Here is a 72,089-nt window from a genome sequence, read left to right on the forward strand (position 1 = left end):
TCCACAACCTCTTCACCAGGCATCGCTTAGAGTAGACAGCACGTCCGTTGGGACGATACAGCGAGGAAATGGTCCGAGAGTTCTACGCATCCTACGTAGCGACTCTTCGATCACAGCTCGATAGGCGGGCTGCTCCCGCTAAACAGGCCCCACTGGAGCAGGTTTGATTCCGGGGCGTGCAGGTTGACATTTCCCTGCCAGCCATCCGTCGGTTTCTATACGGAGAGAGTGCAGATGCTACTCGGACCCCCATCACTGCCGAGTTTGACTACCGCTGGCAGATAGAAAAGGATGGACAGTTCTTGCGCGAGCCAGCACTGAGAGAGACCACCAAGAGGTGGATGGCCCTGCACCTGTCAGTAGATGGAGAGGGTGCCGATTGGGTCATTGAGCCGAAGGGGGCTATCAAGAAGGCCAACCTCTCGTTCTTAGTAAAGTTCTTGTGGCTGCTCGTCCGTCACTGCCTTTCCCCCACAGCTGCTGATAACATCGTTACCTGGGATCGAGCAGTGCTTATAGCGGCGATGATAGCCGAATTCGAGGTGGACTTCGCACGGCTTCTCCAGGCGATCATGCACGATAGGGCATTCAAGGTCACTACCACCTACCCCTTTCCGTGCATGATCTTTGCACTTTGCAGGTCCCCAGGTGTGCCCATATGGCACATAGATCAGTTGAAGACCCCGAAGGGCACCGTTGACGTCGGCCTCATCAGAGACGAGGCCAATGAGTTGGCTCCACGCAGAGGGCCCCGTCCATAGCTGCCCCCACTTGCTGATGATCTTGCAGATACAGTAGCCCAGGCCCGCACAGCTACACAGGTGTCCACTAACACTACCCCGGTCGAGTCTATCCCGGGTAGTAGCCCAGCCCCGAGCTCCTCTCGCACAGCCCCTCTACCGGTACTGGTCCCGCTTGCTAGGGTCCAAAAATTAGAGGCACAAATGGCCACTCTTCTGCATCATATCCAGCCGTGGATGCGGAAGTCGATTACCGAGTCTGAAGCGCGTCTAGAGAGGAAGATGCAGCAGTTTACAGAGCGGAAGATTGCTGAGGTCAACCAGCGTCTGGACGCCTTTGAGTTGAGAGTGTTAGCCCGACCAGCCCCTCCGGTGGATGTGTCGACTCTTCAGGCTGCAGTCGATAGTCTTCGTGCAGACATCGACACGATCCTAGAGGCGAGGGTGCCGGAGTCTGAGGCCCCTTCTGTCGAGCCTGCTGAGGACACCGTGCTAGCGGCCCTGTTTACTACATCAGAAATTCCACCACCTCCCCCTCGAGAGACTGCCAAGAGGCGTAGGGGTAGAGCAGAGGATGATGCGCGAGCAAGGAAGAAGCAGCGCCGAGAGATGGAGGCTGCGAGGAGAGCCTCACTTGCTGAGGAGGAGGCGCACCAGATCAGAGCATCACAGTTAGCGGCTGGGGCGTCTACCTCCCGCACTGTAGAGACAGCAGGAGGCACTACTGATCGTGCGGTGGTTGCTGAGGACACCACTGAGGGTGTCCAGATTGCAGAGGACGTGGGTTCCGGGGAATCGGACCCACCATCTTGCTTATCGACGGCGCTTTGCGCCACAGGTTTGCTTCACCTACCACTCTAGTATTTATATTTTTATGCATTGGGGACAATTGCATGCTTTTTTGTTGGGGGTGGGGTAAATGGATAGTGAGTGTTAGGATGAAGTCTGAGTAGCCCAATTCACTATCCTATTTTGGGGTATTCTTGCCTGTGTTCTTTTTCCCCAAATGACTGATTACTTTTTCTGTTGAACCGGCATGTTTATATCTTTTGTACATAGTTTAAATCTGGAGCATGATGGCTAAAATGATATCCTGATAAACTGGAAAATAATGCATGACTAGGCATAGTAACTGATAATTGTGTGGCTCTAAACATGAAATAGAGTTACACTATTGCATTACCCTAAGTCTTAAATTTGAACTAGGTGTCTAACAATCTGGTATAGTGATGAGATGTCAAGTGAGTGTGAGGAGAATTTGAATAGTCCACAATTGGTACTGAGCTAGAACTTGCCTGGTTAGTCCTGCTAAAAGTAAGCTGTAACAGACAATTAGGAAAGGATCATAGGCCCTTATTCAAGATAGCCCATTTCTAGCCTAAATAAAAGAAACCAAATGAAAGTTATCCTTCTTAGACATTTCTTTTTCACCCCAACTGATCTTTTCTGGGAACAATGTGTTGGCCCTGGTCCCTCCTTGGACATGTGCACCTCAGCTTATGCCAAAAGCATAAGTTGAGGGTGGCTAATACAGTAAACAACCTTCGTTATGGCCCTGACCCAACTTTGGGTATTGTGTACCTTGACTCATGGCAAAGCCATGAGTTGAGGGTGGCTATTATGAGGAATGCTCTGGAATGTGGGGTTGAAAGAACAAAAGAGAGAGAAAGTACAAAAGTAAAGTGACTAAAAATTAGTTGAATGAAAGTAAAGAAAAAGAAAAATATACAAGAATTACAAACAAGAAAAGAAGAGAGTCACTCACACAAATGAAGAAAGAAGAGAAAATAGCAAGGTGAAAGAATATGAGAAACTGGGCGAGATAAAATGATAGAAAGAGGGAAGGTTTAGCCGATATGTCAAGGAGGGAAAAAAGTCACTAAAGTATACCTAAATATACCCTACCTGACCCTGAGCCTATGTTACAAGCTAAAAAAGTCCTATCGTGATCCTAAGGGTTGTATAGCGAACTTAAGGCAGTGAAAATAAGGGCAAGCTTATGGCAATAGGTATGAATGAGTGTGACTTTGTTCTGAGAGCGAGTGCTGAAAAATAATCCTTATACTCAAACTGAAATCATTGTGTGAAAAATGAGGAATTTGTTCTAAAGTGAGGACATTAGTTGCAATACCAGAATTGTTAGCACCTCGGTGAGAAATTGAAGAGGATAGTTGTTAATGCATGGTGAGTCTGTGTCATGTTCTGATCCCACAAAAATTCAAGCCTAATAGTGATAGCATGTATAGATTTGATGAGATTAAACGGGATTGATAGCCAAATGACTGCAAAGGATAAAACATGGATACTATTGTACAAGAATTGTGTAGTGAGTCATAGTGCGTCGCTTGAGGACAAACAACGAATTTAAGTTGAGGGTGTTGATATACCGTGGTTTCACGGTATTATTAATACTTTTTCCTTAAGTTTAGTGTGTCCGAAAGCCTTTTTGTGCTAATTTTGATATAAGTTTCTCTTTGTTTTGCAGGAAATCTGTCCAAAGCTGAATGCGGAGATTTTGAGCGAAAAAATGCAGAAGAGACCACCTACGGAGCTTATGACGGTCCGTCGTGCTTGTGACGGTCCGTAGGTGGCAACGTAGTGCAGCTGCTGAAGGAAGATGGGGAAGTCTGACCAAGTGTGGGATTACGAAGCTTGTGACGGTCCGTCATGGCTATGACGGTCCGTCCTGCAGGTTCGTCGTGAAGTTCAGAGAAGTGATCCCAGTACCCAGATTCCGAGAGTTGAAGTATTTTGGAACGAAGACCCTCGACGGACCGTTGTGCCTATGACGGTCCGTCATACTTGCCGTCGAGGGGAATGAAGAAAGCAGCAGAAGAAATTGCACCAAGTATGGGACGATGGAGTCCACGACGGTCCGTTGTGACCACGACGGTCCGTCGCGAGGTCCGTCGACCCAGCCGCGTTTTGGCAGATTTCCAGCAATTAGAATTCTTGTTTAATTAGGTTTTTGTTTTTTTATAAATAGTTCGAAAAACCTCGTTTTTGAGGTTAGACACCTGATCGTTAGACTCTTAGATTGTTAAAACTTCGTATTGGTGAACATTGTATTGTGAGATTCTTGATAATCATTAGACTTTTCGTGAGATTATTGATTACTTTGAGAATTCTTGCAAGTGATTTTTGGTGATTAATCAAGCAACCTTTTGGATTTTATTCTTTCTCATTGAAGTAAGTACATGAATTCTTATTTAATATATTTGAATATTGTGTTTATGGCTATGAGTAACTAAACTCCATAACTAGGGTTGTGGGAACCATAGGCAAATAATGAGATAAACCCTAGCTAAAATAACAATTCTAGAATAGTGTCTTGCATGTATTAATAATTCTTTCGCTTAGAAGTCTTTTTAACGGATGATCAACGTTAGAACTCGCCTTAATGCTACTTGCCGGACCAAGGAGGTAGATAATAGGAAAAGAATTATTGACATAGATTTAGTGTATACTATCTAATAGGCTAGTATTGATTGGTACGAGGTAATAACTTAGTCAAATATCGAATACGATGCTTAATATGAGGTAAAGATAAGGGTTAGGAAAGCAACACACGTAGCCGGACCAAGGTGCGGAGTGAGATTTTCTAGATGCCGGACCAAGGATTTAGAAATACATAACTTATCACTTTGCATGCAAGATACTAGGAAAGAATTGTTATAGTTAGAATTATCAAGTTATGAACCTGTGGGGAACATGTAAACCCTAGTTACTTTGATTAATTGATTAAAATCCAACTTTCAAAACTGTTAAGTGTCTCTTTCAATTTCGTTAGTTATTTTTACTCATTAGGAAATACAAACCCCCCTTTTAATGTTTTTACTTTCTAAGGAAGTCATCAACCGAACAATAGTAATAACAGGTTGAAGTTAAGTCTAGACTATTTTCCTCGTGGGAACGATCCCAACCTCACTAGTTGGGTTATTTACTTGACACGACCGCTTTACTTTTTATTTGAGAAGTAAGTTTGAGCGTATCAATAGATGAGAGAGTTAGGAGAAAAATAAAGGAGGAAAAATAAATGTGGTGAGTGGGGATTGAACCTACAACCTCTTGGATAGGTGAGAAAGTTAAGAGATAAATTAAAAGAAAAAGAATAAGCTTATGGGTGATTGATCCCACAACCTCCTTGCCTTAACCGAAAAAGAGAGGAGAAAAAGAAACAAAAATATTATGGGAGTGACGGGGATCGAAACAGGGTCCCCGAAATCTGAAAAATGCAATTGTCATGTTTACTATAAGCTTAAGAGTTACTCAGGGTATTCAAAATCAGATTCCCTTTCCCAATCTCGTATTGACACATAAGTCATAAGTAAACAAATATTTAATTAATGGTGTCTCTAAAAATCGAAATCAATATGTTGGCATACCTACAAGATGCATAAGTCTTGTACCACATAATAACTGGTAAATATGGATCACTTAGACAAACTATGAATGAAGCCTCATGGCTTGTATGTGTGGACTCATAAGTCTAGCATACATTTTAAATTAAGTGAACCTAAGATGTTATGTGATGAGATAATGAATGTTGACAACCAATTTTGGCCTAACATTTTAAAAAATTCGTGATTTTGAAGTTTTATTCACTATTTTTGGAGGAGGATTTTGGAGGGGAAGACCAAAGAGTACCCATAAAATTTTGAGAATTCTTGGTTTCATAGTTCAAAATTTCAACTATTTCCTATCTTAACTTTTCAGGGTTTTGCTACTATTCTATTTTAATGTTATTTTTATTTTATATATTACGTTATTATTGTTTTCATTTCTAATTATGTTGTCTTAGTATGGTCATTGTTTTCCATATTCTCTTGGGATAAGTTTGTTATGTTTTGTTGATGTTCAAGTTATATTAAAAATATTTGTTAAAGTGGCCAATGAGAAAACTCTCCGTCGGTTTTGGAGGCCTCCCCATTTAAAAAAAAAAAGACGGAATTTTAATTCAAATTTATATATTTTATATGTCGAATTCTGCCGATGAAGAAATTACCGTCGATTTCCAAGGCCTCTCGTGTTAATAAGACGGACTTTTATTTTTTTTAGTTATTGTTTGAGTTATTCATTTTTATTTATATTTATTTGGCACTAACTCTTTTACGAAGTGTTTACAAGTACACGGAGGTGCTTCTCCTTGAAATTATTCGAAAAAGTTTGAATTATATTTTTATTTCGTTATTTTGTAAATATTGACGTTAGGCAAATCATAGGCCGATGATTATTATTTTATTGTGTATATTGCATGTTTATTATTTGTATATTATTATATTCTTCCTCAATTTGAAAAAAAATGAATTCAGTCGAGAACCACAATTGTGGATTCCGAAGGATGCCTAACCACTTCTCTTCGGAATAACTTGAACCCCTTATCTAGAATAGATTTGGTTTCGTAGATTAATAATTGACTTCCTAGTTTTCCTAAAATTAGGTGGCGACTCTTTTCAAAATCCGTTTATTTTTAAAACTTTGTTAAAATTGAATCAATTAATTATTTTCGAGCTGCCGAAACGTTTCGCCCTATTTTGACAGAGTAGGGGTGTAAACAGAATGGCGACTCCGCTGGGGAGTTTTAGAGGTTTTAACCAATATGAATTTTTTTTTTAAATTGAGGAAATTTTTGCTTTCTATCATTGCATTCATGGCTGAATATTTTCCATCAAATGACAATTATTTCATTTCCACTAAAGGACGATTATGCAGGTTCGCAGTCGTTCATTAACCAAATATTTTCTCGGGGCACTCTGACGAGTGTAGTTGTCTACTTGATAGTCAACGATCGTTAACTGTCCCAGCCCAAGAAGTCCGCTTGGGTTACCTTTTCCACTCTAAATACAACCCACTCCTAGTCAACTAGTGTAGAGCCGAGCCAAATACCGAAAATAGCGCGTTTCAAGTAAGATGACCCAATATCCAAGGCGTGTTGGGCCCATTAGAAGACCACCTTGAATCTAAAATGGCCCACGGCCTAAATGGACGTTCATACTTATGTGTTTAAATTTGAAGGATGTATACGTTGTTTGAGAAAATCATTGTCCCATAGGGTAATGATTAGATTATAGTTTGCTAAGGTTAAAAAAAGAGCTTCACCAGCTACTAGCCTATTTGAAAATATTGGCACCCTAGATGACAACAAATCAAGAAAGGAGAAGGATCTTTTGTGGAGGTATAGTTTAGGGTCGTACCTCTATGTGGGACTGATTATTTTGTATACATTTCCCCTATTATGTCTCCCCATTAAATTTTATTTATAAAATTTGTATAAATTTGAGTTTTGGGGCAATGAAATATTTCAAATGACGTATACATCCTTCGAATCGATAGGCCTACCCTAGGCATAAAAAAGGGTCATATATTTGTATAGGACGCACAATAATTGTTTGTACGTTATGTGATATATTCCAGTTTGTCTTTAATTAAAATAATATTTATGTGTTTCATTCATTATTTGTGTGATATTATCCATTATGTACATGAACTAACACTTTTACATTTTTGAGTTGTTCTTCTTCAATGTGAAACGTTGATTTATGTCCGAATTCAGAAATCATTATTTGTCCGAAGTCGCAAGAGACAGGAGGATTAGAGAAATTTGAGTCCTTGTATTTCACAAGACGTTAATATCAAGTCAAAATGATAAATCGGTGGAGTATTTGACTATGAGGTGGCACCCACTTATTTTTATTATTATTTTGAATGATGGTCTTGCTCTCACATATTTTTCATATTTTTGTAGGGATACCGTCCCCGACATTAGTCGGGGATGGTCATAACAATGTCTGGATCTCGTGAAAATTGGGAGGAGACAAAGGTCCAAGAAAACACCAAAAAAAAGTACAACAAATCGTTACTGTAGAAATTCGTAGGTTACATTCAACGGACAATATAAATATTGACGATTAAGACGTTATAAAACATATTGGTGCGAAAAAAAAAACAAAATTTAAAAATAAAAATAAAAATTCATGACTACAAATTTCAGTGGCGTTAGACCTAGGAATTTCTTTGAGTTGTCTAAATCTTTAAATTATTATATGCCTTATCTGGCCGAACTACGCGTACCTGATTCTAATTTTAATGAGATACGTAGGCAACCCTTCTTCGGTTGGTATTATCTTCTAAAAATAATAGTTTGTGCATATTTTCCAAGTCATATCTGCACGAACTACGCGTACCTGATTCTCATTTTAATGTGATACATAGGCAACCTTTCTTGGGTTCGGTATTATCTTTTTCAAAAAAAAAATTATAAAATAGTTTGTGCATATTTTCCAAGTTATATCTGCACGAATGACGGGTACATGATTCTCATTTTAATGAGATACGTAGGCAACCCTTTTTGGGTTCGGTATTATCTTCTCAAAAAAAAATTATAAAAAAAAAAAAAAAATTGTTTGTTCATATTTTCCAACTCATATCTGCATGAACTATGCGTACCTGATTCTCATTTTAATGAGATACGTATGCAACCCTTCTTGGGTTCGGTATTATCCTTTTCTAAAAAAAAGTAAGTAAAAAGTAAGAAAAAATAGTTTGTGCGTATTTTTCATGTCATATCTGCATGAACTACGCACACTTGATTCTCATTTTAATGAGATACGTAGGCAGCCGTTCTCGGGTTTGGTAATCATTCTTTCAAAAAAAAAATTTGCTTGTACATACTGTAAGAGTCATGTCTTCAGCTCGGTCGGGACCTATGTAGTTAAGAGCATGTAAATATATTCGATATGATGGAAAAGACTGACTTTGCGGTAAACTACATATTCTCGTGGTACCTCTTCCCTATACTTTTGTGATGCTTGAAAATTCTCTTGCATGCAATCAAGATAAGAATAAAACTAACCTTATGTTTCATGTGCATTGTGTGGTGAGTTTTTTAGCAAAGTTCAACTGTGTTACACTGTTGATCTAGAACTTGTCCTGAATATTTTTCGAGGCAAAATCATGAGTAATGTTTGGTTTTAGAAAGGATTGTAGGCCTTTTTTTTATCCGATTGTTCCTTTCAAAGCCTACCAAATTACATTAATCCCTAGTTTTCCAATTTTGAGTCGGAAGCCTTTATTTGGACAACCACATCTTAACCACTACCCTTTTGAGTGGTTACAAGAAATATCCTCTCTTGGCCCAACCTGCTTGAGTGCACCAAGAATTTGCAAATTATAAGAGGAAATCCATGGTTGAAAGTTCCGAAAGCAAAGATATGGAGCCTCCCAAAAGAAAGGAAGCAAAGACCTCTAGAGAAAAGAGAGAAAGGAAGAAAGAAAAGTGGAAGAAATAAAGAAAGGTAAAATATACCTTTACAGGGTAAGTGAAAGGTGGGAAGGAAAATACTTCAACAAAAAAGGAAATATTATTATAATATAGAAGTGAATAAAAGAAAAGATCCAACGAATAAGGACCCAAAAGAAGAAAAAAAAGAAGAAGAAGAGAAAAGCAAAAAAAAAAAGAAAAAAAAAGAGAGCTAAAAAAAGGGAGGGAAAAGCGTTTAAAATGATAATTCATAACAATTTGAGATGGCGGAGGACAATGAAGAGGATCTAACGTCAAAGGCGTACCAATCATTAAGAGTACAAATTCTGTGTGACGCTCAAGGAGGAATTCAATCACTTTTATCTCAAATAAATATCCTACCCATCCCTAAGCCTACGTTAACAGCCAATGACATGCCCTACATAATCCCATTCCAAATGTTCTCACATTAGCAGAGATTTACATAAGGGTCAAGCATATGGTATCACAGTTGTGTGCATTGAACATTCTTGTGAGTGTGAGTGCACTTTTAAAAAATTTCCTATAATCAAATGTTTCAAATATATCTGAAATAGGATTAGCCTTTGTCATGAGGGCACTTGAAACATGAAGATTGATGCATTTCAAAATCATTGTTTCAAACAAGATGAACGTATCTTGTTAATCCTTTACTATATTTGAGGTACCACTTGAAGCTGTGGGAATTACCTTAATTCAATCTTTAAAAAAAAGAAAGAGATTTACCTGCAATTCTAACTGTTGGTACCAAACGTGGTGAAGACATGACTATCTCATCACATTTTTTTTATTTTGAAAAAAAAAATCTGAAAAAAAAGATTTTTTTTTCTTTTGAGTTGTTCATTATAAAAGGTGTTATTAAGTTGATCTTATATGTTTAAGACGCCTATTTTACTTCATTGGGTTGACCTCCCAAAAATGTGATATATCTTGTTTTTATTCTTTGAATATGGAAAGGAATATTATTTTCATATTTCATCATGTTCATATGGTGCATTTTCTACTGATAATTTTTCAGATTCTTTGCAGCACTCATCATCTACGATATTGGAACTAAATTTGACCTTATTCCTGCTTCGACAGGATATGAAGGAGCCATAATGGATCGGTCATATACCCAGTGCGATTATTACTTCTCCTTACAATAAAAACTGGGACAGAATTTTTGAAAATATTTAAAAAATTCACAATAGAGATAACCAACAAGTCAATATTGATGATCATTTTGAGACTTGCCACAATTGTTAAGTGGGACAGAATTTTGAATAGGACCTCAAAATTCTGATAAGTGCTGCGAGAAGCTTGATAACAAATACAAAGATCATGCATCGAGAGTTAATTCATGCATCACTAGTTAATTCATGCATCGCAAGTTAATATTCCTACATCGCGAGCAAATTTCATACCTCGCAGAAAATTTCATGCATCGCGAGAAGATTTCATATCTCGCAGAAATGTATGCATCGCAAGAAGATTTCATACCTTGTGGAATTTATGCATTGCAGGAAGATATTCATGCCCTGCAGAAGATCATGCATCGAGAGTCAATTCATGCATCGCGAGTTAATATTCCTGCATCGCAAGAAGATTTCATACCTCACAGAAAATTTCATGCATCGCGAGAAGATTTCATACCTTGCAGAATTTATGCATTGCGGGAAGATATTCATGCCCCGCAGAAGATCATGCATCGAGAGTCAATTCATGCATCACTAGTTAGTTCATGCATCGCGAGTTAATATTCCTGCATCACGAGAAGATTTCATACCTCGCAGAAAACTCATGCATCGCGAGAAGATTTCATACCTCGCAGAAATGTATGCATCGCAAGAAGATTCCATACCTTGCGGAATTTATGCATTGCGGGAAGATATTAATGCCCCGCAGAAGATCATGCATCGAGAGTCAATTCATGCATCACTAGTTAATTCATGCATCGCGAGTTAATATTCCTGCATCGCAAGAAGATTTCATACCTCGCAGAAAATTTCATGCATCGCGAGAAGATTTCATACCTCGCAGAAATGTATGCATCGCAAGAAGATTTCATACCTTGCGGAATTTATGCATTGCGGGAAGATATTCATGCCCCGCAGAAGATCATGCATCGAGAGTCAATTCATGCATCACTAGTTAATTCATGCATCGCGAGTTAATATTTCTGCATCACGAGAAGATTTCATACCTCGCAGAAAATTTCAAGCATCGCGAGAAGATTTCATATGTCGCAGAAATGTATGCATCGCAAGAACATTTCATACCTTGCGGAATTTATGCATTGCGGGAAGATATTCATGCCCCGCAGAAGATCATGCATCGAGAGTCAATTCATGCATCACTAGTTAATTGATGCATTGCGTGTTAATATTCCTGCATCGCGAGAAAATTTCATACCTCGCAGAAAATTTCATGCATCGCGAGAAGATTTCATACCTCGCAGAAATGTATGCATCGCAAGAAGATTTCATACCTTGCGGAATTTATGCATTGCGGGAAGATATTCATGCCCCGCAGAAGATCATGCATCGAGAGTCAATTCATGCATCACTAGTTAATTCCTGCATCGCGAGTTAATATTCCTGCATCACGAGAAGATTTCATATCTCGAAGAAAATTCATGCATCGCGAGAAGATTTCATACCTCGCAGAAATGTATGCATCTCAAGAAGATTTCATGCCTTGCGGAATTTATGAATTGCGGGAAGATATTCATGCCCCGCAGAAGATCAGGCATCGAGAGTCAATTAATGCATCACTAGTTAATTCATGCATCGCGATTTAATATTCATGCATCGTGAGAAAATTTCATACCTCGCAGAAAATTCATGCATCGCGAGAAGATTTCATACCTCGCAGAAATGTATGCATCGCAAGAAGATTTCATACCTTCCGGAACTTATGCATAGCGGGATGATATTCATGACACGCAGAAGATCATGCATCGAGAGTCAATTCATGCATCACTAATTAATTCATGCATCACAGAAGATCATGCATCGAGAGTTAATATTCATGCATCACTAGTTAATTCATGCATCGCGAGTTAATATTCATGCATCGCGAGTTAATTTTCATGCATCACGAGAAGATTTCATACCTCGCAGAAAATTGATGCACCGCGAGAAGATTTCATACCTGACAGAAATGTATGCATCGCAAGAAGATTTCATACCTTGCGGAATTTATGCATTGCGGGAAGATATTCATGCCCCGCAGAAGATCATGAATCGAGAGTCAATTCATGCATCACTACTTAATTCATGCATCACGAGTTAATTCATGCATAGCGAGTCAATACTCATGCATAGTAGAAAATCATGCATCGCTAATTAATATTCATGCATCGCGAGTTAATATTCATGCATCGCTAATTAATATTCATGCATTGCGAGTTAATATTCATGCATCACGGATTAATATTCATGCAGTGGGAGTTAATATTTATGCATCGCGAGAAGATTCAATTCCTCGCAAAAGTTTACATATCGCAAGAAGATTTCATACCTTGCGGAATTTATGCATCGCGAGAGGATTTCATCCCTCGCAAAATTTTATGCATCACGAAAAAATTCCATCCCTCAAAAAAGTTTACATATCGCAAGAAGATTTCATACCTTGCGGAATTCATTCATCGTGAGAAGATTTCATCCCTCGCAAAATTTTATGCATCGCGAGAAGATTCAATTCCTCGCAAAAGTGTACATATCACAAGAAGATTTCATACCTTGCGGAATTTATGCATCGCGAGAAGATTCTATCCCTCGCAAAATTTTATACATCGCGAGAAGATTCCATCCCTCGCAAAATTTTATGCATCGCGAGAAGATTCAATTCCTCGCAAAAGTGTACATATCGCAAGAAGATTTCATACCTTGCGGAATTCATTCATCGTGAGAAGATTTCATCCCTCGCAAAATTTTATGCATCGCGAGAAGATTCAATTCCTCGCAAAAGTGTACATATCGCAAGAAGATTTCATACCTTGCGGAATTCATTCATCGTGAGAAGATTTCATCCCTCGCAAAATTTTATGCATCGCGAGAAGATTCAATTCCTCGCAAAAGTGTACATATCGCAAGAAGATTTCATACCTTGCGGAATTCATTCATCGTGAGAAGATTTCATCCCTCGCAAAATTTTATGCATCGCGAGAAGATTCAATTCCTCGCAAAAGTGTACATATCGCAAGAAGATTTCATACCTTGCGGAATTCATTCATCGTGAGAAGATTTCATCCCTCGCAAAATTTTATGCATCGCGAGAAGATTCAATTCCTCGCAAAAGTGTACATATCGCAAGAAGATTTCATACCTTGCGGAATTCATTCATCGTGAGAAGATTTCATCCCTCGCAAAATTTTATGCATCGCGAGAAGATTCAATTCCTCGCAAAAGTGTACATATCGCAAGAAGATTTCATACCTTGCGGAATTCATTCATCGTGAGAAGATTTCATCCCTCGCAAAATTTTATGCATCGCGAGAAGATTCAATTCCTCGCAAAAGTGTACATATCGCAAGAAGATTTCATACCTTGCGGAATTCATTCATCGTGAGAAGATTTCATCCCTCGCAAAATTTTATGCATCGCGAGAAGATTCAATTCCTCGCAAAAGTGTACATATCGCAAGAAGATTTCATACCTTGCGGAATTCATTCATCGTGAGAAGATTTCATCCCTCGCAAAATTTTATGCATCGCGAGAAGATTCAATTCCTCGCAAAAGTGTACATATCGCAAGAAGATTTCATACCTTGCGGAATTCATTCATCGTGAGAAGATTTCATCCCTCGCAAAATTTTATGCATCGCGAGAAGATTCAATTCCTCGCAAAAGTGTACATATCGCAAGAAGATTTCATACCTTGCGGAATTCATTCATCGTGAGAAGATTTCATCCCTCGCAAAATTTTATGCATCGCGAGAAGATTCAATTCCTCGCAAAAGTGTACATATCGCAAGAAGATTTCATACCTTGCGGAATTCATTCATCGTGAGAAGATTTCATCCCTCGCAAAATTTTATGCATCGCGAGAAGATTCAATTCCTCGCAAAAGTGTACATATCGCAAGAAGATTTCATACCTTGCGGAATTCATTCATCGTGAGAAGATTTCATCCCTCGCAAAATTTTATGCATCGCGAGAAGATTCAATTCCTCGCAAAAGTGTACATATCGCAAGAAGATTTCATACCTTGCGGAATTCATTCATCGTGAGAAGATTTCATCCCTCGCAAAATTTTATGCATCGCGAGAAGATTCAATTCCTCGCAAAAGTGTACATATCGCAAGAAGATTTCATACCTTGCGGAATTCATTCATCGTGAGAAGATTTCATCCCTCGCAAAATTTTATGCATCGCGAGAAGATTCAATTCCTCGCAAAAGTGTACATATCGCAAGAAGATTTCATACCTTGCGGAATTCATTCATCGTGAGAAGATTTCATCCCTCGCAAAATTTTATGCATCGCGAGAAGATTCAATTCCTCGCAAAAGTGTACATATCGCAAGAAGATTTCATACCTTGCGGAATTCATTCATCGTGAGAAGATTTCATCCCTCGCAAAATTTTATGCATCGCGAGAAGATTCAATTCCTCGCAAAAGTGTACATATCGCAAGAAGATTTCATACCTTGCGGAATTTATGCATCGCGAGAAGATTCTATCCCTCGCAAAATTTTATACATCGCGAGAAGATTCCATCCCTCGCAAAATTTTATGCATTGCGAGAAGATTCCATCCCTCGCAAAATTTTATACATCACGAGAAGATTCCATCCCTCGCAAAATTTTCGCATCGCGGAAAGATATTCATGCCCTGACAACAATCATGCACTGCCAGAAAAGGAATCGTGCATCTCAAAGGAAATATATATCCCTCAACGTCAACTTACGTTAAATGCCGAGGAGACAAATTGAGTGTCGACACGGTGGAAGACACTTTCTCCCATTTAAATTGCATTTTTAAGCTGACGAGTTTTATCTCAGTCTTTGTCAAGAGCATTCGAAAGGATGAATTTCTTCAAAAAAAATAATGAAAAAAACAAAATAAAAAAAAAAAACAGGTGCAAACTACTTCAACAAGAATGCAACACATCATAGAACCTTTTTGGAGACAGGTCTGGGATTGACTTCCACCACATGCAACCACACTTCTCTACAAAGGTCATATGTTTGGTCAAAATTGGGTTTGTCAATTTTTGTTGTCCACGATTTCTATAATCAATCATACACAACGAAAGGGACAGCTGTTGACACCCAATTTGGGCCTAACATTTTAAAAAATTTGTGATTTTGAAGTTTTATTTATTTAATAGCAAATTTTGGTCCGATGGTTTAAAAATTAATACATTTTGAGTCAAAAATAAATCTGCCTTTCCCACATCATTTCTCAAACAATTTTCAATTTTGCAACAGTCCCACATCGGTATTTCATTCTTTTTTAGGACTTTTTGGTTTCAATATAAACCCATTTCATTCACTATTTTTGGAGGAGGATTTTGGAGGGGAAGACCAAAGAGTACCCATAAAATTTTGAGAATTCTTGGTTTCATAGTTCAAATTTTAAAGTGTTTTTTGTGTTTTTTCGAGTTGAGGAGGTGGAGTCGTCTTCTTCAAACTCGTAGTTCCGGTTCGCTGCCAAGAACCAGGAGGTGGAGTCATCTCCTTCAAACTCGTAGTTCCAGTTCGCTGTCCAGAACCAGGTAAATTTTTTGTCAGCCTTGTTTTATTTAATTCCCAGCTCTTTTATGTTTTCTGTTTATTATATGTAGCTTGTTTTGTTTTTTTAGTTTAATGTAGTTCTAAAAGTCAATTAATATTTGTGTTTATTGTAGTTTTAATGTTAGCATTATTTTTCGATTTGATGTTTATTTATTTATTATTATTATTATTTTAAAATTGTTAGTCAACTATTTGCTATCTTAACTTTTCAGGGTTTTGTTCTTATTCTATTTTAATGTTATTTTTATTTTTATATATTACGTTATTGTTGTTTCCATTTCTAATTATGTTGTTTTAGTTTGGTTGTTGTTTTCCATATTCTCTTGGGATAAGTTTGTTATGTTTTGTTGATGTTCAAGTTATATTAAATATATTGGTTAAAGTGGCCAATGAGAAAACTCTCCGTCGGTTTTGGAGGCCTACCCATTTAAAAAAAAAGACTGAATTTTAATTTAAGTTTATATATTTTATATGTTGAATCTGGCCGATGAAGAAATTACCGTCAATTTCCAAGGCCTCCCGTGTTAATAAGACGGATTTTTATTTTTTTAGCTATTGTTTGAGTTATTCATTTTTATTTATATTTATTTGGAACTAACTCTTTTACTAAGTGTTTACAGGTACAAGGAGGTGCTTCTCTTTGAAATTATTCGAAAAAGTTCGAATTATATTTTTATTTCGTTATTTTGTAAATATTGACGCTAGGCAAATCTTAGTCCGATGATTATTATTTTATTGTATATATTGCATGTTTATTATTTGTATATTATTATTTTCTTCCTGAATTTGAAAAAAAATTAATTCAGTCGAGAACCACAATTGTAGATTCCGAAGGATGCCTAACCCCTCCCCTTCGGAATAACTTGTACCCCTTATCTAGAATCGATTTGGTTTCCTAGTTTAATAATTGGTTTCCTAGTTTTCCTAAAATTATGTGGCGACTCTTTTCAAAACCCATTTATTTTTAAACATTGTTAAAATTGAATCAATTAATTATTTTCGAGTTGCCGCGACGTTTTGCCCTATTTTGACAGAGTAGGGATGTAAACAATAAAAACCCAAAAGGGTTAAGTAAGAGTGTGACACACACTAAAGGGCCTAGTGCATTTGCATACGATGAAATGAACATTCACGTAAAGTGGTTAGTAATTAGGAAGAGTAAATGTGCTAAAGTTAAAGAATGTTGTGACAACTTTATAAAAGATAATGCGAAAGGTGCGAGAAATCATAAATTATCCTAAGTTAATTTTACCAAGATGTACCAACCTGTGAGAGTGTAAAGTTAACGAAGAGACCAGTCTCTATGAACACTCTAATGAAAGTATTAAAGTTAATGCATACTTAATAATAATAATGAGATGAGAAATCATCTAATGAGCTATGATTTCCTCATGCTAGAATCCAGCTTCCATGATGTATGATTTGAATGTAATGGAATTTTGTACCAAGCACCGATATGCCAGCTATGATTGATGATGCCATCCTTCCGGAAGGGCTGAGGTTCACGTAAATCTCATGAGAGGAGATTGTCCGGCATGCCGGGTATGAGTCTCATTATATCTCCTAGTCTTTGAACCTATACTGCTAATATAGAGATCTAGCAGGGTTCGACTCCCTATATACGCTAGCATGTTCGGGTTACTCTGGACGGTGATTCCACTTCCTTTCAGTGTGTGGCAGACACTAGATTTCATGATGCTCACATGATCTATTTCGGGTAAGGTCAAAGTTCCCAAAGAAAGAATGAGGCCAACCTCAAATAATACACATAATGAAATGAACGATTTACCCGGATGCGTCTTTACCAAACTGAAAGTGAGAAATCTTACGTTTGGAGGGTCTAGGGATAAAATTACATTTTTTCAGGCTAAGGGTAGTATCATAATTACCCTAAATATTGTATTAATTATTAAATTAATATGGTGGAGGGGAACTTTTGGGAGAAAGGGCCGAATCGGTCTTTGAGCAAGATCTTGCTCCACCCGGGTTTGAACCTAGGTAAATCAGATTTTTATTATTACTTATTTTTTATTAATTAATTTATTTTGTTGACTAAGTGTTGCCTAACAGTCCTAGTTCTAAGGGAACAGCACCTCACATCTCCCTCTCTCTCTTTCACGTCTATATATCTCTCGCCAAAACACGCTCTCACGACTCCACATACACTCTAGATGAAAAACGAAACAAAAGTTCTTCACACTTGAAGAAATTACACGCCAAAAAAATACAAAACAATAAGCTAATTCGAAAATGCAACGCAAAAAGGAAATTCTCAACGGGTAAGGTCTGACGATTCGTTGGTGGACGTTGGTGTAGTGGAGAATTGTTCTGCACTTTGAAGGTGTTGAAAGCTAAAACAAGGTATGGGTTTTCTTACTCTTGGTCCCGTTCCCAAGAGACCCCTAGGATTCAGTCGATTCTAATCCGAAGACTAGGATTGTTTCCCGTTCCATGTCCCTGTCACTAGCTCCTATTGATGGTTGTAGGTTGGTATGTCTGCTTGTAGATATTAGGCGTGTAACGTTTTTTCGTTATAATTATGTGAATGTATGTATGTTCGGAATTATGTGAGTAATAAAAGAATTTTCTTTTGAAAATACGTACTCACAGATTGGAGCATTAAATGTTAGGTTTAATTTCTTGTATTTTACGTGCAATTGCTTCTGTAAATCGTGATGTTCATATTTGTTGTATGTTGCATAATTGAGTGCCAACTCTTAATCAAATGTAACCATGAAAATTCACCTAAAGATGTACTAAATGATCCACTAAATGTCGTAAGAACAAACATATAAATGGTGCAAAAACGGACTGGAAAAATGTGATCCGATTTCTAGAAGTATGGAAATTTGGTTTCGGCCAAATACTGGATGTTTTGGATATTTTAAAAATGAATAAAAACATGTGAGGTCAGTAGGGATTGAACCTAAGACCTCACTACAAGAAAGCTGTAAAAATAAAAAAATGTGATAAGGGGGATTCGAAATGGGGTAAAGTTTAAGTGAAAAGTTAGGAGAAAATGAGAGAAAACTGAAGTGAGGCGTTTGTGATTCGAACCCACAACCTATTGGAGGATGAAGGATAGGTGAGAAGAATGAAATAAAGAAATAATAAAATGATGTATGTGGGATTCGAACCCACATCCTCTTGGAATAATGAGAAGGTAAGGATAAAATGTAAATTAAAATAAGGTGAGGCTGTGGGGATTTGAACCCACAACCTCTTGAATAGATGAGAGAGTTAAGAGAAAAATAAAACAGGAAAAATAGATGTAGTGACTGGGGATTGAACAAAACTACCTCTTGAATAGATGAGAGAGTTGGGAGAAAAATAAAGGAGGAAAAATAAATGTGGTGAGTGGGGATTGAACCCACAACCTCTTTGATAGGTGAGAGAGTTAAGAGATAAATTAAAAGAAAAAGAATGAGCTTGTGGGGGATTGATCCCAAAACCTCCTTTCCTTAAACGAAAAAGAGAAGAGAAAAATAAACGTAAATATTATGGGAGTGATGGGGATCGAACTAGGGTCCCCCAAATCTGAAAAATGCAATTATAAAGTTTACTATAAGCTTAAGTGTTACTCAAGGTATTCGAAATCTGATTCCCTTGCCCAATTCCGTATTAACACATAAGTCATACGTAAACAAAAATTTAATGAATGATGCCTCTTAAGAATAAAATCAATATCTTCGCATACCTACAAGATGCATAAGTCTTGTACCACATAATATTGGGTAAATATGAATCACTTAGACAAACTATGAATGAAGCCTAATTGCTTGTATATGTCGACTTATAAGTCTAGAATACATTTTAAAGTAAGTGAACCTAATATGTTATGTGATGAAATAATGAAACCCCAAACGGGTTAAGTTAGTGTGTGACACACACTAAAGGGCCTAGTGCATTGGCATATGATGAAATGAACTTTCACGTAAAGTGGTGACTAATTATGAAGAGTAAATATGCTAAAGTTAAAGAATGTGGTTACAACATGATAAGAGGCTAATGCGAAAGGTGAGAGAAATCTCAAATGAGACTAAGTTAATGTTACCATGACGTACTCACCTATGAGAGTGTATAATTAATGAAGATACCACTATGTATGAACACTCTAATGAAAGTATCGAAGTTAATCCTTCCTTAATACTAATGATGAGATGATAAATCATCTAATGATCTATGATGTCCTCATGCTAGAAGCAATCTTCCATAATATATAGGTTGAATGTAATGGAACTTTACTAAGAACAGGTAGGCAAGCTATGAGTGGTGATTCCTTCCTCCGGGACGGGCGGAGGTTCACCTAAATCTAATGAGATGAGACTGTCTGGCATGCCGGGTATGGGTCTCCTTATATATCCTAGTCCTTGAACATATACTGCCAATATAGGGATCTAGCGGGGTTCGACTCCCTATATATGCTAGTATGTTCGGGTCACTCTGGCTGGTGATTCAAACTCTTTTCGTGTGGGGCAGACACTGGATTTAATGATATTCACATAATCTATGTCGGTTAAGGTTAAAGATCCCAAAGAAAGAATGAGGCCAGCCTCAAATAATAAACATAATGAAATGAATGATACCAAAGGTATTAGGATAGGATAATCAAGAGGTGAGCTAGACATAAGTAATGACACTAGGCTATTCCTTGTCATTGCACAACGAACCCAATGAGAGTCTTAAACTACATCCTAGGTATGACTGGTGGTCGCACTAGTATATGAAAGAATGAAAATGAAGTACATATGAATGAATGAAGTAGACTCTGTGTTTGCTAAAGAAGGATCGCTAGCTGAGGTCCCATATATTCATCCCTCATTTTGGGAAGTCCTAATGTGAATTCCATGATTCCAAGGTCTCATTTAATATGAAAGAATTATATGAACTATGAGATATGATTTTTGCAATATGTGATGTGCTATTTGCAAAATGATAAGTATGATGATGCATATTTCTCTGATAGCATGACTTTACTAATCTGATTTTGGCAAGTCCACTGATTTGACATTCAATAATTCATATCGTTAGGAGATAGATCTTCTTTATCATACATTTCCTTGGTGTGTGCTTGCATATACCCATACTTAGTACATATACCCATACTTAGTACAAGTGTTTACTAATCCCATACAACGTGCAAGCACATGCGGACTCTAGAGCGTACAATACGACGCTGTAGCTACGGAGCATTCATCCGGACATTGTAGGACCTCATATTTTCAAGGACGCTTGACCATTATATTATAGCTTAGATATAGGTTTGAGTTAGTGGATTGTGTTCCACTAGCGTTTCTTTCCCATTTTATTTTAGATATTGTATTGGTGTCATTTTGGCAAATATACACTTTATGTAGTATTGAACTGTTTGTTACATTTGATGATCGTAATATTAGATGGTTGATTGTGAATGTTTATGAGATCTAAGTAGAGTATCTTATATGAATGTTAAGTAACAAAAAATTCAAATTTTCCACTAAAATTAACATAGATAAAGTAATGATGACGTATGTAGGCTTGTTTGCAACCTCTGAGAGGCCAACGACGCCGGTCTCGTTGTGGTCTAGACTCCAGTCATGATATGATTGACCAAATTTCTATGGATGGTCTTATAGGACAACTATATGAAGTAATATCCCAACTCCTTGATTACATGAATAAGACCAACAACGAGAATGAAAAGGACCAGAAATTGGACACACTATCGACTAAACTAGATCTCTTGAACAAAAATAATATGGAATTTGGAGTAATGTACAAAAATAAAAATAGGTACATCCCCCCTCATTAGAGTAGAAAGACAAAAAATTATCAGGGTGGACAGATAAATGAGATACTCTCACTCAATCTCCACAAAGCCGAATAATATGATAGAGTGTTGAAAGAGATAAAAGAGAATGTCTCAATTCTAAATTAGATAAATGTTTCTCATTCCATAGCTTTTAAGCTACTGCTGACCCAAATGGGCCATCTTTAGTATCTTCTCAACCCAAGGAGAAAAGATTGGTTGCCTAGTATTACTATGGCAAACCCCAAAAAACTAAAGATTAAATGGATACTTGCATCGTGTAATGATGTTAACTAAGACGCTTCTTGTGAGAAAACCTAAGTTTTTATTGCTTTATTTGAATTTTGGAGTAACGTGTGCTGATTTTTCAAGTTGAAGTATCAAATGTGTTTGAAAAGTGCAGGTTGGCAAGCAAAATGTCTCGTCGATGACTAGCTGAAGAGGTTGGCGAGCCCGATTTTGACATTCATTGGATTCAAGAAATCATTAAGATGGAGTCTGTAAAACATTGTGGACCCACAAATAAGTCCGCCCGACTTTGTCCGATAGTTGGGCCCCCAAGTTAATTGAGGGTCCTGTAAAGCTCGGCGAGGTAAGTAACCACGTCTGCGACCGAGTGATTTGGCGATGTCTACTAAATCGTCGTAAGGGCAGGAAATGGATTAGTTTTAAAAGGCTAAAGGTGTAAGCTTTCAAACTGTTTCTTATTCCCTCGCTTTTAACTTCAATAAAATCACATCCTCACCAAAAATTTCCTATATTTTTGCATTGTCTGGCTTTTTGGTTTTTGATTCAGTGTTCGGAGTTGGAATACTTTGCCCTCTAGCATTTAAAATCGTAATTTGTCATTAATGGTTTTTTTTTCCAAACCCCAAACTCATAAATAGCGATTGAACTCATTTTCAATTTTGTAAATCTTATTAAAGTGTGATGGGACTCTGGTAAATCATATATGTGTGCTTCTGTGCCTACTTTAATTTAGATATCTTGCCTAAGTTTCCTAGATTGTTGCTTCCCTTATTTTCGTGTCATAAAAGTAATCATAAATTGTTGGGTTGCAGTATTTTGTTATTGGGTCTAGTTTTGTGAAGTCTGAGTAACCCAAATAATGTTAAATGACGTGTTTTGCCCAATGATGGAGCATTTGCCGTCATTCTTAAATGCTGAAGTCATTAAGTAGTAAATTTTGGCAAAACTAGGGTAAGTCTAAGTACCCCAGTTAGATTTGTCTAAAGTGTCTGGGGTTAATTGAGAATGTGTGTTTTTATTATGCTTTCAGGCTGCGAGGTTGATTTTGGAAGTTGAGGTTGAAAATAGGCACATTAGGCAGTTTGGTGAGCTAGATCGAGCTCGCCAAAACACTCGGTGGTTTATCTAAATCCCTCTAGTTCTCATTTAATTTAATACTTCAGTTGATTTTTATTCTCTAATTTTTGGCGATAAGCCTAAGCTCTTCGATTTCATTCGACGACTCGCCAAAAGTCTCATTTGATCTCCCCTTTTAGCATCCCTAACCCCTAAAGCTCAATATTTTCTTTATTTTACTTTTCCATTATTTTTTATTCTTGTAGAACTATCTTCCTTTGATGCCAAATACACAGAGAGTAAGAGAATTCTTGTTTCCCTACGACCATGAATTAGAGCGTACACTATGCAATATGAATCGAAACTTGGGTATTAACGATGATGATCCAAACCAGAACATCCCAGCCCCGCTTGATGTTCATGGTAAGTTATTACCCGATGATCCTGGTGAAAATCAACAAAGGGGACAAAATCCCGCTTAACGCCCTTAAGAATACTACAGAGGTTATGATAATATTGAAGACTCTGATGGGCCACTTGTCTAGCCCCCTCTATCACAAGACCACACCATTGTGGTAACTAGTAGTCTGATGCAAATGCTCACTGATAGAGGTTTGTTTTCAGTGCTACCTTCTGAGGACCTAAATGTCCATATAGCTAAGGTGAGGGCAGTATGTAAAAGCTGTGTAGGGAGGCCTGATTTGGATTTGGATGTATTAGGGATAAGAGTATTTTCTCTCACACTGACGGGAGAGGATGCTATTTGGTTCACTGAGCTCCCTTATAACTTAATTTTCACTTGGAACCTACTAAGGGACGTTTTCTTAGTACGTTATGACCCGGTCTCCAAGAAACTAAATTACAAAGACAGAGTAAACAACTTTGTGACAATACCAGGAGAGTTAGTTAGCAGTTTTTGGGATAGATTCACTTCATTTTTGAGAAGTGTCACGAATCATCGCATAGAGGATGAGTAACTAAAGAAATACTTTTATCGGGGACATGCTGATAATAATAAAGCTTTATTGGATACTATAGCGGGTGTTTCTTATGGGTGTGTCCTTATGCCGAGATTGATGAAATGTTAGAGAAAATATCTCGGAACAATAAAGCTTGGTGTACTAGGAAGTCATATAATGGAAGAAATAACTCCGCAGTGCAATCCACACACAACCCATCCTCAGATGAGATTCATGAAGAGATGGTTCAGATGAGAACTGAGCTTGGGTTGGTATTAAAACATGTCACTGGGGAGCAGAAAAGATAAATGCAGTTAACTACTTGTATAAACCACCACCATTAAATGATGAATGTTATTATGAGAAGGATTCCTATATAGTAAATGAGCAGACGGAGGGTTTTTTACCGAGTGTCCAAGGCTCAAATCAGGAGAATTGGCGCCAATGTCAAGGTCGGATCTATGGTAACTATAACCGTGAGATTCATTATCTCCGAGATGGAAATAACTATCGCGACAATAACTTCAACAGGGGTAACTATGGTAAATGAAATGATAGGAATGGGCCCTATGTTCCTCCTCAATATCATGAAGTTACTCCTAGGGATGGTGGAGGTAGTATGGCAAGAGTTGAGGATATGTTGCACAAAATGATGAGGAGCTTCGATGCTAGTGATGAACAAATTAAAAATACAAGGAATGATTTAGCGGGTATTGGGCAGAAAGACGATACGCATGCAATATCGATTGAGCAGCTTGAGTTGAAAATGGCCCAATTATTTGCGACTGTGAACACACGGCAACAGAGCACTCTACCTAGAAACACTGTCCAAAATCCAAAAAATGATTGACACTGTATGGCAATCACTACTCGGGCTGGTAACAAAACCATTGACCCACCTATGCCGTCTAATGAGGAAAAGGTGATAAAAGCTAATGATAAAGTGGTAGAGGTTAGTGGTGAAGTAGAAGATAACACTGGAAAAGATGCTGAAGTGCCTAAAAAGGTAACTCCCATACCTAGACCCCCCCCCTTTCCTCAAAGATTAGTGAAAAATGATATACCATGATTTCACGGTATAATTAATACTTTTTCCTTAAGTTTAGTGTGTCCAAAAGCCTTTTTTGTGCTAATTTTATATAAGTTTCTCTTTGTTTTGCAGGAAATCTGTCCAAAGCTGAATGCGGGGATTTTGAGCGAAGAAATGCAGAACAGACCACCTACGAAGCTTATGACGGTCCATCGTGCTTGTGACGGTCCGTAGGTGGCAGCGTAGTGCAGCTGCTGAAGAAAGATGGGGAAGTCTGACCAAGTGTGGGGTTACGAAGCTTGTGACGGTGTGTCGTGTCTATGACGGTCCGTCTTGCAGGTTCGTCATGAAGTTCAGAGAAGTGATCCCAGTACCCAGATTCCAAGAGTTGAATTGTTTTGGAATGAAGACCCTCGACGGACCGATGTGCCTTTGACGGTCCTTCATACTTGCCGTCGAGGGTGGTGAAGAGAGCAGCAGAAGAAATTGCATATGTATGGGACGACGGAGTCCTTGACGGTCCGTCGTGACCACGCCGATCCGTCGCGTGGTCCGTCGACCCAGCCGCGTTTTGGCAGATTTCAAGCAAACAGAGTCCTTGTTTAATTAGGTTTTTTATTTTTTATAAATAGTTCGAAAAACCTTGTTTTTGAGGTTAGACTCTGTTATGTTAGACTCTTAGATTGTTCAACTCCGTATTGGTAAACATTGTATTGGGAGATTCATGATAATAATTAGACTTTTTGTGAGATTATTGAATACTTTGAGATTCTTGCAAGTGAATATTGGTGATTAATCAAGCAAACTTTCGGATTTTACTCTTTCTCATTGAAGTAAGTACATGAATTCTTATTTAATATGTTTGAATGTTGTGTTTATGGCCATGAGTAACTAAACTCCATAACTAGGGTTGTGGGAACCATAGGCAAATAATGAGATAAACCCTAACTAAAATAAAAATTCTAGAATAGTGTCTTGCATGTATTAATAACTCTTTCGCTTCGAAGTCTTTTTAACGGATGGCCAATGTTAGAACTCGCCTTAATGCTACTTGCCGAACCAAGGAAGTAGATAATAGGAAAAGAATTATTAACATAGATTTAGTGTATACTATCTAATAGGCTAGTATTAATTGGTACGAGGTAATAACTTAGTCAAATATCGAATACGATGCTTAATATGAGGTAAGGATAAGGGTTAGGATAGCAACACACGTAGCCGGACCAAGGTGCGGAGTGAGATTTTCTAGATGCCGGACCAAGGATTTAGAAATACATAACTTATCACTTTGCATGCAAGATACTAGGAAAGAATTGTTATAGTTAGAATTATCAAGTTATGAACCTGTGGGGAACGCGTAAACCCTAGTTACTTTGATTAATTGATTAAAATCCAACTGTCAAAGCTGTTAAGTGTCTCTTTCAAGTTCGTTATTTATTTTTACTCATTTAGAAATAGAAACCCCCTTTTTATGTTTTTACTTTCCAAGGAAGTCATTGACCAAACAATAATAGTAACAACTTGAAGTTAAGTCTAGACTATTTTCCTCGTGGGAACGATCCCAACCTCACTAGTTTGGTTATTTACATGACACGACCGCTTTACTTCTTATTTGAGAAGTAAGTTTGAGCGTATCAAATTTTGGCGCCGCTGCCTGGGAAATTAGCTTTTAGATTAACTTGAACTTATTACTATTGTTTAGTTGATATTTTCTTGATTTTACTTTGTTTTATTGTTTTTGATTTCTTTTCAGAACTATCCTCCTTGTATGCCAAATACACGGAGAGGAAGAGAACCCTTGTTTCCCTACGATCACGAGTTAGAGCGTACACTGCGCAACATGAATCGAAACTTGGGAATAAATATGATGATCCGAACCAGAACATCCAAGCTCCGGTTGATGTTCATGGTTAGATGTTACCCGATGCTCCGGGTGAACATCAACAGAGGGGACAGAATCCCGCTCCACGGCCCCAAGCATACTACAGAGGCTATGATAACATAGCAGATTCGGATGGGCCACTGGTTTTGCCTCCTCTACCCACAGGCCACACTTTTGTGGTAACTAGTAGTCTGATGCAAATGCTCACTGCCAGAGGTTTGTTTTCAGGGCTACCTTCTGAGGATCCACATGCCCATATAGCTAAGGTAAGGGCAGTGTGTAAAAGTTGTGTGGGGAGGCCTGATTTGGATCTAGATGTAATAGGGCTCAGAGTGTTTCCTCTCTCACTGACGGGAGAGGCTGCTATTTGGTTCACTGAGCTCCCATACAACTCCATCTTTACTTGGAATCAACTGAGGGATGTCTTCTTAGCACGCTACTATCCGGTCTCCAAGAAACTAAACCACAAAGACAGAGTGAATAACTTTGTGGCACTACCAGGAGAGTCAGTTAGTAGTTCTTGGGATAGATTCACCTCATTCTTGAGAAGTGTTCCAAATCACCGTATAGATGATGAGTCACTGAAAGAATACTTCTATCGGGGACAGGATGACAACAACAAAGCGGTATTGGACACTATAGCAGGTGGATCTTATGGAGACTGTCCTTATGCCGAGATTGCTGAAAAATTAGAAAAAATCTCCCGGAATAACAAAGCTTGGAGTACTAGGAAGTCTGATACAGGGAGAAACACCTTTGCAGTGCAGTCCACTCACAACCCAGCCACAGATGAGATTCGTGAAGAAATGGCTCAAATGAGAACTGAGCTTGGGTTGGTCCTAAAACATGTCACTGGGGGTGCAGAAAAGATTAATGCAGTCAACTACTTGTCGAAACCACCGCCACAAAACGATGAGTGTTATTATGAGGAGGATTCCTATGCAGTAAATGAACAGATGGGGGGTTTCCGACCAAGTGCCCAAGGCTCTAATCAGGAGAATTGGCGCCAAGGTCAAGGGAACAAAGGTCGGAACTATGGTAACTAAAATCGTGAGGGTCATTATGTCCGAGATAGAAACTACAATCGCGACAACAACTTCAACAGGGGTAACTATGGTAATAGAAACGACATGAATGGACCCTATGTTCCTCCTCAAAATCGCGAAGTTACTCCTAGGGATGGTGGAGGTAGTATGTCTCGAGTAGAGGATATGTTGCAGAAAATGATGAGGAGGTTCGATGCTAATGATGAGCACAATAAAGAGTTGAGGAATGATTTAGCAGGTATTAGGCAAAAAGTTGATACACATGCAATATCGATTAAGCAACTTGAGTTACAATTGGCCCAATTATCTGCAACTGTGAACACAAGGCAACCGGGCACTCTTCCTAGCAACACTGTCCAAAATCCGAAAAATGATGGACATTGTATGGCAATTACTACTCGCGGTGGCAAGAAAACCATTGACCCACCTATGCCATCTAATGATAAAAAGGTGACAAGAGATACTGATAAAGTGGTAGATGTTGATGCTGAATTAGAGGATAACACTGCAAAAGATGATGAAGTGCCTAAAAAGGTAACTCCTATACCTAGGCCACCACCCCCATTTTCTCAAAGATTATTGAAAAAGACCGAGGATGGCAAATATCGCCGTTTTATAACAATGTTGAAGCAACTTTCTATCAATGTCTCTTTGGTAGAAGCTTTAGAACAAATGCCCGGTTACGCCAAGTTTATGAAAGGTCTGGTCACAAAGAAAAGATCGGTCACTTTTGAGGATGATGATAGAATGCACCATTGTAGTGCTATTGCTACAAGATCTCTGGTCCAAAAGAATGAAGATCCGGGTGCGTTCACTATTCCTTGTACAATTGGGCTATTACATTTTGCGAAAGCATTATGTGATCTGGGGGCAAGCATAAATATTATGCCCCTCTCGATTTACAAGAAGTTGGGTTTGGGTGACCCAAAGCCCACTGCGATGCGGCTACTGATGGCTGATCGAACAGTAAAACGGCCTATAGGGATACTCCACGATGTGCTAGTAAAAGTGGAGTCATTCATATTTCCAGCAGATTTTGTTATTCTTGATAGCGAAGTCGATTTTGAAGTGCCCATTATTCTTGGGAGGCCATTCCTTCCTACGGGAAGAGCCTTAGTAGACATGGAAAAAGGGCAGATGAAATTTCAGTTGAACAATGAGGAAGTGACCTTTAATATTTGTAGGTCCATGAGGCAGAGTGGTGAGCTCCAATCGTTATCTGCTATATCCTATAACATGGGTGAGACATCTGAGACACAAATAGAAGAACGTCTAGGTGTAGAAGCATTAGCGGCAGTGATAATGAACTTTGATAGCGTTTGCATTGAAGTGTATGAGTCATTAGTCGCGGCTCTTGACCGAGGTGATGTTCGGTTTAAACCGAAGAAATTTGAGCTTGATATAAAAAACCGCGAGTCCCCACCCGCGAAACCATCTATAGAGGAGGCTCCAAAATTAGAACTAAAAGCTCTCCCACCTCATCTCAAGTATGAATTCTTAGGAAATGGTGAAACTTTGCCGGTAATCATTGCATCAGACCTGGATGAACAACAAGTTCAGAGTTTGGTGAAGGTACTAAAAAGGTTAAAAAGAGCTATTGGGTGGACTATTGCGGACATTATTGGGATCCCTCCTGGTATTTTCTCTCATAAAATCCAACTCATGCCTGATCATAAGCCGAGTATTGAGCACCAGAGACGCTTGAATCCTCCTATGCAAGAGGTCGTGAAGAAGGAAATCATTAAGTTGTTGGATGCCGGAGTAATCTATCCAATTGCCGATAGTAGTTGGGTATGCCCGGTTCAGTGTGTACCTAAGAAAGAGGGAATGACTGTGGTCCCCCAAAAAAATATGAACTTGTTCCAATGAGACCGGTTACTGGATGGAGGGTGTGTATGGATTACAACAAACTAAATTCATGGACTGAAAAAGACCATTTTCCTATGCCTTTCATGGATCAGATGTTGGATAGACTTGCCGGAAAAGGATGGTACTGTTTTCTTGATGGGTATTCGGGGTATAATCATATTTCTATTGCACCAGAAGACCAAGAGAAAACCACTTTTACTTGTCCATATGGGACCTTTGCGTTCAGAAGAATGTCGTTTGGGTTATGCAATGCACACGCAACATTTCAGAGATGTATGATGTCGATATTTTCTAAAATGGTGGAGGATACTATAGAAGTTTTTATGGATGATTTTTCTGTGGTTGGTGATTCATTCGAGCGGTGTTTGACCAATTTATCTGAGGTCCTTAAGAGATGTGAAGACTGCAATTTAGTACTAAACTGGGAAAAGTGTCATTTCATGGTGAAAGAGGGTATTGTGTTGGGTCATCGCATTTCAGAAAAGGGCATAGAGGTTGTTCGAGCTAAAGTCGAGGTAATAGAGAGACTTCCCCCACCGATCTTTGTGAAAGGTGTGAGAAGCTTTCTTGGGCATGCAGGTTTTTACCGGAGATTCATCAAAGACTTTTCAAAGATTTCACGCCCATTGTGCAAACTGCTGGAGAAAGATTGTAAATTTTGTTTTGATGAATACTGTCTTAAAGCATTCGGTGAGCTAAAAGAAAAATTGGTGTCTGCGCCTATCATTATTTCTCCGGATTGGAACAGCCCATTTGCGGTGATGTGCGATGCTAGTGGGGTGGATCTTGGTGTAGTATTGGGACAGAGAAAAAACAAAATCCTTCACCCCATTTACTATGCTAGTAAAGCCCTAAATGAAGCTTAGAAGAACTACACAGTGACTGAGCAAGAACTCCTTGCAGTAGTTTTTGCTTTTGAGAAATTTCGCTCCTATTTGCTAGGTACTAGAGTTATAGTTCATACTGACCACTCAGCATTGAGATATTTGATGGCGAAGAAGGATGCGAAACCTAGGCTGATTCGTTTGGTATTACTGCTACAAGAATTTGACTTTGAAGTGATGGATAAAAAAGGAACTGAAAATCAAGTTCATGATCACTTGTCTCGTCTAGAGGATGAAGCTATGAGAGAGTTATGGGATAAGACTGACATTGATGATACTTTCCCCGATGAACATGTATTGGCTGCTTCACAAGACTTGATCCCATTGTTCGCAGATTTTGCGAACTATCTGGCTAGTGATATTGTTCCACCAGACTTGTCCTTTCATCAAAGAAAATAGTTCATGTACGATGTGAAGAAGTTCTTTTGGGATGAACCATACTTGTATAGGAGTTGTGCCGACGGGCTTATTCGGCGTTGTGTGCCAGAATGTGAGATATTGAGTGTGTTGGAGGCATGCCTTTCCTCACCCGTTGGTGGACATCACAGTGGTATCCGAACCGCTCATAAGATATTACAATGTGGTTACTATTGGCCAACTCTTCATCAAGATGCTCATGGGTTTGCTAAAGCATGTGACAGATGCCAACGAGATGGCGGTATTTCAAGAAAGCAAGAGCTCCCTCTAAACCCCATTCTTGTGATTGAGTTATTTGATGTTTGGGGTATTGACTTTATGGGCCCTTTCGTGAGTTCTCATGGAATGAAGTACATTCTAGTAGCAGTTGATTATGTATCTAAATGGGTCGAAGCCATAGCCCTCGCAAACAATGAAGGGAAGAGTGTCACTGCATTCTTGAAAAAGAATATATTCTCTCGTTTTGGCACCCCAATGGCCATTATTAGTGATGGGGGCTCCCACTTCTGCAACAGATTGTTAAAGGGGTTATTGGAGAACTACGGGGTTCGCCATAATGTGGCCACTCCTTACCACCCGCAAACTGGTGGGCAAGTTTAAGTGTTGAATCGGGAGATCAAACAGATATTGTCCAAAACAGTGAACGCTAGTAGAAAGGATTGGTCAAGGAGGCTTGATGATGCTCTTTGGGCCTACCGGACAGCATATAAGACACCCATAGGTATGTATCCATACCAACTTGTATATGGGAAAGCTTGTCATCTTCTGGTTGAGTTAGAGCATAAAGCCATGTGGGCTATGAAGAAGTTAAAAATGGATTGGAACGAAGCTGCAGAGCAACGGTTAAATGGGTTGAATGAACTCGATTAATTTCGCCTGAAAGCCTATGAAAGCTCAGCCCTATACAAAGAAAAGATGAAGAAGTACCATGACAACAAAATTGAAATACGAGAGTTTATGGTCGGGGATTTGGTGCTTTTATTCAATTCCAGGTTGCGCTTGTTTCCGGGCAATCTCAAGTCCAAATGGACTGGTCCTTACATGGTTACCCAACTATTCCCTCATGGAGCAGTTGAGTTGGAAACTAAAGAGGGTGTGCGGTTCAAGGTGAATGGACAGCGCATAAAAATCTATTTCGGGCATGCTGAATCGGCGAATGAAGTGATCGAGGCATACCGTCTTGATGAAGTCTGAGTAATCAAGTGTCCGCAGTCGTGCCGCGACATTAAATCAGGCGCTTGTTGGGAGGCAACCCAATACTTGTCATTTTTTTAGTAATGGTAGCATTTTCTACTAATGGGTTTTTAAATTTGCAGGCACATTACCAGGAAATTCTGCAGAAAATTACTCTGTAGCAATCACTGAGGGATACATCGACGGACCGTTGCGCCCGCGATGGACCATCGTATGCATCCGTCCTGCAAGGTATGTTTGTTCTGTTAGTTCCAAACTAGGGCACACATGACGGAACCAACGACGGGTCGTCACAATTGCGACGGACCATCATCGGGGAATCGTCGCGTGATTAATGAGGCATACCCGACCCGACCCGGTTGGAGTTTAATATAAACTTTCACCATTTTAACTCCCCAACCCCTCATTTCACCCCCATTACTTCATTATTTCTCCCATTACTCTTTCTTTCTCAGCTTCCACAATCTATTCCTCTATCAACCACCGATCATTGCCCCCCCACAATTCTCCAAAGCCCTAAAAGTGTTAATCTACTAGTCGGAGCTGCTGCTGTGGGTGTCTGCCTGGCCACCGAGTACTTGTCTATTTGATTTTATCCATTTCTAAGGTATGTATCTCTAATTTCTACTCATTTATCTTGCATTTTTGTTTATTAGCTAGTATTAGCTTAGTTCTTTGTCGTATGTTGTTTCCTTTATATGATTATGTCTAACCTAGGTTCAAAATGTTCGAATTGCCATGTTGACAACCCTAGTCATAGGTGCTTTTGCATTGCTAGTATCCTAGGTAGTTGGGATAGACAAATGTAGGTCCAAAACACTACATGTTTGATGTGGGTTCATCGGGGATGCATGGGGTACCCCCAGTTCTGTCACTGTTATACAGAACGAGACCCTGATGACGGACCGTCGTACCCACGATGGACCATCGTAGGGTCCGTTCCAAAAGCCTTAGCACCCTGTCCCAACGGACACATGTGACGGACCGTCGTCTTCACTCCGGTTGTCAGAGACCCTGTTTCTAAGGGTCTCTCATTTTTTTTCCTAAGTGTTCCCCAACGGACACATGTGACGGACCGTCGTCTTCACGACGGTCCGTCCTGCACAACCGTTCTGGTTTTCAGAGACCCTGTTTCTAAGGGTCTCTCACTTTTTCCAAGTATCCTTCAACGGACACATGTGACGGACCGTCATACCCACGACGGTCCGTCCTGCACGACCGTCATGACGGTCAGAGACCCCTCTGCTAAGGGTCTCCATATTTTTTTAAGTGTCCTACGACGGACACCTACGACGGACTGTCGTACCTCTGATGGTCCGTCCTGCACATACCGTCATGCTAGTTAGAGACTCTCCTTCAAGGTTCTCTATATATACATAGTATACGTAAAACACGATGGACCTCATGACGGTCCGTCATAGTCACGACGAGCCGACACCATGCCCGTCGTGTTTCACTGTTTCTATAGCAATGACATACTATTTTCAATGTTTTATTTCGTATGGTTTTGCTTGTCTTGTTTGCCACTACTCGTACTAATATTGATCCTTTACAGGTACTATCTACTATGGCACCCAAGCAAGACCGAATCTACGCACGCGGGCGATCAAAGTCTTTCACCTCGTCTGCCCGCATGGTCATCGGCTCTGATGATGAGCGTGACCCTGAGTATATGCGCCCAGGCACTTCCACACTTTCCCGTGCAGCACGTGCTCCCAGAGCCACACCCAAAAAGGTGGAGTCCGGCGTAGTCACTGCCTCCCAGTCTGATGAGGAGCGCACACTAACCGGCACACCCTCTTGGTCAGCCACAAATGAAGAAGGAGCGTCTGGCTCCTTAGGAGTATCGTGGTCAGAGGAATCCTCCGGATCTGCTGAGGTTCCCGCACCCGCCACCGCTGCAGCGTCGGCCTCTTCTGAGGAGGCTGACAGTTCGGATTCCACCTCAGGCTCACCAGCTCAGGCCCCCACCCCAACCACTGACCATCCCAATCGGTGGTGTGTCGACGGGCAATTTCAAGTCTACTCCGACGCCAAGTTCCTGACTGATGAAGGAGTGATGACTCGAACACTCACCTTGGAGTGGCGGGTCCTTACAGGGAGTCTCCCGATGATGCCTGAGACCCACCGTCTCTTCACCAGGCATCACTTGGAGTGGCAGCACGTCCGTTGGGACGTTACAGTGAAGAAATGGTCTGAGAGTTCTACGCATCCTACGTAGCGACTCTCCGATCACAGATAGATAGGCGGGCTGCCCCCGCTAAACAGCCCCCCTGGAGCAGGTCCGAGTACGGGGCATACAGGTTGACATTTCACTGCCTGCCATCCGCCGGTTTCTATATGGCGAGGGTGTTGATGCTACTCGGACCCCTCTCACTGCCGAGTTTGACTACCGTTGGCAGATAGTTAAAGATGGCCAGTTCCTACGCGAGCCATTACTGAGAGAGACCACCAAGCGGTGGATGGCCCTGCACCTGTCACTAGATGGAGAGGGTGCTGATTGGGTGACTGAGCCGAAGGGGGCCATCAAGAAGGACAACTTCACTTTCACGGCGATGTTCTTGTGGCTGCTTGTCCTTCACTGCCTTTCCCCCACAGCTGCAGATAATATCGTTACCTGGGATCGAGTAGTGTTGATGGCGGCGATGATAGCCGTGTTCGAGGTGGACTTCGCATGGCTTCTACAGGCAGTCATGCACGAGAGGGCATTCAAGGTCACTACTACCTACCCTTTCCCGTGCATGATCTTTGCTCTTTGCAGGTCCGCAGGTGTGCCCATATGGCACGTAGATCAGCTTAGGACCCCGCAGGGCACTGTTGACGTCGGCCTCATCAGAGACGAGGCCAATGAGTTGGCTCCACGCAGAGGGCCCCGTCCAGAGCTGCCCCCACTTGCTGATGATCTTGCTGATACGGTAGCCCAGGCCCGCACGGCTACACAGGCAGCGTCCACTGACACTACCACGGTCGAGTCTATCCCGGGTAGTAGCACTGCCTTGAGCTCCTCTCGCACAGCCCCTCTACCGGCACTGGTCTCGCTTGGTAGGGTCCAAAAACTAGAGGCGCAAATGGCCACACTTCTGCATCATATCCAGCGGTTGGATGCAAAAGTCTATTACTGAGTCAGAAGAGCGCCTAGAGAGGAAAATTGTCCAGTTTACAGAGCGGAAGATCGCTGAGGTTAACCAGCTTTTGGACGCCTTTGAGTTGAGGGTGCTAGACGGACCAGACCCTCCGGTGGATGTGTCGACTCTTCAGGCTGCACTCGACAGTCTTCGTGCAGACATCGACACGATCTTAGAGGCTAGGGTGCCGAAGTCTGAGGCCCCTTCTGTCGAGCCTGCTGAGAACACAATATTGGCGGCCCTTTTTGCTACTTCAGAAATTCCACCACCTCCTCCTCGAGAGAGTGCCAAGAGGCGTAGGGGTCGAGAAGAGGACGAGGCGCGAGCACGAAAGAAGGAGCACCGAGAGATAGAGGCTGCGAGGAGAGCCTCACTTGCTGAGGAGGAGGAGCACCAAATGAGAGCATCAGAGATACCGGCTGGGGCGTCTAGCTCCCGCACTGTGGAGATAGCAGGAGGGACTACTGATGGTGCAGTTGTTGCTGAGGACACCACTGAGGGTGTCCAGATTGCAGAGGACGTGGGTTCTGGGGAACCGGACCCACCATCTTGCTGATCAACGGCGCTTTGCGCCACAGGTTTGCTTCACCTACCACTTTAGTATTTTGATTTTTATGCATTGGGGACAATTTCATGTTTTTTTTTGGGGGTGGGGTAAATGGAAAGTGAGTATTAGGGTGAAGTCTGAGTAGCCCAACTCACTATCCTCTTTTGGGGTTTTCTTGCCTGTGTTCTTTTTCCCCATAAGACTGATTACTTTTTCTGTTGAACCGACATGTTTATATCTTTTGTACATAGTTTAACTACGAAGCATGATGGCTAAAATGATATCCTGATAAACTGGAAAATGATGCATGACTAGGCATAGTAACTGATAATTGTGTGGCTCTAAGCATGACATAGAGTTACACCATTGCATTACCCTAAGTCTTAAATTCGAACTAGGTGTCTGATAATCTGTTATAGTGATGAGATGTCAAGTGAGTGTGAGGAAAATTCGAATAAGTCCACTAATGGTACTGAGCTAGAACTTGCCTGGTTAGTCCTTCTAGAATTAAGCTGTAATAGACAATTAGGAAAGGATCATATGCCCTTATTCAATATAGCTCATTTCTAGCCTAAATAAAAGAAACCAACTGAAATTTATCCTTCTTTGATCCAAATAATCTGAGCTTAAATTAGACCTTTCTTTTTCACCCCAACTGATCTTTTCTGGGAACGATGTGTTTGCCCTGGTCCCTCCTTGGACATGTGCACCTCAGCTTATGCCAAAAGCATAAGTTGAGGGTGGCTAATGCAGTAAACAACCTTCATTATGGCCCTGACCCAATTTTGGGTATTGTGTACCTTGACTCATGGCAAAGCCATGAGTTGAGGGTGGCTATTATGAGGAATGCTCTGGAAAGTGGGGTTGAAAGAACAAAGAGAGAGAGAGAACAAAAGTAAAGTGACTCAAGAATTAGTCGAAAGAAAAGTAAAGAAAAAGAAAAATATACAAGAAATACAAGCAAGAAAAGAAGAGGATAGGTGTTAATGCATGGCGAGTCTTTGTCATGTTCTGATCCCACATAGTTAAGGTCTAATAGTGATAGCATGCACAGATTTGATGAGATTAATCAGGATTGATAGCCAAATGATTGCAAAGGATAAAACATGGATACTATTGTACAAAGATTGTGTAGTGAGTCATAGTGCGTCGCATGAGGACAAACAACGAATTTAAGTTGAGGGTGTTGATATACCGTGGTTTCACGGTATAATTAATACTTTTTCCTTAAGTTTAGTGCTTCCAAAAGCCTTTTTTGTGCTAATTTTAATATAAGTTTCTCTTTGTTTTGCAGGAAATCTGTCCAAAGCTGAATGCGGAGATTTTGCGCGAAGAAATGCAGAAGAGACTACCTACGGAGCTTATGACGGTCCGTCGTGCTTGTGACGGTCCGTAGGTGGCAGAGTAGTGCAGCTGCTGAAAGAAGATGGGGAAGTCTGACCAAGTGTGGGGTTACGAAGCTTGTGATGGTCCATCGTGTCTATGACGGTCCGTCCTGCAGGTTCATCATGAAGTTCAGAGAAGTGATCCCAGTATCCACAATCCAAGAGTTGAAGTGTTTCGGAACGAAGACCCTCGATGGACCGTTGTGCCTATGCCGGTCCGTCATACTTGCCGTCGAGGGTGGTGAAGTGAGAAGTAGAAGAAATTGCATAAGTATGGGACGACGGAGTCCATGACGGTCCGTCGTGACCACGATGATCCGTCGCGTGGTCCGTCGACCCAGCCGCGTTTTGGCCAATTTCTAGCAAACAGAGTCCTTGTTTAATTAGGTTTTTTATTTTTTATAAATTGTTCGATAAACCTCGTTTTTGAGGTTAGACTCTGTTACGTTAGAATCTTAGATTGTTAAACTCCGTATTGGTAAGCATTGTATTGGGAGATTCTTGATAATCATTAGACTTTTTGTGAGATTATTGATTACTTTGAGATTCTTGCAAGTGAATATTGGTGATTAATCAAGCAAACTTTCGGATTTTACCCTTTTTCATTGAAGTAAGTACATGAATTCTTATTTAATATATTTGAATATTGTGTTTATGACCATGAGTAACTAAACTCCATAACTGGAGTTTTGGGAACCATAGGCAAATAATGAGATAAACCCTAACTAAAATAACAATTCTAGAATAGTGTCTTGCATGTATTAATAAATTCTTTCGCTTAGAACTCTTTTTAACGGATGGCCAACGTTAGAACTCGCCTTAATGCTACTTGCCGGACCAAGGAGGTAGATAATAGGAAAATAATTATTAACATAGATTTAGTGTATACTATCTACTAGGCTAGTATTGATTGGTACGAGGTAATAACTTAGTCAAATATCGAATACGATGCTTAATATGAGGTAAGGATAAGGGTTAGGATAGCAACACACGTAGCCGGACCAAGGTGCGGAGTGAGATTTTCTAGATGCCGGACCAAGGATTTAGAAATACATAACTTATAACTTTGCATGCAAGATACTAGGAAAGAATTGTTATAGTTAGAATTATAAAGTTATGAACCTGTGGGGAACACGTAAACCCTAGTTACTTTGATTAATTGATTAAAATCCAACTGTCAAATCTGTTAAGTGTCTATTTAAAGTTCGTTATTTATTTTCACTCATTTAGAAATAGAAACCCCGCTTTTTATGTTTTTACTTTCCAATGAAGTCATTGACGAAACAATAGTAATAACAGGTTGACGATAAGACTAGACTATTTTCCTCGTGGGAACGATCCAAACCTCACTAGTTGGGTTATTTACTTGACACGACCGCTTTACTTCTTATTTGAGAAGTAAGTTTGAGCGTATCAAAAAACACCGAGGATGGTAAATATCGGCGTTTTATAACAATGTTGAAGAAACTTTCTATCAATGACCTTTTTGTAGAATCTCTAGAAGAAATGACCGGTTATGCTAAGTTTATGAAAGATCTGGTAACAAAGAAAAGATCGGTCACTTTTGAGGATGATGATAGAATGCAGCATTGTAGTGCTATTGCTACAAGATCTCTAGTACAAAAGAAAGAAGATACGGGTGCGTTCACTATTCCTTGTACAGTCGGGTTATTACATTTTGCGAAAGCATTATGTGATATGGGGGCAAGCATAAATCTCATGCCCCTCTCGATTTACAAGAAGTTGGGTTTGGGTGATCCAAAGCCCACTGCGATGCGGCTAATGATGGCCGATCAAACTATAAAAAGGCCTATAGGGATACTCCATGATATGCTAGTAAAAGTGGAGTCATTCATATTTCCGGCATATTTTGTTATTCTTGATTGTGAAGTCGATTTTGTAGTGCCTATAATTCTTGGGAGGCCATTCCTTGCTATTGGTAGAGCCTTAGTTGATATGAAAAATGGGCAGATGAAATTTCGGTTGAACAATGAATAAGTGACCTTCAACATTTTTAGGTCCATGAGGCAGAGTGGTGAGATCCAATAGATATATGCTATATCCTTCAAAGAAAAGATGAAGAAGTACCATGATCTAAAAATTGAAAATCGAGAACTTATGGTTGGGGATCTGGTGCTTTTATACAATTCTAGGTTGCGCTTGTTTCCGGGAAAACTCAAGTCCAAATGGACTGACCCTTACCTGATTAACTAACTATTCCCTAATGGAGCAGTTGAGTTGGAAAAGAAAGAGGTTGTGCGGTGTAAGGTGAACGGACAATAAATAAAAATATATTTCGGGCATGCTGAATTGGCTAATGAAGTGATCGAGGCATACCATCTTGATGAAGTCAGAGTAATCAAGTGTTTTCAGTCGTGCCGCGATGTTAAATCAGGTGCTGGTGGGTAAGGGAACCCAATATGTATAGTTTTCTTTCTAGTAATGGTAGCATTTTCAAATAAGGGGTTTTAAATTTGCAGGCACATCTCCAGGAAATTCTGCAAAATATCACTTCGCAACATCCACAGACAGATAGATCGACGGACCGTCACGCATGCGATAGATCGTCGCATGAATCTGTCGTGCCGGGTATGTTTAACATTTATTTTCAAAATTAGGGCACCCATGACGGAACCCATGACGGACCGTCACATGTGCGATGGACCATCATCGGGGAATCGTTGCGTTATTAACCAACAACCCGACCCGACCACGCTAGAAATTATTAAAAAATTTCAACCTTTAAAACCCCCCACCCCTTTATTTGAACCATTTATTTCCCTCTTTCTCCCATTCCCTCCCTTTCTAACATCCTACCTTTCTCATCCCGTTCTCTATCAACTGCTCCACATCAATTCCCCAAATCCCCAATTCCCAAAATCTCCTTTCTACTTGTAGGAGTCTGCTGTTGTAGTTCTGCTCTTGATAACCAAGTGCCTCACTTGCTTGTTTTTCTCCTTTTCTAAGGTATGTGTCTCTGATCTCTACCCATTTACATTACATTTTTGTTTTTCAATTACTATATTAGCCTATTTATTTTTGGTGGGTCTTTCTTTTTTTATCCAATTTTGTCTGACCTAGGTTGAGAGCCCTCGAATTGCTTTGTTAAAATTCGAGAAATTGATGCTTTAGCATTGCTAGTCTTCTAGGTATTTGGGTTAGAAACATGTAGGTTAACATTAAGTATTCCGTTTCACTCATAGGGTATGATTGTGGAATCCTCAGTTCTGTCACCGAATGACAGAACAAGATCCCGACGACGGACCGTCGTACCAAAAATGGACCATCATAGGGTCGGTTCCAACACCCCAATATTAGTTTTCTCTAAGTGTCCACCAACGGTCACATGCGACAGACCGTCGCTCCCACGACGGTTTGTCCTGCACAACCGTTGTGGTTGTCAGAGACCCTATTCCTAAGGATCTCCAACTTTTTCTAAGTTCCTCTAACGAACATCTAAGATGGATCGTCATTAACACGACGGTCCGTCCTGCATACCCGTCATGGTTGTCAGAGATCCTTGTCCTAAGGGTCTCCATTTTTTTTCTAAGTGTCCACTCACGGACATTTACGACGGAGCATCGTACCTGCGACGGTCCGTCCTGCACAACCGTCATGACGGTCAGATACCCTAGTCCTAAGGGTCTCCAACTTTTTCTAAGTGTCCTCTGACGGACATCTACGACAGACCGTCATTACCACAATGAACCTTCCTGCACAACCGTCATGACAGTTAGAGACCCTTGTCCTAAGGGTCTCGATTTCTTTCTATGTGTCCACTAAAGGACATATACGACAGAGCGTCATCCCCTCGACGGTCTGTCCTGCTCAACCGTTGTAACGGTCAAAGACCCCTCTCCTAAGGGTCTCCATACATTATCTAAGATCCCCACGACGGACATCGATGACAGACTGTCATTATCACGACGATACGTCTTGCTTATCAGTCATAACTATTAGAGACTTTCCTTCTAGGGTCTTCAATTACTCATCATTAAAGTAAGACTTTACGGAACCCATGACGGTCCGTCATACTCACGACGAGCCGTCACCTGGTCCGTCGTGTTTCACTACTACTATAGAGATGTCCTTACAGATGTTCTCATATGTGCATTTTGTCTTGTTTTTGCTTGTCTTGTTTGCTCCTTCTAGTACTAATAATGATTCTTTACAGGTACTATGTCTAATGGCACCAAAACAAGATCGTGTTTACGCACATAGATGTTCAAAGTCTGTCGGCCCCGTCTTCACGAATTTTTATAGGCTCTGATGATGAGCATGATCCCGAGTACGTGCCCCAAAGAACTGTCACTCCATCACGAGCTTTACGTGCACCCAAAGCTATAACCATAAAGGTGGTGTCCGGCGTAGTCACTGCCTTCTAGTCTGATGAGGAGTGCACACTGACCGGCACACCTTCTGGGTCAACTAAACAAGAAGAAGGAGCGTCTGGTTCCTTAAGAGTTTCGTGGTCATAGGAAGCCTCCGGGTCCGCAGAAGTCCCTGCACCCGCCACAGCCGCATAGTCTGCCTCGTTTGATGAGGCTGACAATCCTGATTCCACTCCAGGCTCACCGGCTGGTGCTCTCGTCCCGGTTGCTGACCAGCCCAACCGGTGTAGTGTCGACGGGCAATACCAAGTGTATTAAAATACCAAGTTTTTAAATGATAAGGTTTAATGACATGGACACTTACACTTGACAGGCATGTCCTCACGGGAAGTCTCCCCACCATGCCTGATATCCACAATCTCTTCACCTGACACCGGCTACAGTGGACAACTCGTTCTTTGGGCCGCTACAGTGAGGAGTTGGTCCGAGACTTTTATGCCTCTTATGTGGTTATTCTCCGATCACGGATCGATAGGTGCGCTGCCCTTGCCAAACAGGACCCACTTGAGATTGTCATAGTACGTGGCATAGAGGTTGACATCTCCTAGACAGCCATCCGCCGGTATCTGGACGGCGAGGATGTTGACGCCACCAGGACACTCTCACTACCAAGTTCGACTACCGGTGGCAAATTGTTAAAGATGGCCAATTCTTGCGTGATCCATCGCTGAGAGAGACAACCAAGAGGTCAACGCCCTGCACTTATCTATTGATGGAGAGGGTACCGATTGGGTAATGGAGCCAAAGGGAGCCATCAGGAAAGCTAATATGACCTTCACGGCTATGTTTTTATGGTTGATTGTCTGCCACTGCCTCTCCCCCACGGCCTCAGATAACATAGTAACATGGGATCGCGCAATTCTGATGGCAGCGATGATAGCCGGGTTTGAGGTTTACTTTGCTTGGCTTCTATAAGCTGTCATGCACGAGATGTATTCAAATGTCACCACTACTTACCCTTTTCCGTGCATGATATTTTCCTTATGCAGGTTCGCAGGTGTGCCCATCTGGCATATTAATAAGCTCAAGACTCCGCTGGGAACTGTTGATATCGGCCTCATTAGGGATGAGGCCAATGAGTTGGCTCCACGCAAAGGGCCCCGTCCAGCGTTGCCTCTACTTGGTGAAAATCTGGCTGATACTATAGCACATGCTTGAACGGCTACGCAGGCTACTTCAGCAACCACTAAAAGTACCTCTAGCTCCTCTTGCTCAACCCTTTTCCCTTCTGTGGTCCCGCTTTCTAGGATCGTGAAACTAGGGCTCAGATGGCCACACTTCTGCATCACATCCAGCCTTGGATGCAGAGGTCTATTACTGAGGTGGAGGAGCACATGGAGCATAAAATGGCACAACAGACTGAGCTGAAGATTGCTGAGGTTCATCAGCCCTTACACTATTTTGAGTTGAGGGTACTAGCCCCGCCATCTCCTCCGGTGGACGTGTCGACCCTTCAGGATGCGGTTGAGAGTCTCCGAGCAGATATTGATATAATACTAGAGGCTAGGGTGCCTGAGTCAGCGGCCCCTTCTGCAGATCCTGCTGAGGACACAGTGTTGGCGGATTTATACGCAACTTCTGAGATTCCACCACCTCCCCCTCGAGAGCATGACAAGAGGCGTAGGGGTCGAGAGGAGGATGAGGCTAGAGCAAGGAAGAAGGAGCGCCGTAAGATGGAGGCTGCGAGGAGAGCCTCAATTGCTGAGTTCAAGGCTGTAGAGTCAGCTGTTGGGCCATCTAGATCCAGATATGAGGAGGCAGCGGGAGGCACTACTGATAGTGTTGTTGCTGATGAGGACACTACTAAGGGTGTCCTTACTACATAGGTAGTGGTTCCGGGGAATTAGACTCACCAGTTTGCTGATAGCTGATGCTTTGCACCCCAGGTTTGCTTCACCTCTCACTCTCGTATTTTAGTTTTTTTTATGCATTGGGGACAATTGCATATCTTTTTGTTGGGGGTGGGGTAAATGGAGAGTTATTGCTAGGGTGAAGTTGAGTACCCCAATTCACGATCCTCTTTTGGAGTTTTCTTCCCTGTGTTCTTTTTCTCTAAGAGACTGATTATTTTTATTGTTGAACCGGCATGTCTATATCTTTTGTACATATTATAATTCTGAAGCATGATGGGTAAAACAAAAATGATATCCTGATGTAATGAAAATGATGCATGGTTAGGCACAGTAATTGATAAATGTATGGCTCTAAGCATGACATAGAGATACACCACTGCATGACCGGAAGTCTAACACTCGAACTAGGTGTCTGATAATCTGGTAGAGTAATGAGATGTCAAATGAGTGTGAAGAAAATTTGAATAGTCCACTATTTGTACTAAGCTAGAACCTACATGGTTGGTACTGCTAAAAGTAAGTTGTAATAGACAATTAGGAAAGGATCATAGGCCCTTGTTCAATATAGCTAATTTTTAGCCTAATTTAAAAAAAACAAATGAAATTATTCCCTCTTTGATCCAAATGATTTTTTTGATCTTAAAATAGACCTTACTTTTTCACCCCAACTGATCTTTTCTTGAATAATGTGTTGGCCATGGTCCCTCCTTGGACATGTGCACCTCAACTTATGCCAAAAGCATAAGTTGAGGGTGGCTAATGGAGTAAACAACCTTTTTGTGGCCCTGACCCAACTTTGGGTATTGTGTTCTTTGACTCATGGCTAAGCCATTAGTTGCGGGTGGCTATTATGAGGAATGCTCTGGAAAGTGGGGTTTAAAGAACAAAGAGAGAGAAAGAACAAAAGTGAAGTGACTAAACAACCAGTTTACAGAAAAGTAAAATAAAAAAAAATACAAGCAAGAAAAGAAAAGAGTCACTTACATAATTGAAGAAAGAATGGAAAATAGCAAGGTGAAAGAATATGAGAAATTGGGCCAAATAAAATGATAAAAAGTGGTACGTTTAGCCATATGTCAAGGAGGTCAAAAAGTCACTAAACTATACCTAAATATACCCTACCTGACCCTGAGCCTATGTTACAAGCTAAGAAAGTATTATCGTGATCCTAAGAGTTGTATGGTGAACTTAAAGCAGTGAAAATAAGGGAAAGATTATGGCAATATGTATGAATGAGTTGTGAATTTGTTCTGAGAGTAAGTGTTGAAAAGTAATCCTTATACTCAAACTGAAATCATTGTGTGAAAAATGAGGATTTTGTTTTGAAGTGTGGACACTAGTTGCAATACCGAAAATATTAGCACCTCGGTGAGAATTTGAAGAGGATAGGTGTCAGTGCGTGGTGAGTCTGTGTCATGGTTTTGGTTCCACATAATTCAAGCCTAATAGTGATAACATGCATAAACATTATGAGACTAATCAGGATTGATTACCAAATGATTGCAAAGGCTAAAATATGGATACTATTGTACAAAGATTTTGTAGTGAGTCATAGTGTGTCGGTTGAGGACAAACAACGAATTTAAGTTGAGGTTTTTTATGAACCGTGGTTTCACGGTATTTTTAATGCTTTTTCCTTAAGTTTAGTGTGTGTCCTAAAGCCTTTTTGTATAAATTTTTCATGTAAGTTTCTCCTTATTTGCAGGAAATCTTTTCAAAGATGAACGCGGAAGTTTTTGAGCGAGAAATGCAGAAGAGACCACCTACGAAGCTTATGACGGTAGGTGGCATCGTAGTGGAGCTGCTGAAGGAAGATGGTGAACTCTGACCTAGCGTGAGATTACGGAAGTCCATGATGGACCTCCATATCCACGTCAGTCCCTCTTGCTAGTTCGTCGTAATAATCAGAGAGTAGTCACAGTACACAAACATCAAGAAGTTTAAGTATTATGGAACGGAGACCCTTGACGGACCATCGTGATTGGAATTGTACGTCATTGCTGTTCGTTGAGGGTAATAAAGAAAGCAGCAGAAGAATTTGTGAAGTATAGGACGACGGAGGCCACGACGGTCCGTCACGAGGTCCGTCGACCCAGAAGCAATTTGACAGATTTTCAGTAATTAGAATCCTTTGTTTTATTAGGTTTTTTTTTATGAATAGTACAAAAAACCTCGTTTTTGGGGTTGGACTTTATGATAGTTAGCCTTTTGGATAATCTTTAGTTCTCTTGTTCAAGTATTGAAGGATTAATTTAAGCAATTGTTACACTTTTTCTGGAATTTATTGTTGGTGCTTTTGTTGATTAATCAAGTAAATTTTTGGATTTTATTCTTTCTCATTAAACTAAGTGCATGAATTCTCATATTAAATATATGAATAGTGTGATTATGACCATGGGTAACTAAACTCCATAACTAGGGTTGTGGGAACCATTGGTGAATAATGAGGTAAAACCTAACGAAGATAGAAATTATAGAATAGTGTTTGCATGTATTGATATTTCTTTCATTTACAAGTCTTTTTAATAGATGGTCAACGTTAGAACTTTCCTTAATGCTTCTTGCCGGACCAAGGAGGTAGATAATAGGAAATGAATTATCAACATAGATTTAGTGATACACTATCTAATAGGCTAGTGTCGATTGGTATGAAGTAATAACTTAGAGCATCCGAAAGCACATTGGCCTTGCCGGGGTGATGGAAAACACTCATGTAATAATATATCAACAATTCCAACAACCTTCTTTGTCGGATATTAAACTCCATTTGAGTAAACACATATTGGAGACAGTTAGTGGTCGGTATACACATCAACATGGACACCATACAAGCAATGCCTCCATATTTTCAAAGCAAATACTACGGCCGCAAATTCAAGATCATGAGTTGGATAGTTCCTTTCATGCACCTTAAGTTGCCTAGAAGCATAGGCTACTACCTTCCCATGTTGTATAAGCACACAGCCTAAACCCATTCGGGATATATCATAATATACAATGAAGTCCTTTGTACCCTCTTATTAAGTCAACATCGGAGCGGAAGTAACCCTATCTTTCTACATATGGCTGATTCTCTGACATGCCTCTGACCACTCAAATTTCTTACTCTTTTGTGTCAAAGTAGTCAAGGGAGATTCAATGGATGCAAAACCATCCACAAACCTCCGAGAATAACGCGCAACACCCAAGAAACTCCTAATGTCGGTTGGAGTCAATGGGGTAAGCCAATTCTTGACCATCTCTCTCACGAAAGATGATATGAACAATAAATGCCACCGACCTCAACAAAAACTCAAATTTAATATACTTTGAAAATAACTGGTTTTCCTTAAGAACTTGTAACACCACCTTCAAATGGTCCATGTGATCACCCTCATTTTTCAAGTATACCAAGATGCCGTCAATGAAGAAAATGACAAATGAATTTACATAACTTCGAAACCCTTATTCATGAGATCCATAAATGCCACCGGGGCATTCGTGAGACCAAAGGACATTACTAAGAACTCATAATGGACATATCTACTCAAAAATGCTGTCTTTCGTATATGCTCACCTCTCACCCTACATTGGTGATATCCATATCTCAAATCAATCTTAGAAAGTAGCTTGCGCGTTGTAGTTGATCAAACAAGTTACCAATCCAAGGGAGAGGATACTTGTTCTTAATAGTAACATTGATGAGTTGGATATAATCAATGCACATTCCAAGGGACTCATCCTTCTGCATCACCAACAATACCAGAGAACCCCACAGATAAATACAAGGTCTAATGTAGATTCTGTCTAGTAAATCTTTGAATTGAGCCTTCAACTCTTTCAATTCGGCTAGAGCCATCCGATAAGGAGGAATTGAAATGGGATTTGTATCCGGTAACAAGTTGATACCAAAATCTATTTAACATTCAGGAGGAACACTGGGAATATCATTAGGAAATACCTTCGAAAATTCCCTCCATACGTGAACCGACTCAATGGGATGAATTTCGGAGTCTAAATCTTAGTCTCTTACTATATGATATAAACATCTTTTACATATTATCTTACAAGCCTTCAAAAAAGACATGATATGACCTCTGGGAATAGAATTTCTCCCGTCCAACTGTAAAACGGGCTCATTTGGAAAGTTAAACTTGACAACCCTTATTTTACAATCTATAGAGGCAAAGCAAGAATGTGACCAATCCATACCCAATATGACATCAAAATCAAACATATAGATTTCTACTAGATTAAAATAAGTAACTCTATTGGGAAACATTGTAGGACAATGTCTATACACCATCTTTGCAACAACCGACTCACCTACAGGGCTAAATACCATAAAAGGTTCATTTAGAATGTTGAGTAAGATATCAAATTTCTTAGTTATCAAGGGAGCAACAAAAGATAATGTAGCACCTGGATCAAGTAAAGCATATATCAATGTAAAAGGCTTCCAACATACCAGTCACAACATCAAGAGAAGTCTCTTGCTTACCCCTTGAGCGAAGTGCATAGAAGCGATTCTTCTTTGGAGCATCATTAGAACAACTTGCTTTTCCATTATCATTGTCTTGCACCCTCACATTTGGGAATCTCGAACCTTGTGTCAACTTTTACCACAACCAAAACAATTATCGCTCCCTTTAGACAATCACCATAGTTCTTCTTGCCACACTATCCCCAAGTCGGCTTCTTGGTTGGTGAACTAGTATCCCTTCCATTTTTAGGCTTAGGTTATACACTCTATTATCCCTAGACTTAGGGAGCATGGAAGGAAATTGATTAGACACCCTCTTCTTGAACCTAGTCTTGTCTTGAATCTAAAGCATCGCCTTTGAAGAACCACCATCTAAAGATCTTGCCCTCTTGGCATATCTACTCTTCCTCTTAGCCCTTGCCTCTTACACTTGTTGAGCATGAACCATGATAGGATAAATGTTCATATTGTGATGTATCATAGCTGAATGACATTCCTCTTGGAAGTCATCCGACACTCCCGTCACAAAGCAGTTTATTTCATCTCTAGGGTCAGAAACCAATGAAGGAGCACATTTTAATAATTTAGTGAATTTCAAGGAGTATTCAATCACACAACATACCTTCTTGACGAAGGTTGATGAAATCCACCACTTTAGCTTCCCGCTTCTACCTAGGAAAGAATCTATCAAAAAAAGGCTTCATGAACACTTCCCTAGTCACCAGTCCACCCCTGAACGACCTATTGTTCCTCCATTGTACATACCAAGTTTGGGCCACACCTTTGATTTGGTAAGTGTCTTACTAGGCCTTCTCACAAGTAGTCAACCCCATAGCATAGATGTCTTATAGATTTCATCAATGAACTCATGTGGGTCTTCTTCAATCATGGACCCATATAAAGTAGGGGGATTCATCCTAGTGAATTCCCTTAGATGAGAGGCCATGGTAGAAACTTGTTGGTTTGCTCGGGGTACAACCTCCCGATTAGCTTGGGCCTTTATATCTTGAGATTGAGTAGTGGCAGGATGTGCTTGGGTAGTAATGGCTTGGGCCATTTGGAGAAAAGAAGCCCTATTGTCACCATTGGTAAATCATCACCATCCTTAAAACATTTACATATTAGCCATAACCTCACATACAATAGTCAAGATACTTCAATTCAACATTATACCAACCCTATAAATCCTAATTCAAGGAATACTCCAATACAACATCATGACTTAATCACAATGAACCATAATTTAAATAAAGAATTGAGATCACAAGACTAAACAAGTCTCCTTCATAATTCATCATCAAGGTCTTACCATCAACCCTTTAATCAACACAAATAGGGTTTAGTATAATCATATAACCATAACCAACATGATAACAAGGCTAATTAATTACTATATTACAATCCAACACTAGTTCATAGCTTAAGACAAGAGACATAGATCAAAGTCATAATCTAATTCAATTACTCAAGAACTAGCATGATAGGACTATAATTTACCCAAATATATTCATTATTAATATAATAACATCAACTAATATTAATTAAATCAATAACAAAGTCAATTGAATAAACATTACTCAATTCACATCAAGATTATAACCTAGGGTTAAGGGGTAAAAGTCATCTTCTGCAAACTAGACCAATTCGTAATGATATAACATACTTGAGTTAAATTACATGTCAATATGCTCGTAATATCCAAAATAAATCATAAAAAAACAATTAACAACAACAATTTTGTATTGGATGAAAACCCACTTGAAAACCCAACTTTTGAAATCAATTTGAGGGAACCCTTTGAGGGAAGAGGTCTCAAAGGTAAAAGAGATCTCATATATTCCCAATTTATGAATATTGATGGAGAAAATTCACCCTTTGAGGGAAGAGGTCTCAAAGTTATGAGAGTTTTGATTAATCTGATGGGGTTATGACTTTATATAGGGTGTTGACTAAGTTAATGAGACCCCCTTAACACCCCAACAAAATAATTAACCCTTTAACTAATTGATGCAACCCAACATAAAAACGTGCAGAAACTTAGGCCCTCACATAGAGACCCCGATCGAAGGTCCGTCTGTGAGACGACGTCCACTGCTCCCTCCGAGATGAACATCCGTCTCTAAGTTCAAAGACTGTGCAAAATGACCCTTTGAATAAAATGAACCAAGTGTCGATCGATGGTGGCCTTCTACTCCCCGTCAATTGGCACACGCCCGTCGATGACAGTCGTCTCTGCACATTGCTTTTGGCAGTCCGTTGACCCTAAAATGCAAGGGTCCTCCTCAAGGGACCTTGGTTTGTCCTTGGGGAGTCATTCTCGGATGTTTCGACTATGAATTAGATCAATACATTTTAGACACCCTTCCACCAATTCTCATCATTTTCTGACTCCTAAAAGATTGTTAAATTGACTAAGGCACGATATTACCTCCTTGAACTAGATTTCGGACGTCATGGACGTTCTTGGACGTTTTGGTTTCTCGACTTCCTAAATGACATATATTCATCATAATAGACCTTAAAAACTTTCTAAACCTCATGACACATATGTTAGTCTCTAGAACACGTCTTGGATTTTTCATGTGTTAAATTCACATCATCGTATTATGTAGTATATATACAATTCACACTGAATGCACATGAACATGTTGAAATCAACCAAATTGACTAATTTTCTAAAAATTTGGAATTTTCACAAATCATGCATAAGAAGGAAATCATAAAAACATTTAACACAAATGACTGCAAAACAAAGAATAAACCATGAGGAACTCATTACCTCAAGATAGAATAGGAGTAGAAGGAAAGAAATAAGGGCATCAGATCATCATATTGGCCTCGGTATCCCAAGTAGCACACTCAAATAACTAATTCCTCCAAAACAATTCCATGTAAGCAACTTCTATATTTCTCAACCTCTGGACTTGCTCGTATAAAATTCAACCAAAACTTCTTCAGAATAAAGACTGTCACGAACCAGGTGTACATCCTAGATGTAACACAGCGTACTTTGTAACATTCAAAAAAAAGTACATGTCTAGGGAAGAGCCTTGTTAATTTTTAACAACGCGTAATGGGGTACATTGGCATCCCAATACACAAATTTGAGAAATATTAGTCATATTATAGAATTTTTTCTTAAGGGTGTTAGCCAATTTCTATGTATACACAAGTATTTAAGATATAATACAATCTTGTTTAAGAATTGTACCTGCAATGAAGACCCTAAACTAAATAGGTACGAGGCTTCCAAGTATCAAGCCTAGGTACCATAACACATAATCATGTAGAGTAAGCAGTGTCCAAGGATATAGTGAGTATTATTAGGAAAAAAAAAAGAAATGAGCAACAACACAACTGCAACACATGTGCAAGAGACCAAGCTACCAAGCCTCAACCAAATTCGGTTAGGGTTGTTAGGGCGGTTAGGGGCAGGCGCACATGAGGGGGTCAATCCATATGTGACTGAGCTTCCTTAAAAACTCTAGGCTCTAACTAACTTACCTAAGTATATAACTAACCTAGGACTAACTGAAATTAAAAAGCTAGTGCACCCGACAACCTAAGACCTAACCTTGTGATACTAGCCTAGTAACTAACCCAAGAAACATCCTAGTACCTAACCTATGATGGTCCAAAGGGGTTGATTATGGTCCTTATTACATAGGGGTACTTTAGTAATAACCCTAAGTCACTTAATTAATTAAATTAGCAACTTAATTAATTAATTAAAAATCATAGTCTTAGCTGAAACCCTTAGAAAATTTCCAAATTAACTAAGTCAAATGTTCTCCTATTTTTAGTCAATTTAGGAGGGGCGTTTTGGTAATTAGCTAAATGATTTATTTAATTAACTTAAATAGCATAAGTTTAATTAGTTAATATCAGTTCTTAAGACAGACTTACGTTCAATCACTAGAAAACCTTAGACTAAAACCAGTGAACAAGCGGGAGAAAAACAGAAAATCTCTTAGGAGATTTCAAGGCTATTCTTCAAGATTTTTCGTGCAAAGTACAGGGTGATATTCGTCTATTCAATTCTACAGTAAGGTATGGGTTTTATCTCTTGGTTTTCTTTCCCCATGTGGATTTCAAACGCTTTGAATTCAAGAAACCAAAACAAGGGTTGCTCCCAATGAAAGTTTCGAATGTGCATCTCCCTAGTTCTCCCTATTTTTGACTTCTAGTAGTATGTATAATGAAAATCTCGAGTATGTTGTTGGTAGGTGGGTCTAACTGACCATTATGTGTTGGTTTCTATGATTTGATAAAGTCTAATGCGACCTATAGTTAGATCCATATAATACACGCCCAATTGTGTTCGAGAAGATGAAATTTTTATAAGTCATTTATGAAATTGAATTTACTATTAAAAGGTATGAAGATTTCTATCATAAAATTAGTTTTTACAGTAGATGTGTTTGTAATTCATTCGAGTTGTTCTAAAATTATGTTCATTATTCCAAGGTATTATGTTCATATAGAAAATAAGTTGTGTGCTTTGAATGCATTAAAATATGTCATATTCATATCATAAATCACAAATAATGAATTAGGGAAGTATAGTGACTTCACTTTTTAAAGACGGCATGTTGCTATAGGAAAAGTTTTCTTATATCATGCATAGTCCTTATGTGTTTATTTGCATACACCTATACATAGTACAAGTGTGTACTAACACCTGTACTATTACTATGTTATAGGTGCAGGTTCTTGAGATGATTGATGATTCGTGGAAGCTGTTTGGATTACCGATGCCCAGACCTTGGTAGGTCCTCTTGAGTTCGAGGATGCTAGATTTTTTATTGCAGCTTTACTACATTAGACATAGCTAGTGGATGTTTTCCCTAGCGTTTCCTTTCAAAAGTTGTTCTAAGCTTTTGTATTAAGGTCGTTTGCAAACTATTATTATACTATGGATTCTTTCATTTCAATTGTTTAATCTAATATACATGGTTGTTTAGTTTGAGCTATATAGTATATCACTCTTATGCGTTAATTATATGAAGTCTAAGTATACTTAATTAAGTTTTAAATTTTTTTAAATTTTCCTCAAATTTAACTGTATGATTGTGATGAAAGCTAAGAAGATGATTCTCTGCGACCTCTGAGAGGTTAACGACGCCGGTCGCATCTGGGGTCTAGATTTCGGCTGTGACATACTTGACCTTAAAGGGGTCTCATACAAGCGCTTAAAAGATGATAACGTAGGATAAATGAAAAGATGCATAAATTCTAAAACATCATCTGTACCATGAAGTCTTTTATAAGAAAGTCTAAACTTGTGTAAACTAGCTATCTAATTCAAGCTTTAAATCAAAAATAGGAACACAACCCTAACAATATAGTCTAAAATAAAATAACTAGTAAGAAACGACAAATGACTGATATGTCCTCGAATCATGAGAACTCACCACAAGCTAGGAGAATAGTCAATCAATGTTTGAACCAAGAGAATATCGCCTCACGAACCAAAATGTACACTTTGTTATAAATGTAGAAAATCTGGGTTAGTATAAAAATTTACAGAGTATGATAGTCATGAATAAAAACCATCAAAAAAAACTAAAAAGGAAATTTTAGTTGGAAATCATGCATTTACCAAGTTTGAGAATCATCATGCAGATTAGTATAAAAGTATAAATCACAAGCATGTTCAACAAATAGGTCGTCATAGCATAATAGAACCATCTCATAAATAACCTAAAATATACTTGTTTAATGCATAGATAAGATCTCATAATCTCATTTATACTAAATCACTTTCACGACACCATAATCATATTTATCATTCTTTGATATCATCTTTCGTCAACACACATGGACAAGGAAACCTCCACATTTACTAAATCATATCAAGGAAAGAAACTCATAGAAACAATCCACATTAAGCATACTTCATTTATTAAATTATCGTAGAATAAAAGGAACACGTAATAACTACTCTCAAAGCCTACTTGTGCAATGCATTAATGAAGTCCCATATGCTCAACCCATACTAAGTAGTGCATTCTTGAGAGGCCATAGTTCATTATCATTCATCGTTAGGGTAAACCTAACCAACAAATCATGTAATTCAATGTGACAATCACAAAAAGGGTGTCCTACTTGCCTAAGGTAGATCCATTGAAATATATTAGGTGGATCCACTAGATAAAGATCTATGAGAGCACATAGTTATGGAATAAGGAGATTACTACTAGATATCCTGCCTCAACTCACGTATGGGCATCCATCCAGGAGATTGCTACTAGAAACCCCGCCTCAAATCATGTATAAGTTTCCATATCAATCAATATCCACTAAGTGCTTAGCATTATTCCCCACAGAATACTTATCATTACATTTCTTAAATTCATTACTATGGCAGAATGGGATATAGAGATTGCTACTAGATACACAATGTCAACTCATATGGGCATCCATCCCAAGAGATTTCTACTAGAAACCGTGCCACAATTAACGTGTGGGTTTCCATCTCAATCCCAACATCATTCATAAGATAGCTCATAGATTCAAAGGTTAGAATAGCCTTTCAACCTAAGAATCCTCATATTGGGAGAAAACCTTTCACAACATGTCATCACCATTCATAAGTGTATAATTGAGAATATTCAACATCGTTATCATATCATAGAAACTTCATTCATAAGTGTGTGCGGGAGAGATATCCTTTCGACAACACCACAATTACATCATAGTCGTAATCAGTTTCTTCTCAAAGTATTCATAAAGAATGCACATAAATATCATTGTCATACATAATTATTATAATTTTCCCTTCAATTAACATGGATGATAATTCATCAACACGTATAAAATTACTACATTAGACATGTATGATAAGTTAATTCAAGTAATCAACTCATAAGATTCAACTTGCATCGATCAATACCCACACTTTAAGATTCAATTTGGGAAAATGAGGTAATTTATGGATTCTTTGGGGAATTAAACTTAAAATCATATAAAACATTAAACATATTCATGAACAAACATAATTCTATCATTAAAATGAATTTTAAAGGAATCAACAAGATAGAAGTCAAACCCTAACTTTTGGATTTTCTAACTTTGAAATTTTGGGTGAATGATACCCATGGATAAAGATCTACCATACCTTGGTGAGTATCTCCCACGAATTTTAGGAGAAAATCTTGATTCTTGAATCCCTACTTCAACTTTTTATTTCTTCTTCTTTCTTGGAGTTCTAGTGAGAGAAATTTTGTAGAATATGAACTCTTTCGGGTTTTTGAAATAATGAAGTGAATAGCATTGTAACTGACTTAAAAAAAGATTATATTGATGTATAAAAAACAACACAAAACTACCTCATTTAATATCTAACTATATTTGAATTACCTAAAATAACAGCCACTTTGAAGTGGGCTGCGAGAGACCACGCCCATGTTCACGACCATTCAAGGGCACCACGGCTTGTGGGGGTTCCCGTGGTCCCTGTACGAGTAGATCTTTCAAAATAAGAACTGCCTCAATTTCTTCCTTGAGATTTAAGGTTATACACCTTATTTATGTTGACAATTATGGAATCATTGCAGCAATCTACATTTAATGACCTATTTTGAACCTTGGTTGACCTTGTTCAATGAATCAAGCTCTTTTAACTTCTCTATTATTTCTCTTGAGTTTTGACTCCTCAAATTGTTGAGGATACATCATAAGCCTAGAGATATTAATGTTATCATGGAGCATTTTCGTACAACATTTTTCTCCAACTATGTATGACACACCCATCAAAAACCTACTCATCCCATCCCTCGGATCTGCCACCATAGATGGAGCACATACATGGAGAGTTGGCTAAATTTCAAAGCCTACTCGTTAACACTCATTGTACCTTGCCTGAGGTTAATGAATTCTTCCACCTTAGCTTCACTCAACTCTCGAGGAAATAATCTATAAAGAAATTCTCTATTAAATACCTCCCAAACCATGGGACCTGCTCCTACCGTCCTATTTCCTTCCATTGAGTATAACAAACTTGAGCAACATCTTTTAATTGGTAAGTGGCTAACTCTTCTTTATCTACTAAAGTCACCCCATGGCATCAAGTATTTTTATAAACCTTATCTACAAATTCTTGAGGATCCTCTACCAATTTGGAACCAAGAAACTCGAGAGGTTTCATTCTATAAAAATCCCTCAATCTAGAAGTCGTGGAATTCATATAAGGTACACATTAGTCCTAACATCTCTATTTTCTTTGGTTGTCATGGATTTGGCCTACATTAGAAAATCCGACCTAACCTCCACAACCGACATAGAGGGAGGATTTATAGGAGCTTGATTAGCTTGAGAAGGAGCCTCTTCATTCACATTGTAACCCTCCATTCTTATAGAGTTATTCCTTAGTGTATTTATATCCTAAAAGACAGAAAGGAGGATTAGGCGAGGGAATTTATAGAGTTAAACTCTACGACACGACTTATGAGTAATGAAAGAAGTGTAGCTTCCTAAACACTTATAATATCTGATTCATAAATATGGTGCACTTCACATTCATGAACAATACTCTACTAGACATGTCTTTTAAGACATCATCCTAGAATTATTCTAAACCATTTGATCTGATAACAAGTTCATCATGACCCAGGGGTACACCTTTGATGTAAAACAATGTACTTGACCCCGAAGTAGTCTCATACAAGCCTTTAGAATAGAAAAACGTAAGATAAAAATGATGATAAAATTTTAAAACATCATCCATACAATCGAAGTATTTTATAACAGCAAGAGGAATTCTAAACTTGTCTTAACTATCCATCTAATATAATCTAATAATAAAATATAAGAACACAACCCTTACTAGAAAGTCCGAACTGAAATAACTACGAAGAAACTACAAATGTCTCATACGTTCTCGAACCATAAGGAATCGCCACAAGCTAGGAAAATATTTGATAGAAGCTTGAAGCAAAAGCATATCGCCTTAAGAACCAGAACCTACACTCTTCTACACAAAGTAGAAAATATAGTTAGTGAAAAAATGCATCAAGTATGATAGTCATGCATAAAAACCTTGAAAACATTCCATAAAGGATATTTTAGTTGAAAGGCATGCCTTAAAAAGTTTGAGAATCATCGTGTACTTTAGTATGAATCCATAAGTCACAAGAATGTTAAACATATAGGTCATTGTAGAATAATAGAACCGTCTCATAAGTAACTCTAAATTATACTTGTTCAATGCATAGATAAGATTCCATAATCCCATCTATACAACTTTCCACTTTTAAGCCACTATAATCATACTTAGAATTCTATAATATCATACTTACATAATACGCATGGACGCGGAAACCTTCACATTTCCTAAATCATATCAAGGAAAACAACACATAGAAATAATTCGCATTAAGGGTACTTCATTTTATAAATCACCATAACATAAAAGAAACACACCATAACTACTCTCAAATCCTACTTGTGCAATGCATGGATGAAGTACTATACCCCCACACACGTTAAGTAGTGCATTCTTGAGAAGCTGTAGTTTATAGTCATTCATTGTGGGGGTAAGCCATAACCGCATAGACCATGTGAGCAAATCATGGAATCCTATGTTACCCACACCGAAAAGGGTGTCCTAATTGCCTAAGGTAGAACAAGCAAATTTACTTAGGTGGATCCACTAGCTAAAGACACATGAGGGAATACAGTTATGGTATGAGGAGATTTCTACTAGATACCCTGCCTCAACTCACGTATGCACATCCATATCAAGAAATTGCTACACGAAACTCCGCCTCAACTCACATATGAGTGTCCATGACAATCAATATCCACTCGGTGTTTAGTAATATCTTCGTTGAGTACTTATCATTAAATTTCTTAAGTTAATTATTATGGAAGAAATTGTATATCAAGATTGCTACTAGATACCCCTCCTCAACTCACGTTTGGCATTCAACTGAAGAGATTAGTACTAGAAACTCCACCTCAAAACAAGTATGAGTTTTCATATCAACCACAACATCATTCATAATATAGCTATAGATTCAATAGGTCAGAATATCATTTCATCCTAAAAACCCATATTGTGAGAAAATCATTCAAAAGATGTCATCATCATTCATAAGTGTGTAATTGAGAATAGTCTTTCAATCTACACAAATCACTATCATATCATGGAAACTTCATTCATAAGTGTGTGTGTGAGAGAGAGATAAGACATTTAACGGCACCAGAATTACATCATAGTCATAATCACTCTCTTCTCAAAGTATTCATAAAGCATGTACATAAATATCATGATCATACGTAATTCTCATAATTTTTCCTTTAAGGACCATGCATCATAATTCATCAAAACATCTATAGTTATTGCATTATACATGGATAATAACAGAATTCAAGTAATCAATTCATAACATTCAGAATTTTATAACATTCAATTTGCATCAATCAATACCCACACTTTAAGACCCAATTTAGGAAAATAGGGTAATTCATGTATTGTTAAGGAATTTTTGAAAAATCATATAAAATCATCAATATATCCATAAACAACATAATTCAATCATTAAAATAGAATTCAAAAGGAATTCATGACATAATAGTCGAACCCTAACTTTTGAGTTTTCTAACTTTCAAATTTCGGAATTTCGAAAGGGCTCCATGGGTGAAGGCTACCCATCGATGAACAGATACCATACCTTGGTGAAGAATCCCCATAACTTTGAGGATAAAGTATTGATTCTTCAAGACCTTGATTTAACTTTATTCTTTTTCTTCTTTGGAGTTCTAGAGAGAAATTTGTGAGAAGATGAATTCTTTTGGGTTTTGGAAATAATGAAGTGAATGGGTTGGTCAATTACTTAAAAAGGATTACATAGGTGTATAAAAACAATATAAAATGATCTCATTTAATAACTAACTAAATCGGAATTACTTAAAATAACCCCCACTTAAATTTGGGTGCTAGGGACCACGCCAATGTTCATGACCCGTCAAAGGCACCACGGCTCATAGTGGTTCCCGTGGTCCCTTGAATAATACACTCTTTAAATTAGGAAGCCACCCACGAGCTGAAGTCTACCCCATGAGCCTTCACATGGTCCATGGTCTTCACCACGAGTCGTGAAGTGGATCGTGAAGGGGAGCCATTTTGGAGAAGAATTGAGGGGCTTACTGCCTCAAGACCACAAGTTGCCCCACGATTCATGGAAGCCACCATGAGCCGTGAAGGTCTTGATGGTCTTAGTCAGTGTCATGGAGAGCTTGGTGAAGCCTTGGCTCTTGACTTGGCCCTTGCCCCTTTGCCTTGGCTCATGTCCTTCTAATCTTAACTTGTAGCCCTCAAACTTACCCCTATATGATCTATTTAACCACGGGGTGTTACAAAGATCCTCGTTAACTCCAAATATTTTAAGGGGACTATGGATGGTCATATAACCAACACATTTCTTCAACATAGAGTCTTGAAAACCCTATGTGCCGATGCCAACTCATTAGAAAATTCTAAATCACAAGAAGCCTTATAAACATATCCCAAAATCTCATATGGACCTATATATCGGGAACTAAGCTTTCATTTTTTTAACAAACCTCATTACACCCTTCATGGTTGAAATTTTGAAGTTAACCAATCAATAATATCAAACTCTAGATCTCTTTTTCTTACATCGACATATGACTTTTGCCAACTTTCAGTTTTTTCAACCTATCCCTAATAAGTAAAACTTTCTCTATGTCCTCGTGTTCAAACTTAGGACCTATTAGGTTGACTTCACCCATCTCAAACGATCCTATTGGAGATCTACACCTCCTACGATTAAATACCTCAAATGGAGACATATCAATACTTTAGTTATAGGTATTTTATAGGCAAAATTGATTAAAGGCCAATGGTCGTCCAAATTTCCCCTTCAGTCACATAAGTTCTGAATATGTATTCCATAGTTCGGATAGTATGCTTCACTTTCCCATTGGTTTGGAAATGAAAGGTCGTACTAAGGGTAATAGGAGTACCAAGACCCTTTAAAAAGACTTACAAAATTGAGAAGTGAATTAGGTAACACGATAAGAAATAATTGATAAGGGCACTCCGTGCAACGTTACTATATCTGTCAAGTACAACTTTGCATAGACCTCCGCCGAATAGGAAACCTTAACGGGAAGAAATTGAATTGATTATTTCATCCGATCTACTTTAACCCTAATTGAGTCATGTTTTCACGGGTGCAAGGGAACCCAACAATAAAGTCAATGTTCAATTTATTTCATTTCCAAGTACGTATGCTAATGTCTTGGGAAACCTCCTGGCTTTTATGCTGAATTTTCACTTGTTGATAATTAGAATAATTATTTACAAATTCCTTAATATCATTCTTCATCCCCTTCCACCAATAGATTTTTAGTAAATCATGGTACATCTTGGTGTCTCTCGGGTGATCGGAATACCGCAAACTATAGATTTTGAAAAGATTTGTTCCCTCAAGTTGTCAACATTTGAATTAAAAAATGACCTTGATATCTAAGTACACCATCTCCTCCATGGAACAAAGCGTCAATGGATTTCTTAAGAATCTTTTTTTTATGTCGACCAAAATTGGATCAAGACCTTGCTTGGCTTTCACATCTGTCACAAGAAACAATTTCAAGCCGTAGTGAACCATAATACCACTCTTGTTGGATTCCACTAACTGAAAACCCAATTGGGACGATCTATCAACATATCAAACAAAATCCTTATTACGTTTTTCAATATGAGAAACAGTACCCATAGATAACCGACTAACAGCGTCATCCAACACATTTGCTTTACTAATTGACAAAGAACAGTCATGTCATAATCTTTCAATAACCCAAGCCACCTTCTTTGGCTAAGATTTAGATCCTTCTAATTGAACACAAATTTCAAACCTTTGTGGTTGGTAAATACATCCACGTGAACACCATACAAATAATGCCTCCAAATATTAAGGAAAAAACAATTGTCGTTATATCAAGGTCATGGGTTAGATAATTCTTCTCATGAATCATAAATTGCCTTGAGAAATAGCCAATAATCTTCCCGTGTTGCATAAGCAAACACCTTAACCTAATCCTCAAATCATCACAATAAACCACTAAACCATCAGTCCCATCTGCTAAAGTCAACACTAGACTAGACTAAATATATCCTTCATTTCTCACAAACTCTTCTCAAACGCTTCGGACCATATAAACTTAGCCTTATTTTAAGTCAAAGGAGTTAAATGAGAGGCCATTGAAGAGAATCCCTCAACAAACCTTCTGTAGTAACCATTCAAACACAAGAAACATCTAATGTTTGAAGGGGTTAGAGGTCTAGAAAAACTCTTTATCGTATCCATTTTCTTAGGATCTGCCTAAATGCCCTCACTTGAAATAATGTGACCAATAAAATCAACACATGTTAAGCAAAACTCACATTTGCTAAACTTTGCAAAAAGGTGTTGGTCCTTAAGAATTTGCAACACTATCCTCAAATGATCAATATGTTCATTCTCACTTCTCGAATAGATCAATATATAATCAATGAACGCAATCACAAATATTACAAGGTATTTTTTGAACACCATTTTCATCAAATCCATAAACATTTCTTGAGCATTAGTCAACCCAAATGACATTACTGAAAATTCATAATGACCAAACAATGTTTAAAAAGTCATCTTCAGGATATCATCTTTCTTCACCCTCTATTGGTGATAACTCGACCGAAGATCAATCTAAGAAAAGTATCTCGCCCCTTGAAGTTTGTAAAATAAGTTACCTATTTTTGGAAGAGGATACTTATTCTTAATGGTCACCGTGCTCAATAATAAATGCACATACCAAGTGAACCATATTTTTTCTAACAAACAAAATTAGAGCACCGCATGGAGAGATAGTTGGACGGATCCAATAAATCCTTCAATTCTTCTTTCAAATCCTTTAGTTCTGCTACAACCATATTGTAAGGAGGAATAGAAAAAGGTTGCGTATTTGGGATTACGTCAAAACAAAATTCCATTTCCTTTTGGGGGGTATATGATATATCGTGCGCTTACCATATTTTTTATGCATTTCACTTAGAGTTTGTGTGTGTCTTGAGCTATTTTTTAATTATAAATAATGGTTGCATGAAATCTTTTCAAGGATATTAGTTTAGAAGCGGTTTAAAAAAAAGAGAATAAAATTGGCACCATCAGCAGCCAACGGAACCAACCATGGACTGTAGGTATCGTGACGGTCCATAGATAACACATCGTAGGTGAAAGATCAAGGAATTCAGATCAAGTGTGGAACAACGAAGCTTACCACAGATGATAGGATCAAATGACACCACGTTCTTCACATCTATCTTTTGGGGGTAAGATAGTTGAAGTTCCAGTACCAGATTTTTTTTCTAAGTGTTGGTCCACGGTGGCAAACCACAACCGTAGGTTGAACCACGACCCATAGGTCAAGTCGTTAGTCAAAACTGCATCCCAGTCTAATTTTTCTTATTTCATTTCCTAGTTCCCTTAGTATTTTCTTTCTACAAATATTTGTTGTAAATTCTATTTTTGGGAGTTTGACATTATTGTAAGGTTTTAGTTTGTGGTCTTTTGGGAATTATTTTGAAAAGTATTAGAATTCTAATTTATAGAAGTTGGTTTATGCAAGAACACTTCGAATTTTGATTCAAGATTTATGTTTTCATTTATTCGAGTAAGTTCAGCTATTCTATTGACCTAATTATGTATGGTGAACTAACAACAATGAGTAGATAAATTCAAAACTAGGGTTGTGGGAAATATGAGCAATTAACAAAGTATGAATATAAATTAAGTAATTCTTGAATAGTGTTTATACATGTATGGTTAATTCTTTTGTTTAGAAGTTTTTTTAACGGTGGCCAACGTTAGAGTAAACTCACTCATACTGCCGAACCAAGGAGGTTATGAATGAGAAAAGCATTAACAACAAAGATTTAATGGATGCTATATAATAGTCTAATTTCAATTGACGTAAAAGTGAAAACTAAAAATTGATAGATGACTAATATGAGGTAAAGGTAAGGTTTAGTAAAGCATAAACCCGTTAACAGACAAAGTTGTGTGGTGAAATTCCCTTATACGAGAATCAATCACTTAGACGTATACAACTTACCGACCTTGTATGTCAAACACTAGGTAATGATTACTATTATTAGGATTATTGTGGAATAAAAGCTTAGAAAAACCACATATGCCCTAGTTTCCATCTTGTGTTGATAATTGAAATCGTGAACCTTGTTTACTTATTAATTAAGGATTCTAAATAACCACTTTTAACTTATTTACAAAAATTCCCCCTATTGAGTTTTCTCGGAAGTAGTTTTACTGAAAAAATATAATTGTGAGTTAAGTTTAAGTCTGAGCCATATTCCTAAATGGTTATACCCTAACCTAAAAGTTTGGTTGTTTATTTGATAATGTACTCTTATTTTTTATAGAGTTATAATTTGAGCATATCAGAATACCGGTAAATAATCTAGGTACATTTCGGGGAAACTCATTAACAATGAAGACCGACTCAAGAGTAACGGTTTTAGAATCCACATCCCTCACCCTAACTTATGGTAAATGTAACCCTTAGGAATCTTCTTCATAGATTTAAGACAAGACACAAATTGTCCCTTAGGCAGAAAATTTCCCCCTTTCCACTCAACGACAGGCTCAGTCGGGAATTGAAACTTGACTACACGAGTTCTATAGTCCATAGAAGCATAACATGAGTGCCGTCAAATCCATACCAAGGAAAACATCAAAATATATCATATCAAGATCTACCAAGTCAACGAGAGTAAATTTTTGGGACAAGAAGACGATACACTTTCTATAGACCCTCTTAGCCAAAGTAAAATCACAAACAGGAGCAGAGGCAGAAAAAGGATTTAGCAAGACATTTGAAAGAACATCAAACCTCACAGCCACATATGGAGTAACAAAAGACAAGGCAGCATCGGTATCAAGTAAATAATAAACATCAAGTTGTAAAATATTCAACATACCAGTAACTACATAGGATAACCCTCTTGTTCACCATAATTATAAAGTGCATAGGATCTGTTTTTCATGGGAGCATTGGGACGCAAACATATAAGAAGAACTTGCTTTTCCTCTCTTTGTTTAATCGTAAGCGTCGAGCAGTATTCCATCTTATGTCTCGAGCAATATTTCATCCTACGACCAATTTTACTGCAACTGAAGCAACCATCCATGTCGTCTAGACACTTATCTTCGTGCTTCTTTCCACAGCTAGTACAAGTAGACAAAGGAAATTAAGATCCATTACCATTTCCTCCTTTATCCTTAGGGTTAGATAGACTATTTTTTGTTGAAGAGGAGATTTGGAGGAACCTTGACTAGAAAAACTTTGTCAAAATCTAGAATGATTTTGTCCGTCAGGCCTTGCATCAGAAAAATTACCATCACCGTTCTTACCCCATTTTCCCTAGACTTTTCCTAAAGTTTCTCATCTTTGTTCTGTTGAGCATGAACCATGAGACTAGATATGTCCATGTCATTAAATGATCGTGGAGGTACGTGATTATTTAACCACCATTTGGACACACCCTAAGCGAACTTACTCATCATTACCCTTGGATTGGCAACCATTGTTGGAGCATATCAGACAATTCTTTGAAGTTCAAATCATATTCCCTCACACACATACTTCCTTGATAAAATTTGATAAACTCAAGAATGTTTGTCTCCCACATCTCAAGGGGAAAGAATCTAAAAAGAAAACTGGTCTTAAACTTCTTCAAATCAATAAGACCCGCATTATAAGGTGTCCCTTCTTTCCATTAGTCGAACCTAGTTTGAGAAATATCTTTTAGTTCATAAGACTCCAACTCTGTTTTTTCCACTGGTTTAACTCCCATGAACATCAAGACCTTATAAATCTCATCAATGAACTCTAAATGATCTTCCTTAATGTTACGACCCGGAGATACCCCTTATATGTAACATGACGTATAGGTTCCTAAAGGACCCAATAAAAACTACTTCACTTAAGAAACATAAGAAATAAAACAATACAAATAAAACAATAATCTTAGTCCAAAATTTATATTAAAGAAAAGTGCACGTCTAAAATACGTGTCTCAATATAACCATCAAGTAAAATAGAATAAGACAATACATCATGTCCAAAAGTCAAATACATTAAAGAAAGAGAAATATTAACATTCGTCGTCAAAGAATGAGGACTCACCAAAGCTCCGTAATCTCAAAATCAACCAATATCCATGAAATTGAGAATTTTTACTATCGGACCCCACATTTGGGTAAATGTAGGAAAGAGAATGTTTTAGTACAATAACAATGTCCAAGTACAATAAATATGAAATATACATTTAAATCATGCTAAAAAGGAACATTTAATTTAATGATAAGCAATTGACCAATCTAAAGCATGATATAAGAGAGTTAGAAAACATATGTCAGAAAACCATGGTCTGTGAAAGCTTACATCATTTCAAAGCATTTAAACACATATAAGATACATATTGAAGTAACCTTAGATCATTTTTTAGGTGGGGAATTATACTTAACTTACATAGAGACTATGTGAGAAATAACATGATCCCCCTATGTCTCCCAAACTGAAAAGGGTTGTTGTACTTGCCCAGTAAGTGATGAGTCTAAGATTTTGACTTATTTAGGGATTTGCTTAATTGTTTAAGCATCCTCAATTCCTAATTTATGCTCTAAATTGATGTTGAAGTATTGATTTGTTGCTAGGAAAACAAAATATAAATGAATGAACAACAAAGCTGAAGATCGCTGACTCCACTCGGTTATCTGATGAGTGGCCACTTCATCCACCAAAAGTTATAGTGTGCCACTCCTGAGATAAGATAAATTGTGAAAATGATAAACTTTGTCGGCTATACACTAATTGGATTAGCGAAGAGGAGTGAGTCCACTGATTATTACATCATGATAAATAATGGTGCAAGCAAAACAGAAACTCAAAGTAGTAAATGGCGCATTGCCAAAACCATTGGAGACCTTAACATATACCTCAAAAAGTTACACTACATAGTTGGTGAGAAATTAAAAAAAGAAGGCAATAGATAGGGTTGATTGGCGAATCACCTACCTGTTGGCGACGCCGTGACTTACCTCGCCGATTTACCCCGATGGCCAAATTTTGAAAGAGTATAAACTGATTTTTTTAAATTGATCAAGGCATCATAACTTGATAGAACTCATACTTTGAACGAAGAAACTATTGTTTTTTATTTTAATGCTTTTGTCAAGTAAATTTTGAATTGGGTTTTAGGATTTAAGATACAGTGAATCATTATTAGGGGTTGGAGATCAATACCCAGTCATGGAGAATGTAATAAGTATGGAATTCATACCATTAATGATGAATATCTAAAAACCCTATTCTTTGGGGTATGACTATGTGACTAATTCTATAATTTAGTCAATAGGTGCTAGGGATTATGTATTTATTTGTTTTTTGAAGTGGGTTTGAATTATAGTTTTTGTTAGATTGATGAATTGAAATATTTGTTTTGATACAACTTAGGTTCAATGATTTAGTGAGAGAAATTTATAAAAACCAAGGTTAGACATTAGCATTTGTAGTGATTGTATTGTTGTAGTTTCAGCTTGATAGAGTGAATTCTAATCTCAATTATAATTTCTAGCTCGAGAGAGTAGATAAATTTAGGTAGTGAAGTGTTTATAGTGTTAAGATTGTTAAGGTTTGAGAGATATCACTTGAATCGTAACAGCTGTTTGAGAGAAAGTTGTTGTTTATAAGGTCCAGCCTTCTTGCTAAGATTTATCAGCCTTTACTAATTATTGATCACCCATTTAGTAAATTGACAATTGTTAGGTCATACCCTTAAGATTCCCTTAATTACTTCGTTAATCCTCTATATATGTAAGTGTCTTTGGTTGCTAATTGACTTACTTTTTCCACATCCTTACATTTTGTCACCCTTTTTTACTTATCTAATTCAATTCAATAATTTTTAATTCTACAACTGAGTAAATCATATTTATAATTTTATAATTGAACATGAACTTGTACCGCTCCCTTTGAGTTCAAATTCAATTCATTTGTTGGATTTTATACTAGATTAAGATAGTTAACACCTAGTATTGGATGATGCGTAGTTGAGCATTATAAAAAAAAGTGTTATTGCTGGGACTGATGTTTAGAATTCCCTTATAGAATTTTGAATTGTGATCTTATGGTGTTCTAGTTGAATTAACTTACCTTGTGTTGTGAGTAGTTTGTCATCAGGTGACAAGATGAGTTCAAATGAAACCACTATGAACCAACTTGGTAACAAAGATGATGGCGGTAATTTTTGTCATGCCTGTGAAGCTGATCAATTAGGGAACGTAGGTGTAATTTCCTTACCTCCAGTTGTGGGTCATGTTGTGTTTCATGTGACAAGCACGATGTTTCAACTGTTGAAAGCTAAAGGTATATTTGGGGGCAGGATGATGAGAATCTCCATGATACATATTTGGAACTTTGTGGATATTTGTAGTATGTTCCTACCCAAGAATATTTCAAAAGAATCGATTCAGCTACAATCATTCCCTTTCTCTTTGATGGGGGAAGCAGTCAAGTGGTAAGTAGGTATACCGAGGGAATCCATTTTATCAAGGAAAGAGATTACTAAAGCATTTTACATAAAATTCTTTCCACCCTCGAAAATGGTGGAAATTATATGACAACATCCTTAACTTCAAGAAAGTGGAAGGAGAATTGATTAATGATATTTGGTTGAGATTTCAAAAGTTACTATGAATGTGTCCTACTCATGGGCTTCCATGTACTTTGATACATCAATATTTTATCGAGTTTAGAATTAGTGAACAAAGGAGAAGAGAAACAGTTGTCCTGAGGAGGGATAATGTTACAACTATTTGAAGTCCTCGTCCCTTCTTGATGAAATGGCAAAGATCAATCAAGTGTGGTACACTCAAGAGGATCAATTGTCTCTCTTAAATTTTAGGATGAAAAAAGAGCAACTTGACAAGGACAAAGAGAGGGATGAGAATATCATAAAAACAATGTCCCAATTGGATTTGTTACAAAAAAACAAGTTCTAGAAAGCATTAGTTAACCCAAAAAAGTAAAATGAGTGTTTAGACCTGCCGAGGGTTCTTAGCCGAGCATTTTAAAATCTGGTAGGAATAAAAGTTTGAACTTACATAAGGAAAAAAGTGAGAAGAGGATATAATGAAGATTCTGCTGAACAAAATGACCCTTCGAAGAGTGAAGATGGACATGAAGAATACCTCATGCAATCAAGTGACAGCCCATGTTTTAAGGGTAGTTCAGGTAACTTACAAGTGGATGAACTGTTTTCACGTATCCTAGACTAGGTTGAAGGATCTGATGACATGTTTAAGAAGATGAAGTATGATTTCTCATCATTGAATAATAGGAAAAATACTCATGCAGATGCAATCAAACAACTTGAGGGTCAAATTATCCAACTCTCAGCAAAACTAGAACCCACGGGCTTTGAAAGGGGTGAAGCCAAGTGTGTAACAAATTTGAGGGCTGAAAATAACAAAGATTTGGAGGTTGTGACTCGAAGTGGAAAGATAGATGTTGGTAATATGAAGGTTAATGATGAGACAAATTCTTGTAAAGAAGAAAAAGATGTCGTTGAGGAAGAGAGGCTCGATCAAGCACCGGGAAAGTGATATTCTCAAGAGGGGGAAAAGTCTTAAACAAAGAACCACAGAAGATTTGCAAAAATATAAAGAAAAGGATAAATCAACTTTAAAGATAGGGCAAACTCTTCAAAAAATAAATCACATTCCCTCAATGTCTCAAAAAGAAAATGAAAAGTGTAAGAAATTCCAATCCGTGCTCAAGACACTTTCCATAAACCTTCCTTTAGTACAATTGTTATTGAAAATGTTGGGATATAAAACATTCATGAAGGATCTCGACACTAAGAATATAAACATAGACTTTGAAACAATTGAAGTCTCTCACAATTGTAGTGCCATTATGACTGGCGGTGTTATCAGAAAGAAAAAGGATTTGGAGGCATTCACTTCCCTTGTATAATTGGTATGATTCAATTTTTCCAAAGCTTAATATGATGTGGGGGTGAGTATAAACTTGATGCCATATGCTTTTTAAGAAAACTTGGTCTGGGTGAACTGAAATCCACAACAGTACGGCTTCTTATGGCGGGCTGATCAATCAAACACCCCTAATACTCTATGATATGTTTGTAAAGGTTGATCGATTTATATTTCCGACTGATTTTGTTATTCTTTATTGTGAGATTTAGGTGGAAATCCCTATTATTACTAGTAGACAATTTTTAGCAATCTGAAGAGATCTAGTGGATATTGAAAGTGAAGATTTAAAGTGCAGGGTAAATGTAGAGGAGGTCACCTTGAATGTGTGAAAATCAATGAAGCAATCTACTGATATTTATGTAGTTTCAACGATTGATGTAATTTATGAAGCATTTGCTAGCGTGAGTGAAATGTTGTGTTTGGGTGAACCTCTTGAGGATGTTTTAACTATGATGAGATCGAAGTTCAAGGGTATGATGAAGTGGTAGATGCTCCATGGGAACTAGGTGAATACTCAAGGAACCCATTGAAGCTAGACATCGAACTAAAAAATAGAGAGAGCCCTCCCGCTAAACCATCCACGGAGGAATCTCCAAAGCTTGTGTTGAAAGTGCTTGCCCATCTTCACTATGTATTCTTAAGGCTAATAATACCTTAGACGTTATCATTGAAGCAGAGATGCTTGAGTGGAAAGTGAAATTCCTTATTGAGGTGTTGAAACGTAACATCAAGGCAATAATAAGGACAATTGTATATAGTGTAAGTATTTCACCCAGAACTTGTATGCACAAAATGCAATTGGATAGTGAGTGCAAACCACGTGTTCATTATCAAGGATGTTTAAACGCACTGATGGAAGAGGTTGTTTACAAAGAGATAATTAAATGCCTAGGAGTGATGTACCTGTCACATCTGGAGAGCACCCCCCAGTTGTAACCGGCATCGTTTTCCTCAAAGAGGACTCAAACAAGCCCTTAGTATTCGTCATAACATATCATTGATAAAAAATTGTGGTTAAAACTATTGCATATACTAAGTGAGGTATACTTAGAGTTCTCTCTTATCATCTATGGAAGATTACTTGGGCTTCTCTTTTAGACATATAGGCCTTACTAAAATAGAATTCAATAATAAATGGAATAAAAGAGTATTTCTTAAACTATTACAATCTTCATAGCTAGAATAATTAAAAAATTACATCCCCGAACATGAGGACCTACCATCACTTGGAGAAAGGTTTTCAAGCTTCTTAAATCGACCTTTTTAATCTTCAATGGTCGGACCCTACATTTGTAGTTATATAAAGTATATGGGTTAGTATGCCACATGTACTAAGTATGGGTACATGCACAAAAAACATTTGAATACATGCATGAAAAGGACCATTTCTTTAGAAAGCATGCTAAGTCATTTGAATGCCTTTAGTGCACATACAAGAGAGCATATACAAGATAAGTATCACAACAACATAAAGCATGATCATAACCAAAGACATATCATCATAAGGTAAAATTAACATTTCATGTTCTATACTTCATATCAAAATAACATACAAAACACATACAAATAATCATATCCCAAGGCTACAAGTGCAATGATCATGTGAATCCCCATAACCCCACATAATCAAGTAAACAAGATAGGAGACCATAAGTAATGTTTTTCTTCATACATCTTATATCATAAGTAGTCATCACCACATATAGCAACATATACCAATAACATCTTCATCAACATAGAAAACATCATATAAGAACAACATCATATATCATAAGAATTTATGCATTTCATATTATCATGTTACATGAGGACAATCTGATAGGACTTACCTTTGAGTCAGCTTGTGGAATGTCTAGGTATAGTCTCATACCCCTACCTATAGTAAGTATACTCCTCAAGTCACCCTAATCAATTTCCATTTACTTTAGTTTTTATATTTACTTGAGGGAACAATCGCCTTAACCGACTTTAGACCATGTGAGCTAAACAGGGAATCCGGTGTCATGAAACCCCACACTGAATGAAGGTGGTCTACTTTCCAAGGTATAACAAAAACATGAATGTAGCATTCTAGGTGGATCCATTAGCTAGTATTCCTATGGAGGCAACATAGTTCAAGAACTAGGAGATAAATTAGAGACCCATAGTTCCAAATTACATGGAAGCCTCTATCTCATGAGAGTCATTGTGAACCAACCTTCCAACTAGGGAAGGGATACGTCTCATATCTAGTTCACTCGGTTCTAAGCTAAAGTCCCTTTCGGAATCGCCTTTATGTTATCATTAATCATCAATCTTATCATAGGCCATAGGAGACTAACATCTTGTATAAACATGATCGTAGCTCATGGTTGAAGATGAGAATTTCCTTTCATCACAACCCTTCATTATTTAGATTAACATATCATAGTCATATTATGTTAGGAACACAAGACAAGCATCATCAACCTTGCATTATCATTCCATTACCATGATCTCACATTCAACATATTCATAGGCTATCATATATGCATAGAAACATCATACATACTTCAATTGCGTAACAACATCAATTATAGTCCAGCATCAACATAATAGAGTAATCACGACTTTAGAAGACTTACCTATTGCTTCCAAGAATCTTCATTAAGAACTTACACTCAATTTATAACAATCATCCAATAATATAGTAAAATACTCAATAACATAACCAATTAAACCACCCTAGTAATACATAAGATCATTCATAGTTAGGTTTAAGGGAAATGGTTCATTTATGAGTTCGTTCAAGCAATAGTTCCAATCCCAACATTACATGACATTAAGTTAATGATATAACATAATAAAATTCCATTATTTAGGGAGAGAACATGATCCAAAGGAAAAACACCAATACCATATTAATTATTCAACAATACATACTTAATTAGCCATAGAAAATCATAATTCATCATCATTAGTCATAATTAGAGTTCGGAAGAAAATCCACTAGTAGAGTAAAAATCCTAGGAATTTGAATTGTTTAGAAATCACTTTGAAAGGACCTCTTGGGGAAAGGAATCCCAAAAATGAAGAACCCGTACCTTATTGCGAATTAATCCAGTAATTTTTAATGAAAAACTTGGAGCCTTTTTCGTCATCATCAAGCTTT

This window comes from Solanum pennellii, chromosome 6 (genome assembly GCF_001406875.1).
Source record: "Solanum pennellii chromosome 6, SPENNV200".
NCBI lineage: Eukaryota > Viridiplantae > Streptophyta > Magnoliopsida > Solanales > Solanaceae > Solanum > Solanum pennellii.